This window comes from Neltuma alba, unplaced genomic scaffold (assembly GCF_004799145.2).
Source record: "Neltuma alba isolate B1F8T4 unplaced genomic scaffold, ASM479914v2 tig00011420_pilon, whole genome shotgun sequence".
Classification (NCBI taxonomy): Eukaryota; Viridiplantae; Streptophyta; class Magnoliopsida; order Fabales; family Fabaceae; genus Neltuma; species Neltuma alba.
In genome coordinates this window covers 169,126-238,456 of record NW_021636104.1, presented here as the reverse complement: position 1 = coordinate 238,456, position 69,331 = coordinate 169,126, and the positions used below count along the sequence as shown (strand labels likewise).

The window sequence follows — 69,331 nt, the reverse complement described above, 5'->3', positions numbered from 1 at the left end:
ATTACATTGTAATATATATATATAAGTTTATGCTCCGTACGACTGAAATGCAATACATATATATATATATGCTGAACTTTTCCAAATGGCAAAAAATAGGAATCTAATTTATAGGAACAATACCTTCATGTTTCCAGCTCTCCTGCCAAACGTTTGAGTCAACAAGGGTAATGAGTCTATCGTACTTTTGGGTGATGGTGGCGGCCGACTAATCTCAGCAAATGCCTCTCTGATGCGAAGACAGTCAAATCTTAAGATGTTATGGCCCGCCCAAACGCGTTCTGCAACAAAAACGAATTATATATAACTCCATATTTTTCCCCATCACAAGGCAAAGAAAAAAAAAAAAACAGAAGGGACAAACCATGCAGAAGTTCATAAACCGTGTCGGCGATGTCGGCGAAAGTAGGAGCGGAGGCGACAGCCTCGCGAGTTATGCCGTTGCAGCGTACAGAGGCGGGGGAGATGAGGGAAAGGTTGGCGGGTCGGATCAATGTGGAGTAAGCACGGAGCTCCTTTAGCTTCTTGGGGCAAACCAACATGGCTCCGAACTCCAGAATGGCATAACCCTGGCCGGCTCTGGTGGGGATAGTGGTTTCCACGTCGAAGAATACAATTTCGGATTGTTTTCCAGTTTTTCCCATTTTAAGACGATGATGTTAATGGAAGAAGCAAAGCAGAAAAGAACAAAGAATCTTCCTTTCAAGATGAATGCTTCCGAGTGAACATAAAAAAAGTTTACTTTGTTTTTTAATAACGTTGGTTTTCTTCTTCGAGGCTTAAACAGACTCAGTTTGGCCAGCCAGGAGATATAATTTTTTACGCTCACAGCATACAATATGATTGATGAACATTGTATAAAACGCGGCGGGCATGGCCGGATTTAAAACAAGACGACTCTGCTTTCAAAATTGAGATTGCTTCGCAAGGTCGGCTTTCTTTTTGGGCTCACAGGCTCAACTTGGATTTGGACCATGACCGAAGATACCTCTTTCTTTTTCTTTTGGGAAAAAAAAAGGAAGTGATTTTTTTTTATCTGAATTAAAAAAAAAAGGATGTGATTGAATGAATAAAAGTAAACGGGAAAAAAACGAAACCGCTTGAAATATCTAAGGAAGAAGGATAGGGATGAAGTGTTTTGATAATTTTGATAGCAAAATTAAGTAAGTATTTTTAATATATTTAAAAATAATATGGTGTTTACATAAATTTTTTTATTTTATTTATGTTGATTCCTTTTTTCTTTTAAGAATATCCCCATTGAAAAGGTATTAATTTAGTTGTTATACAACAACTTAGTGCCGTGGATTATATTAATTTGACTTTCTATCAAAAATGCTCCGAAAATATGCGAATAATAATATTGTCCCTTTCGTGCCCCCGGCAAATTACGAACGTGACCTAAAGGGAATAATAAGAAGATGCCTCGTTTAAAATCTAAGGTGATCTACACGTATTTACAATTACATTTAGACTCCAACCTAAATAATACTACTTTTAATCTTAATATAAGAAATAGTTGACCAATTTGAATAGATTAAAAAAATTAGTTAAGTTAATTATTAATAATAAACAGATGTTTCTTCCCTAAAATACCCTTGTTAATCATTTGAGTTAGCTAAAACTATCATTTAATGAAATATTTAACAAGTGTAATTATTACAAGTACTACTTTAAATAAATAAATAAATATGAGAAACAACATAAATTTGAGTCTTATATTTAGAACTAAATTAAATATCAAACTAGATGGCGATAAAAGTAATAATAATACCCGGACGCAACATGGGTTTAATTGTAATATAATATTATTCATTGACAAAAATGTAAGGTATTAAATTTATTATATGCCTTGCTTAAATTAAACCCACATAAGAGGTAGAATGGGGGAGGAATCAAGGTATATCTGCAGTGAAGGGATGAATTTGCCTTGGACGGAAAGGAAAAGGAAAGGAATCAACGAAGGAAGGAAAAGAATTTTTGGAATCCAAAAGGCATTTTCGTTGGGTTCATTGAATGGATATTCATCCATGAATCATCCAAGCTGTGGCCATAATTCACGCACGAAATTATTCAGATGAAATGTGTGCTATATATATATATATATATATATATGCATACTCATATTTTGAAGTTATTATATCAATAAAACAAACTATTTCGTTACATGCACTCACCCCATATAGTATGACTGAACACATATTAAAAAAACATTTTATATCTTGAACGGACTAAAAACCTAATTTAAATAATATAGCACCTTTGGTTAAAGGATTTAATTTAATTCTAAGTATAAGACATCAATTCATTTTATCATCTGAATTTATAATTTTCTTCGTAGTATCCCTACTATTAGTTGTATATAATAAATGATTTTCATGTGTCCAAAAGTTGTTACAGCGCACATGATTAGAAAATACATTATGGAGGAACTAAAACAATTTATTATAGATAACGAATTTAACTAATTTTTTTAATATTCATAAATTAATTATTTAATTAGCTCTTATATTAGAGATTGGAGCAAGTATATACACACACATGGATTGATTTTTGAATAACGTTTACTTATATTCAACAAAAAAGGGGTCCTCGTTCAGTCCTCAACATAGCTATAAGCACTGTGTGCTTATTACTGTAATGTAATCTAAACCCTCTAAAATCTAATATGGATAATTCAAATTTAAAATTCTTAATATGCAGTTTTTTCAATGACAAATTTTTTTTTAAAAGAAGTGTTATTTATAAGATTATTTTTATTTTAAATTCAGTATCTACTAAAATAAAATCTATTAAAATACATTAAAAAATTAAATTCAATATGAATCATCTAAAATTATCTAGCTGATCCAAATTAAGCATGCTCATCATTGGGAGGAGCATATGTGCTCCCACTATCCTAATATTAGTCGTTGGAACCATGTTAATCTCCTATAGCCCAACATCATAAGGGATCCAGTTTTGGTGCTCATTGCAATAATGAGTATTTTAAGTTCATCAAATCTGGACCCTCTATATCTTATTTGGATGATTTGGATTTGATTTTTTTCTATTTTTATTTGTTTAAAATAATTATTTTAATGTATATAAAATCTAAAATAAAAATAATCTCTTAACTATCATTGTTTCAAAAAAAAATATTTTTTATTTAAAAATAATTAATTAAAAATTTTAAATATGGACAGTTTAAATTAGATATAAACATTCCAGATCTGATGAGCTTAGAGTGCTGATCACTGGTTCCACGTAATGACATTTAGCAATGATCGAACAGATTGCGTGGATGAGATGAAGATTTGATAATCAAATGAACGACTAAGATTACTTGAATGATTCAATAGTTTGCTTGTCTACTGATTTGGCTTGCATCAAAGTAGAGAAAATTGAACATGCTTATTATTGTTTCTAGTTGGAATGAATGGTCAAGGCTTTGGCGATCAATCTAATCCCTGCGGTCTGAAAGTCATAAGAATCGAAGGAGAAGACAGAATCAACAAACGTGCCAGGCTCGAAAAACAAAGCCAGCTCCGCAACATCAAACTTATCGAGGACCACCCTCTTCTTACTACCTGATCTTTCTCTGATATTTTTTTTTTATAACACTTGGGAAGCCTTACATAGTGTCTACATGACCGCTACCCGTAAGATTGCGATCGAAATCTAGAATGTGTGCCATCTCATCGGGCACAAAATCAATGTAGTGGAATCTCATTACTTGAAGACCCTTTTTGGCGAGAAAGTCTGCAGCTTTGTTAGCCTTCCGATTCACATGCGTGATACGAACCTCCCAGTTCCTGTCCAGTAGCAGTCGAATTTCAGCAATAACAGGATATTCCGCATGTAGCTCGTCAGGTTCTTTCTTCATCAGCTCAATAACCGTTTTGGCATCAGATTCCAACACTATTCTACGGTGTCTACCATCCCGTGCAAGCTTCAACCCGTGTAGACAAGCCCAGAGCTCGGCGTGCAATGCATCACCGTCGACGGGATGAAAGCAAAACCATCAAAGGAAAGGTCCTGCTTCGTTACGAAGCAGTCCTCCACAAGCAAAGTCGCCAGTACTAGCAGCGTACGCTCCGTCGACATTGAGTTTAATCCACCCTTGATCCGGAGTGCACCATCCTCTTCCCGTCGTCGTTCTTCTCTGATATGTTTTAGTTGCATTTATGGCTTTATCCCCGCTTTCTGCTGCAGGTATCCTGTAATAATGTCAACATATATTTGAAGTGAATGGATGCGTAATAATCTTTGTGATAATAAGCAATAGATTTATGTTGATGAGCACCTAAATGATACGGACCATCTTACCCTAAAAGCTAGCTGTTGAGGTGAAAGAACCAATATGAAACTTAATATCCCATGCAACCACTTCATCAATTTATAAACGTGTGCATGTATTTTATAATGTGTAGCATATGATGAACTTACTGCAATCGCGCAGTGGGATGATTAGAGAAGCCTTCTTTTCTAGCAACAAGCTTCGAGAACCTTGCATAAGGTTTGTGATCGATCAAGATCAACCACAAAACTCAACTTCGGCCGGCTGGCATTGTCTTGAAACCTGCCGTTTATTCCAAATCGTATCTTAAGTTTAGAACAACAAAGTTGAAGGGGGCACCTTTGTGCAATGATTGTATCCTTTTACTACCTTGATATAATGGAGCAAAAGATGCTGTGAGACGAGAGACAAATATTTCATCAGGTTCTAAAACAACAGCTGAAGAAGAAGAACAACAACAACAATAAGAAGACTTTGGGGTGTCTCTGTAAAGAGACAAAAAAAAAACACGAAGGAGCTAATGCTACGCTCATTTCATTGCATCGCGAGGTGTATAGTAAGTCACTATATATAGACAGTGAAATGTATGACAAGTAATATGGACATAAAAGAAAAATCTAGAATGACAAAAATGCATGTAAAAGCCCATTAGTCATTTGGACTTTGTGATGTTCAGTGTTGGGCTTCAATACTCCCCCACGAGTGGAATTGGGCTGGTAGTACAATGAGACTCAATCAAAGAGCTACAAATCTGATGATGGCAAGGGTTTAGTAAGAATGTCAGCCAATTGATCCTTTGAAGATACATGAAGAACATTAAGAAAACTGGCAGGAAGGCATTCTCTGACAAAGTGATAATCAAGAGCTATATGTTTAGCTCTGGAATGGAATACAAGATTAGCAACTAAATAAGTTACACTGAGACTATCACAATATAAAAATGGAGCTTCAGAGAGAACAATATGTAATTCATGAAGGAGTTATTGAAGCCATATCAGATCACTGAATGTTGTAGCTATGGCTTTATATTCTACTTCAGTACTTGACCAAACAATAGTAGGTTGCTTCTTTGAACTCCATGCTACTAGATTAGGACCAAAATAAATGGCAAAGTCAGTTGTAGATCTTGAAGGCTTCGCAACTTGCTTTGGACATTGGTCAGCCTCTTCAACTTTTTCTAGTCAACTTTTTAAAGGCCTCATTTTAATTGGTTCCTTTTCCAGGTTTTGGCGCCAAATCATGAATAAAGGCTAGCTCTCCGGAGGATTGCCCAGTACGCCATTGGAACTAGCATTGCTCATCATAACAAGTTTTAACTTTTGGGGATAGTTTGCTTTGCTTGTTTTGACTACTTTGTTTCAATGAACACTTTATGGCTTTTTGCACAGCTTAAAGGACAAACTTCTGTAGGATGGTGCTTGTTTTGCTTCAATCCTCTACCTGAAACATATGTGCAAATCAATTTCTGTCCTTCATTGTACAATCTTTTCTGTCAATTTGTAGAAATTTACAGAAAATCACAATGTCTTGTAAAGATATGGAATGTAAAATTCACATGGAATATATATCGTTCTTTATAATTAATATGCAGCAAGTATTGTTCCTTTCATTTTCCTGTTCTTCTATAAACGCTTTCCAGGTACGAGTATTGGCACTATGTGGAATTTATTATGTTCTATAGTAGCAAAAAGAATTTGCAGCAATAAACCTAAAAGAATTTGCAGTTACTCATTTAAAATTCTCATAGTCCGCATACTTCGTCTTCTAAAATAACTAATTCTTGCAATTAACTATGACAGAGTTGACATGAAATCTAGTCCGGCACCATATCGATGGAAAAAACTATACACCAATAGCCATAAGCCTTTATCAACTGAAACAATGTTCAATGATATTAAAGAATAGAAGCAAAGAATATATTCAGAGTAAAATTCCTAAGGTAGTAATGCAGTATTATTTGGGAGGTTTCTAGGTCATCACTGCAGCTTGTACTGAAACAATGTTCATCTAGGAGCACAGCAGAAGCCACATTCGTTTGGGAGTATATAGGTTATATCTCCTCTGGGCTTAACGAAACGGTGCACTATGAAAGATGAGCTATTGGTGCTCATCTCCTGCTGAGCAGGGAACGCGTTCCCGTCGTCATCCTTTGATTTCCTATGGTCAGTCAAGTAATAATTAGGGCTGTTCACGGGACGGACCCGTCCCGGTCCCGTCCTGATGAATAGTAACAGGACGAGAAATTTGTCCCGTGTCCCGTTCCGTCCCGATGTTGTCCCGATCCCGATCGGGACGGGACAGGACCGGGACGTCCCGGTACTCTGTTTTTTTTTTTGAAAAAATGCTGAGGGGCTTCTAGAAACGCTGTGGGCCTCTTTAAAATGCTGTGGGCCTTTTAATAGGGAATTTTAAATGATATGGGCCTTAAAATGCTGTGGGCCTCTTTAAAATGCTGTGAAGATACACTGAAAAATAAACTATTACCCAGCAACATCATGATAATAATTCAAGTATTTAATAAATGGGACAGCACGAAAACAACTAAGCCAGAAAATAACAAACAGAACTAAATCCCTTCACTGGAAAATGGTCTCAAACCGTAAAGAAACTTAACAAACAGTCCAAATGTCCAAGGAGGCAATAAGTCCATCACCAAATGAGAAATGACCACACTACATCAAAAACACTTGTCTAGAAATTATAAAAGAATTCAACAACCAAGAATGAGGCAAATCAGATTGGGTCCAATTCACAGAACAAATTATAAAAGAATTCAACAACCAAGAATGAGGCAAATCAGACAGATCCCAATCGGCCAATCCATAGTCCATCATATTCATACAAAATTACAAAGAGGCAAAATATCATGCTGGATATTAAGATGAAATCAACAAGATTAAAAGGGATTTTTAAAGACCCCAAAATCAAGAAACACGGTGAAAACTCACGAGAAACAGAGAAAGCAGAAATTGAGGTTGGAGATGAGATGAGGTCCGTCTGGCGTCTGCAATCTACACTCTACAGCAAAGACCGACGCCGACGATGGACTGGCCAACTGGGCTGGAGAGAAGCTACGAAGCTTGCGTCTTCAATGGAGGCTAGAACTGGAGAGTGGGACCGTGACTCCGTGAGTGAAGAGCTGAAGCCGAGACGAGAGAGGCAGAGTGAGTAAGCACTGAGCAGTGAGCACTGCTCTCTGACGGCGATGGCCTCTTTCACACTTTGCAGATGACAGAATAGCCGAGAGCGGAGATTGAGAGGCGACTCGTGAGACTGCGACCAGCCACGCTTCACTGCTCCATCGGCTGTCGTTGTCTGAAATCTGAAGGGAATGGAAGTGAAAATTGAAATCTGGAGATTGGAGAGACCGAGAGAGGCTGCGCCGCTAGAGAGTAGAGACAATCAGACATTCAAAGTTTCAGTTCAGACAGGGCTTACTAGCGCCTGAGGCTGAGGGCTTCCGCTTCGTATTTCATTTCTTTTTAGTTTTTACATTTTAACATATAATAATATTAATAGAAACTGATAATATAAATAAAATATAAGAATTAAAAAAATATATACATACCGGGACGGGACGACCCCGTCCCGTGTCCCGTCCCGTCCCGAACATATTTTTGTCCCGTCCCGATTTGTCCCCGTTCCAAAAAATTTTCGGACGGATCTGTCCCATTCCAATGAGACCGGGACCGGGACGGGTCAACTATGAACACCCCTAGTAATAATAAGGGCCTGACCGTAGGGAAATGACACATGAAGAGGACAAACGGAACAAATTTATTTTGGATAAAGGACAAATTATTCAAGAATACCAATAAATTAAAGAACCAAAAAGTTCTTAAACTAATGAGGATTCGTTTTTAAGACGAATATATAATTACCTTTATTTAATTAATATGCAAGTGACGAGAATTTGAGATTTATGGCTTTCAAGATTTATAGAAGTATTCGGTTCTACTGCAAGCTGGACTCCAAGGATTTCCCGTTTAAGGTATCAGTGGAATTTACAATAACTCAAATCATTTTACACATCCTTGTAAATATATGAACTGATTATAATTTATGTTAACATGCACGCATTTCCTTCTACTTATGAAAGATCAATTTTTTTGCAACCAATCTAACCCCCACACTCTGTTGAAACTCATATTGATCTAAGCAGAAAACTGCGTCCACAAGATTCCCGGGCATCAACAACGAACTGAGCTCCTTGGTATCAACCTCATTGAAACGTAACCTTTCAATAATGCCTGATGATGATTCTTTCTTGTACACTTCAGCTGCAAATATGGTAGCGTCCCCACATTCTGATATGGGAATTCTGGAATGCCAATATTTACACAAAGTAGTTAAATTCTCAAGCAGCCAAATTTTGAAAGGCTTGCATGCAATTATTTTTATAATCTGCTGCGTAAGATATGATATAGAACTTACCGTAACCTCACGGTAGGATAACTGAAGGAGCCCTCTTTTCTGGTAACAATTACTGGCTTCCAATTATGAGAGCTACGTCCAGAGTCCAAAAATGAACTCAGAGCAATGGCATCACAGACTTCAAGAACCTCACATAAGCTTTCTGATGGATCGACCACAAAACTCAACTTTGGCTGGCCTGCATTATTATGAAACCTGCCGCTTTTTCCGAACCGTATTTTGAGATCATCACAGGAAAGCTGAGAAGGGAAACCATTGTGCAATAGTTGTATCCTTTGACTGCCATAACATGATGGAACAAGAGATCCAGTGAGGCTAGAGATGAAAACTTCATAGGGCTTCAAAACAGTAAAATTGCTGCTGCAACTAGCCTCGGATAAAGCAGCTGGACAAGTCTCTTGTGGTTGAGGATATTGAACTGGATTAGCTAATTTATTGCCTTCTGAGCTGCACGTTGCAATATGAGAAGATGTTGTTGGACGTTTTTCTTCGTTACATTGAGTTGCAATAGGTGATAGTAACACGGATTCTGTTTTCACGTCTGATAGGCCCTTGTCTTGTAAAGATTTTCCCACACGGCAACTTCTTGCAGCAACTTTTGGAGAAGCCAAAATATCCACTATGAATACGTCTGGAAGACATGATTCCTGTACGATGATTAAAAAAATGCAATCCATTACTCATCAGTGAATTGAACCAATAAAGAGAAGGGAATTTTCGTAAAATAATGTTCCTGTTTGAAATTTTTTTTGACTAAAAGGGCCTGAATTTGAGAGGGGTACAATTTTTTTTCAGCTATGTGCAATGTATTCTCAATTATGTGCAAAAGTCATCAAAATGGAAAATATGTTGCACACAACTAAAGAAAAGTTGCACGTAATTGAAATAATTACATCTGCTCAAATTTAAGTTTTTTTAGCCAATAATTTTCAAATATGTATTTTTTATTAATTTTTTAAAAAAAGAGTAGGCACATTTAACCAATCAAAGTTAAACAAAATAAACTAAATTGTTATTAGCAACTAGCATTATTTGCTAAATGATGTTTTATTACCGCTTACCAAATAACCTGAATTAGAAAAAGTAACGCAGCCTTGTTCGATATGTATAATAGCTTATTGTGCAAGTTACGGAGACCAATAAAATTAGTAATTGTATCGAAATATTCTTTTCTTCTTTCCAAAATCTAGCCCTAATTTAATGTTTTATTATGGTACAGTCGTATTTATTATTAGAAATTGGAGAAATCATTAAATAGGGGTAAATATGAAAATATTATATGAAAATATTTTATAAACAATGTTGTAATATAATTTTGAACAAGATATTATAAAAGGATACAAGCATTTGAAAATTGAGTACCATATTCCTAGACAAAATGGAGCATCAATTTTTTAGCCAATAAATTACATTCTTGTACGCTGATATAAATCTGACATATGACGGTTCTAAGATACCCTCGCTGTTTCTATTTATATATAAATATATATATATATATATAAGAAACAAAATTAAAACAAATAGTTGAAAGCATTTATCATTCCTAATAAATATGTTACAAATGGTAGTTCTGTTTCCAAAAAGCCTCAATTAAATTTAAACTTGTACCAAATAATTAGTGACACCCCCATAAAGTCAATTTACTTTTAATGATCGAATAGTTTGAGGGAAACTTTTATCTAATGAAAGTTAATCTCTTATATTATTTAAGACCAAGAGAATATTCCCTAAATTTTCTCATATATAAAGCATCGGAGGGAGCATTATATATACATATGTGTGTGTGTGTGGAAAATGCTTCAAATGGAAGAGATTGTACCAAGAACATAACAGTTGCACAGTCTTTGATCACTTCGAGATTCATTCGAACATCATCTAAGCTCCTGAAGATCGAATAAATGCAGAAAATAATAAGCAAAAAGAAATTACTGTAGCTGGCTTACAAGAAAACATCACATAAAATTCCATCGTTTATCACAGTTAATCAGTTACCTGTGTTTCTGTTGACCAAGACCAAAATATGCCGCAAGACTGGCCATCTACAATAATTAACATGTATAGGAAAACTTGAAGCTTACTAATCAGACAAAGCCAAACTATGGGATAGTATACATTTTTCTTTTTTAATCTAGTTTGGTGGAAAAAGGGTAGAGGAAGACTTAGAAGAACGTTCAATAAGGTCATTAAACGGGACCTCTTAGTCAACAACATATCTAAAAATTTGGTTGTTGATAGGACACATTAGCATCATTATTGTGTAATCATATAGCTGACCCCGCCTAATGAGATAAGGCTTACTGTTATTGGTGTTAATTTGATGAAAAAGAAGATAATAACAAAAAAAACTTGACTGATATAGAAGTTTAACGAGAGGGAGTATTACATCATTTAAGAAAAATGAGTTATAAATACTTGATTCAGACAATTTTAAATGTGAGAATCTTAGTTGTAAATTATTGAGAGCAACTGATAGTGCGATTATATATTATTTAAAACATATTCCTTTTTTAAAAAAATGGGCGAAACTTTTCTAAAATATATTCTCTATAAAATATACATAAACATAGGAAGGATGCTTCATGTCACCAGCTCTCCTTCCAAACGTTCAGTCAACAAAGGCAGCGAGTCAATGATAGCTCTCGGCTCCGGCGGTGGCCGATTCATCTCAGTAAATGCCTTTCTGATGTGAACACAGTCGAATCTTGAGATGTTATGACCCGCCCAAATCCTTTCTGCAACAAAAACAAAAATTAAAGAAGAATTGTAATTGCAATTTGCCGCATCATGCCTCTTTTTTTTTCTCCTTTCTGGCCATGAAAAGGCAAAGGAACACAGAGAAGAGGCAAACCATGAAGAAGCTCGTAAATCGTATCGCGATGTGGGCGAAAGTAGGAGCAACAGCAAGAGCATCACGATTAATTCCGTTGCTACGCTGGAAGACGGCGGGGATGAGGGAAGGGTCGGCGGGTCGGACCAAGGTGGAGTAGGGTTGTCGGAGCTCCTTGAGTGTCTTGGGGCAAACCAAGATGGCTCCGAACTCCACGATGACAGAAGTGGAGTAGATGGTTTCAACGTCGAAAAATACAATGGGGGGTGGATCTTCAGCGTGATCCATCGACGATGATGAATGCAGGCTCGGAAATTGTGGAGTGAAGGGCAGAATTAGTGGTGGAGGCTTTGATAAATTCAAGGAATTTGCTTAATTATGAAGACAAAGCTTCTGTAGAACACGTCGGAGCAGATTGCTTGGTCATGAAGGATCTACAACTTGCTTTGGACACAGTGATCGTTGATGATGTAAAAAAAGTTCAACCAGTACTACTCATTTTGTATTACAAATACTGCTCCGATCCTAAGACCCATATATACACTATAAAAGAGGTCATATGTTAAGACCGGAAGAGTAAGTCTTATATTTAGAGTAAAATGAGTAATATTTAACAAAAGTTTAAAAGCAAAAAAATCGAAGAGAGAGTCTCACAACAAGCCGAGGAGGAAATAGAAAAGATGAAAAGCAATACACCGGTCTGCTTTGAACAGCTCGTGCATAAAGGTCAGGACAATAATCTTTAACGTGGCTCCTCTACTTCTTAGAGATGATTGTTGGCCATTAAGTCTTCCCTTCCCCTTTTATTTGTTTCTTTCTTCTGTTCGGTGGCTAGTAAATTTGTCTCCTTTGATACAGTATATAATTAATATAATTGACTCGCTGATAATATAACAACCTACCTATTATCTATCTATTACGCGTATAAAAGTAGAGTTTGACTTGAAGAGATTCCTGGGCTCCATTAAGATTATCTTTGTGATTAATTACATTGATTTGCTATGCAAGCGCCAACTATTTGAGATTTTTCTCTCAAAATTTATCACTGAAATATTCCGTCTTAATTACATGCAGGCAAGCTCCAAGGATTATAAGACATTGAAGTTAATTATCATTGGAATTAATTAATTTTACAATAACTCAGTCATTTTATACATAATAATAATATGATTTGATAATAATTTTAATTATTTTGGCATTCATGTGTCGCCTAGCCAAATTAAAACACGTACACGTTCCTTCTACACATGAAAGATCAACTTCTTAGCAACCAATCTAATCCCTGCACTCTGCTGATACTCATATTGATCTAAGCAGAAGATTGCGTCCACAAGGTTCCCAGGCATCAACAACGAACCGAGCTCCCTAATATCAACCTTATTGAAGCGCAAGCTCTGAACAGTGCCCGACGATGATTCTTTCTTGTATACGTCAGCTGCAAGTATGGCGGTTTTCCCAGTACATAGTGATATAGGAATCCTGTAATAATGCCAATATTTACTAACCTTAGTAATATTCTCAAGCTGGGAGATTTCCACAGCCTTCATTAATTTCTTCCTTATGCTTCATCTGTTTCTCAATGCAAAGAAGGCAAAAAGCGATCACGACCAATATTCTTTAGATAGTATTAGTTATTCGTTATCCATTATTGTTCTTGATGAAATGAAGGCATGCATGCGTGAGATCAGTATTAATAATGAAAAGGATATATGTATATATATATTGTAGGTGTTGTAGGCGTTGTAGGCTATAGAACTTACTGTAACCTCACAGTAGAATAATTGAAGGAGCCCTCTTTTCTGGTAATCAATAGTGGCTTCCACTCAGAGCTACTTCCTGAGTCCAAAAATGAACATAGAGAGATGGAATCACAAGCTTCAAGAACCTCACATAAGCTTTGTGATGCATCAATCACAATATTCAACTTTGGTCGGCCTGCTTTATCACAAAACCTGCCGTTTATTCCAAACCTTATTCTGAGATCAGCATAAGAAAGCTCAAAAGGGAAACCATTGTGCAATAGTTGTATCCTTTTACTGCCATGATATGATGTAAAAAGAGATGTGGTGAGGCTAGAGATGAAACTTTATGGGCTTTGATTTTGAAACCTTTTTAGTCGTCTTGGGTTAAATAAAAAATAAAACCAAATTATGCAGTAAAGCACAACTCGGGTCGAGTCTCTTGAGGAGCTTTTTATTAATTCTTTAGTTAACTAAGTGACAAAGAATTGAAAGGAGGGATTGAAAAAGGATTTTTCAATTAATAAAACTAATTAAGAGAGTAAGAAATAAATCTAAACTACTTTTTTTGATATTTTTAAGAAAGAATGAACAATGCAAATTTGAATTGTAAGAAATCAATAACAAGAATGCTCTTGAGGAATGAATCAATGACTATCCTAGCTTGTTTAATGATATGGGAGTAACTTAAGTGGTTAAGACTGGTTTATATAAGTTATTCCTTTTAAATTAATACTCAACTAGAACATTAATTACTTGTTAAATTCACTTCAAGCATAATTTCTATACAACTCGCATAAAAATCACACTAACAATGAATTAACAAAGGCATAAACATAAATATATGTATAAACCAAGTACTCAAACTTATAAATACCAATCCAAATCTCAGCAATTCCAATCCAAACCAAGAATTACAACTAGCAATTCTTAGCTTTAAACCAAATATAACAAACTTCAAACCAGAAATTATCAACAAGATAGTCTAAACTAAGGACTAGAATTAAACTCCCCTTTGTAGCTCCCAAACTCAAGTCATTGAATTCAATCCCAAAGAGCACAGCGAACCCAGCCTCTCATAGTCTTGAACCAAGCTACAACTCGTGTCAAAGATTCAGTAGTCATGGAGGATAGATGGAGGAGAAGAAAGATGAATTTGGAAGATTGAAATTGAAGTGTTGCCGCGGTGGTGTATGCGTGAAGGGAAGGGTATTGGCCGTGTGTGTGAGTGGAATTGATGTTGCAGCTTGGGTCTTGAATGGAGAGAAGGAGGATGCGTGCGGCGTGACTGTGTGTATCTTCCGTCTTGCAATTGATGGGTTTAATATATAACCTAATATCTTTCCAAAATCCATGCCTTTCTTCTGTTGCGTCTTTTTCTTTTCTTTTTTTTTTTAATTCTTTTCCTTTTGTTTTCAGCTTTCCTTCTATGTTTATTTTTTTTTCTGAGACCTGTAAAAGATAAATTGAGATACTATCACAAAGCTCAAAATCAATTATTTAAAAAGAAATAAAATATGATAAGATTTTCTTTTAAATTTCTAATTTCATGCAATCAGTATTTGATTCAAAATACCCACAATCAATGCAATTTATCCCACTTTAATTGATAAATATCTCCAAAAAGATATCAAATAATATATTAAAATCAGGATTTATCAGGCTTCAAAACAGCAAAATCACTGCCGGTGCTCCAACTGGCCTCAGATAAAGCAGCTGGACAAGTCGTTTGTGGTTGAGGATACTGAACTGGATTAGCTAATTTAGAGCCTTCTGAGCTGCACGTTGCAACAGGAGAAGATGTCGTTGGCCGTTTTTCTTCGTCAGATTCAGTTGCAATGGGTGATACTAACATGGATGCTGTTTCCATATCTGATAAGCCCTTGTCTTGTAAAGATTTTCCCACACTGCGACTTCTTCTTGCAGCAACCTTTGGAGAAACCCGACTTTCGAGTACATCTGGAAGACATGATTCCTGCATATATAGATTGTGAGAGGGGGGAAAAAACAAGAGCAATCCATTACTCAGTGAATTGAACCAATAACAAGAATAGGCACATTTAACCAATCAAAGTGAAACGAAGTTAGGCAAATTATTGTTGTTAGCAGCTGGCATTATTAGTTGTAAAATGATGTCATATTGGCAATTACCAAATAACCTGAATGAGAAAAAGTAACGCAACCATGTCGTAATATAACTCAACATCATGTTAAAATGAGATGTTGAAATATATACTCGCGCGCGCGCGCACACTATACCGCATTTGATTCATAGGCTTTTGAGCTGCACATTTGAATAGGAAATGTTGGACGTTTTCCCTCCTCACGTTGATTTGCAATAGGCGATATGGGTTTCTTTTTCATATCTGACCATCTTCTATCTGGCAATGATTTTTGAACGCTACGATATCTTTTAGCGCTGTTTGGAGAAACACAATTATTCACTGTGAAATCATCTGAAGATTCCTATATGGATGGAGAGGGATTATAACAGAGTCAGTCAGATTATCCATGATTTGACGAGTAAGTTTTCAAAAATAAATAAAAACAAAGAATTATCATATTTAACTAATTACAATGAAACAATGCTAGCTCACCAACTATATTTCATCTGGCTCAAGCTAGGTAGCTACAGAATGATGTTACATTGCCAATTACCAAATAACCCAAATGAGAAAAACACAATCTCATAACTAGGCGCATTATATGTCAAGACACTTTCTAAAACAGTATCATGTTTTTAGGCAAATATTAAAGATTCTTGAAGACTGACATTTTGATACATGATGTTTTAAGTTACTTCTATAGTCGTTAATATAGGACCTATTTAATTATTTTGATTGAATTAAGAAAATTAGTTAAATTTGGTAATAATCATAAATGTAGCATATGTTTTCCAAAATACCCTCAGTTAAAACTTCTTCAAAAAATGTTTTAAATTATTTTATTAAAAATATAAAACAGTAGAATTGATGTATGTATGGAAGCAGTGAGTAATAACTACTCACTCATTTTGTAAAATACATAAGTATATTATTAATGAGTAATAAGTATTATTGTTGTATTTAATTATTTAACAGGGGTAATTTAGGAAAGAATTGGTAAATATGAGAAATAGGTATTATATTTATGAGCAAAATCAATCTTCTAATTGGGTCTTATATTAAGAACCAGAATGATATTATATATAGTCCTAACCAAAGAAAAACAGTCATAAACCCTTAGGATAGAAACGGGCTAAACGGCCTATGGCTCATTGCCGTGGAACAAGGATAACGTTAAATAATGAGATTCTTTGAAGTAAAATTTTACCAAGAAGAGGACTGTTGCACAGTGCTTGATAACTTCCAGATTCATACGAACATCATCTAAGCTCCTGAAGATTATTTTGTTGCAGAATAATAGCCAAACAAAAAGATAAACTATTAATTATAGCCGTCTTATTAGGAAGTATATAACATAAAAAATTACTAAAAGTTCCATCCATTAGTAAAGCTACCTATGCGTCTGCTGCCCAAGCCCAAAGTATGCTGCAAGAGTAGCCATCTGCAGTGAAGAGACATATACGTGTGTGTATACATGAATGCAACGTATATAAAATTACATTGTAATGTACTACCTCTAATCTTTAATATAAGAGTTAGTTTTACTTTTAATTTAATTGTAAATATAAGACCTTAATTCACTCTAATTTATCTATCATATTTATCTATTTTTTTAAAGTAATCTTCATAATAGTTACATATATTAAATATCTAAGGAAAAATTTTATTTAAGGACTGCTGTAGCAAATTAATATCAGTCCACCCCCAAAACGTTCCAAAATTTTAGTCAAACCCATTTGGACCAAAATGAAATTAAAATTAAGAGTAAGATTATAATAATATCCCTTATTTTTATTTTTTTAAAAATAAATATTAATTGTCGTCAGAGTTCCAGCCACCGGCACTCAGATGGCCGCCGCCAGAGGTCATAGTTTGGTGGCCGTCACTGTAGCTCCAATGACCGGAAGATATATATTTTTTAAAATAAGGTGGCCGAGGGAAGATTTGAACCAATGATCTCTTGGCACACCAAAAGTGATGTAACCACCAAGCTAACTAAATCATTTAGTCATGTGATGCAAAAAAGTATATATAATAAAACAAACGCAAGTGTTCAAGTGTAAATGAACAAGTGAAATTCAGTAATTTATAACAAAAATTTAGCAATTTACAAGTAATATAATGTACTTCACAACCTTAAATACGAGTGTTTAAGTGTAAATGAGCAAGTGAAATTTAAAAATTTATAACAAAAGTTCATAAATTTACAACCCAAATTTGATGATTCACAAGAAACAAAAGGAAATTCACAAACCAAAATGTGAGTGTTTGAGTGTGAATGAACAAGTGAAATTCAGCTATTTACAACCCAAATTCAGTGATTCATAAGAAACATAAACATTACAAAACTAATAAGAGAATTCATAACTTCAAATACAAGTATTCATGATTTTTTATAAACCATTGAATTTGGGTTGTAAATATCTGAATTTTTGTTCTAAATCGCTAAATTTTACTTGTTCATTCATACTCAAACATTTACATTTTGGGCTGTAAATTTCTCTTTGTTTCTTGTGAATCACCAAATTTGTGTTGTAAATTCATGAACTGTTATTGTAAATCTTTAAATTTCACTTGCTCATTCATACTTAAACACTTGCATTTAGGGTTGTAAATTCTATCATATTAGTTGTAAATTGCTAAATTTTTGTTATAAATTGCTGAATTTCACTTGTAAATTATCGAATTTCACTTATCCACTTACACTTGAATACTTGTGTTTGTTTTATTATATATATTTTTTTTGCATCACATGACTAAATGATTTAGTTGGCTTGGCAGTCACATCACTTTTGGTGTACTAAGAGGTCATGAGTTCAAATCTTCCCTTGGCTTATTTTTAAAAAAATCCTCCGGTGGTCGAACCTCTGACCTCCGATGACCGGGACTCCGGTGACAATTAATATTTATTTTTAAAAAAATTAAAATGAAGGATATTATTATAATTTTACTCTTAATTTTAATTTCATTTTGGCCCAAAGGGGGTTAACTAAAATTTTAGAATGTTTTGGGCGTTGACGGATACTAATTCACTGCAACGGTCCTTAAATGAAATTTTCTCAATATTTAATCAAATAACAATTAATTAGTAAAGATATTTTAAGTAAGAAAATATACATTATTCCAAATAATTAATTTCACTAATCTTCTTAATCTGCTCAAATTAGTCAACTAGCCATTATATTAAGTAACTCAAGAGATACGTTTATGCTTCGTGAGACTGAAATGCAATAGCTGTGTGCGCGCGCTGAACTTTTGCAATGGCAAAAAATAGGAATCTAATTTATAGGAACAATACCTTCATGTTTCCAGCTCTCCTGCCAAACGTCTGAGTCAACACAGGAAATGAGTCTATCGTCCTTTTAGGTGATGGTGGCGGCCGATTAATCTCAGTAAATGCCTCTCTGATGCGAAGACAGTCAAATCTTAAGATGTTATGGCCCGCCCAAACCCGTTCTGCAACAAAAACGAATTATACATAACTGCATATATGTTTCCCCATCACAAGGCAAAGAAGAAAAAACAGAAGGGTCAAACCATGAAGAAGTTCATAAACCGTGTCGGCGATGTCGGCGAAAGTAGGAGCGGAGGCAACAGCCTCGCGAGTTATGCCGTTGCAGCGTACAGAGGCGGGGGAGATGAGGGAAGGGTTGGCGGGTCGGATCAATGTGGAGTAAGCATGGAGCTCCTTTAGCTTCTTGGGGCAAACCAACATGGCCCCAAACTCCAAAAGGGCATAACCCCGGCCGGCTCTGGTGGGGATGGTGGTTTCCACGTCGAAGAATACAATTTCGGATCGTTCTCCAGTTTGACCCATTTTAAGACGATGTCAATGGAAGAAGCAAAGCAGAACAGAACAAAGAATCTGCCTTCCAAGATGAATGCTTCCAAGTGAACACGAAAAAAGTTTACGTTGTTTTTTAATAACGTTGGTTTTCTTCTTCGAGGCTTAAACAGACTCAGTTTGGCCAGCCAGGGGAGATAATTTTTTACACTCACCGCGTACAATATGATTGATGAACATGGTATATCAAAAGTATATTTTACACGTGATCATCAAAACCAAAACTAAAATTCTGTTCCTAATAGATGAACTAGTCGGGAAATTTATTCTATCATTCGGCATATATGATTATTATTTACAATTAGATTCATTATGTGACTTTTTACAGAATGGAACGGGCTTACTATTAGCCTTTTGGAGTCGCCTTATAGATTCCGTCCATATCCCGCGACGTATGATCTGGAGCCGACTAATCTATTAGCATTTTTTTTACATGTGTATATACTACTTTTTACCCTCGATTCCTCGAGGGGTTAGGGTGTGACTACATATATACCCTTTGCATTTAGTGGAGGAATAATCAAAATAAAAAAAAATCTAAAACGCGGTGCAATTTTTTTATAATCCACATATATGATTGCTGGAGCAATGAGGGCTGTCAGTAGAGGGTTAGTGTAGACATTGGGTGCTAAGAAAATATTGAAATACATATGGGCTCCAGAAATCCATTATACAATTTTCCCAAATGTACGATGCTACAATAATGTAATTGAAAGTAGTTAGTAAATGTTTAAGTTGAAAAAGATCTTGATCAATGATCATATATCAAAGAAATTAGTACTTGCTCCATCGGCACTTATCTATAAGTCACTTCTACCTAATTCGTTGAAACTGAGAGAATTGTTTAAATTTTGTTAGTGTTCTTAAAATTATCTCAATTCTTCAACATTAATTTGAGTTAAATTAACTATAATAAAGTCTAACTCAATCTTGCTCATCAGATCTTCTCTAATCCGTCTTGAACCCATAAATATGCTTGTTATTAATATCAAGAGTGTTATTGACTAAAATATTAATTGCTCCATAGATTTTTGTGACATAAATAGGACCATAAAAAGCTTATATACAAAAGGTGACCTATAAATAAGTTTTAGGTCTCAAGGAAAAACAAGACATCATGTTAAAATGATGAAGGCTAACTGCTGAACTGTGTTATTAGCATCCATCTAACGTATGTTCGGTTCGGAGACTTCTGAGCTGCATGTTGTAATGGAAGTTTCTGGGCGCTTTCTCTCCTTACAATACTGATTCTCACTGGTTTCCATTTTTCGATCGTAACTGATGAGCTGCGATCTGGTATTAAAGATTTTCCATTACCACTACTAATAGTAGCATTTGGAGAACCCTACTATTCACAGTGAGTACACGTGGAAACTTAGATTCCTGTAAGGATATGGAGAGACTATAAAGTTAGAATCCATACAATTAGATGTTAGTATATAAAAATGGGCCATGGCTTATATATGGCTCATTGTCCTCCAACAAGTAATATGGTACACATGATGAAATGCTTCAAATTCAAAGCAAAATTATTTTACCATCAGAAAAGAACAGTTGCACAGCTTTTGATAACTTCCACATTCATCCGAACATCGGCTAAGGCCCTGGAGATTTGTTGCAGAAAAATTAAGCAGAAAGAAACTATTATAATACTCGGCTCACAATAAAACAACATATTCCATCGATGAGCACAGTTACCTATATGTGCCTGTTGTCCAATCTCAAAATATGCTGCAAGACTAGCCATCTCCAAGTGGCCGGGAACATATGAATGCGTTATACCTTAAAGCTAACGTATATAAAGCTAGTGTTTTAGCGATTCTAGAGGGGGCAAAAATGGACGAAACATATTCTCTAAATGATATATGCTGAAGTTTTCCAAAATGGAGTTTTTGTTTTTATTATTATTCTTCGTCTTGTTCATCTAACAGAGAGGTAAACACAACGTGCTTAGCAAATGTCTCTCTAATGCGAGCACTGTCAAGTCTTTGATGTTATGGCCCACCCGGACCCGTTCTGTACAAAATTCACAAGAACTTAATTATAAGTGCAATCTGCCACTTTGTCTTTGGTTTATCTCCATTTACCGATTACAATAAGGCATAGAACGTAAGAAACAAACCATGAAGAAGTTCATAAACCGTATCGGCGAAAGTAGGAAAGGAGGCGACGGTATATGGGGAGTAACGCCGTTGCAGCGGACTGAGCTGGGAGAGATGAGGGAAGGATCGGCGGGTCCGACCAAGTTGGAGTGGTTTTGGAGGTCCTTCAGCTTCTTGGGGCAAACCAATATGGCTCCAAATTAAACTCCAAAATGGCAAAAGCCTGCTCACCGGCGGGCATAGTTGTCTCAACGTCGAAGAATGCAACTTCGGGTCGATCTTTAGTGTGACCCAGCCATGGAACAAGTGGAATAGAATAAACACAATATGCTGTCAAAGATGAAAGCTTTAGCCTTTGATTTGAGTGAAAGTGAAGGAAAGGAAAGAAAGAGATGCCCTCGTTAGCTATGTACATGTGTACGCTACATTTATGGGGGGAGGGCAATCATTTTGAAATTTAAAAAAATTTCCCTCCATTTCTCTCCTAACTTTTCCCTTTAAGTTAGGAAATTTTGAGTGATTTGCAGAGAAGGTGGAAGAGAAAAACAAAAGCTAAATCTGTTATGAATATTATGGCTTAGCCGCTTTGGATGTGGATGTTCATTTTTATCTCCCTTTTTCTAATTAGTAACTCCCCACTACTTTTACTATTCCATTAATCTTGTAACTCATCTCTCATTTACATTCATGATTCATTATTTACCATTTATATAGACGTGTAATCTGCAAAATTATGCCTATAACTAGGCATGTCATTTGTACTGTAAGTCAGAAGAAATAAAAATAATACAAGATATTTCCCTCATTCTTTTTGTTTCCGTTTTTTTCTACATACTTTATATTATAATTTTGGTATATTTTCGTAACAAAATCTACATTTTTGTACCATCTTGACTAAAATGTCTTTTTGTTTACGTGTGTGTATATATTCGTATCCTATCTCTAATGTCAGTCTTGTTGCTATCCGGACGGGTTGGAGTGGAATATATACTAGCCACCGGGATCAGTTTTGATGCCAACGATTATCATGATATTTATCAAATACTCCTCCGGTCCTTAATATAGGACCCATTTAACTAATTTGATTAGATTAAGGAGTTAGGTAAGTTAGTTAATTATAAAATGTGACACATTTTTCCTAAAATACCATAATCATCTTTCTTAATACCCATCTTCCTCTTCTATTTGATTATGGTTGAAGGAGTATTCATAAAGGTAATTTAGAAAAAATTGATAAATATGACAAGTGGATCTTATATTTAGAATTAAAACCAACTCAATAATTGGATCCTATATTAAGGACCAGAGGAGTATTAATTATTTAAATTTAATATGGAAAATCTATATCATTAAAACTGAATCTAAATGATATAGATTTCACAACAAAGCTGATTCCCACCTTCTGCTCTCCACGGCCATCCAGTAGCTGAATGGATATGCTATGCCGTTTTTTAATGCAAGATTAATTAATTTAGAAAATTTTTAAAAATTAGATAAATTATTTTAAAATATTTTCAAACTAATTTATTAGTCTAATGATAGATATAAATATTTCAAAGAGATAATGTAATATATGCTAAATTGGGTTCTATATTGAGCGAAGGTAACATTGAATATCATTGCTTTTCCGGTGGCAGTAAATCAATAGTTTCTAGTGAAGAAAAATTAAATCTCTCCTTATTCACATGGCTCGCGCAATAAAATAGTGGACTCAAAATAATTATGTGAATTTACTAGTATATAACAAAAATACGAGACGAACATGCTGTGAATACGAAAAAGCACTATGATACAAAAGTTGCGCCAGTGGAAAGACGCGGACTTATTGAATGGACAAACTTTGGATGCCAGCTATATATATATAATAAAATATTAAGATCCAACCCAAGATGACCTCAGGCCGAAAAAACCCAAGATGACCCGGGAACGTGTAGAGCACCCACTGGTTGCCGCCATAACCACGCGATCCTCCTTTGGAAAAGGGGGCAAACAAGAACAGTAACAAAATTGTGAATTCCCTTTTCTTCTCCAGAGCGTGTCTCTGAGTTGTTTTACCATGAGCGAGGCATAACCGCAAGGACAAGGGTAATAACTATTTAGTGCTTCTCGGTTCTTATAACCGACACGGACACGCTCTTTCTGATCTAACTCTGCGCACCACTATCGTACGGTCTGGGCTTCACTCGTCATTCCCAACACTACCATCCTGTGATCTGCCCGACCTCGATCATTTGGTTTGAGCTGAGCTGGGTGGGCATTACCCAGATGATGATTTCTGGGTACAATGAAGAGGATCAATAGGAATCCGTATGATGATGCAGAAAAGCTCTCAGATTCGGACAGCCGCGACAACTATTCGAGGGATCCTGACAAGAAATCTGGTTTTAATTTGATGCGATTGATGGGGTTCTTCCTGCTTTGTTTGATGCTCTTCTCTGCACTGTTTTCTGTTTCGGTGGTTCTCCGAGACCCCCCTTCAGATGGCGTCGTCGAAGCATCTTCATCTGTTGTATCTCAAGCTAAACAAAGTGAAGGTATTTGCTTATTCATGTGTTTAAGTTTATCTTGTAAGTTGCATTACTGATTCTCTTACGAATCTTGTAAGTTTATCTTGTTTTGATCAGTATGCACTGTTCAGCTCTAACTCCGTGATCTTCTTTTGCCTTCTACGTCCTAATTCTTTATAAGCCGATGGATCATACTGGTGAAAGGTTCTTTATAACTGATATGCATCATACTCGTGAAAAAATAAAATGAGAAAATCAGCACTTCTAGTTCTAGTTGTCTACCAGTGAACTATATTCTTTGATGGAGCTATTTCACCATTTAGCCCAATTCGAGGAACAGAAACCAGAGAATAAGAAAGGAAGTAGAATGGGACAAATTTTTAATTTTGCTTTTGCTTTTGTTTTTTCTCGAACTTATGCTGTCGTGTGCCTTAGAAGAGTCTAGGCAACCTCTTTTCCTTTATTTTTGCTCTTCCTATGTGCATCTACATGTTAAGATGACTTTAGGGTTACTCACTAAAATGGCAAAAGTTTTTTCGTTTCCTTTTAAATTATAATATGGAAAGGAATATCTACTTGTTTCAGTCAAATGCCTGCATGGATATCTGTTTAACTGGGATCAATTATTACAAAAGCGGAACATAGATTCTTGTTTTGAAGTTTCTGCATAAAACTTGCTTAGCTGCTAGTCTGCTGACTTCTTTCTGCTGTTGTCATTTTTCTGAACGCCAATACGTCCTTCCTTCGGTTTTGTAAGTTTTACATGATGTTATATTGACATTGGCACTGCATATGCTGATATTTTAGCACATAAGAGGATTTAATTTCGATCTTCCAGTGATTAAAAGGAAGGGGGAATATTGAAAACTGAGAGAAAGAATGGCTATATTAGTAAATCAAAGCATCCTCTTCCAGAAAAGGTTGAAATTTTCTTCTTCACTCTTTTCCTCCCCTTCTGAAATGATAACTAGCTCAATTGCTGCTGATGAGATTGCTATTGTGTGATTAATTTCTGTTCATAATTCTCATCCGATGTCTCTCTGGAAAGTCTTATTTTCCATAGTGCAAGAAGTTTTCTTGACTGCTTTTTCTGGAAACTTGAATCAAGTAACGGATTATATTCTTTTCTGACTTAGGTTTGAACAAAGATTTCTCTGATTCTGTTGAGTTGCCAAGAGATGAACTCCTTGGTGGTCTTCTTGCTGCTGGATTTGATGAAAGATCTTGTCTCAGCCGGTATATGTCAGGCATATATGGCAAAGGACTATCAGGAAAGCCTTCTTCTTATCTGATCTCTAGGTTAAGAAAATATGAAGCTCTCCACAAAGAATGCGGACCTTATACTGAATCCTATAACAAAACAGTGAAAGAGCTCAGGTCTGGTCATTTTTCTGGGTACTCAGGCTGTAAATATGTAGTTTGGGTTTCATTTAGTGGGTTAGGGAATAGGATATTGACCTTAGCTTCTGCATTTCTTTATGCTCTACTCACAAACCGTGTCCTACTGGTTGATCCTGGAGTTGATATGAAAGATCTCTTGTGTGAACCGTTTCCTGATGTTTCTTGGTTTCTCCCTCCTGATTTTCCCCTCGCAACCGAAATGCGCAATCTGAATCAGCAATCTGCTCAATGTTATGGGAAGATGCTAAAAAACAATTCAATAGCAAATTCCACGGTGCCATCTTATGTCTACCTTCATCTAGCCCATGATTATGATAATCAAGATAAGCTATTCTTCTGCGATGGAGATCAAAGTTATCTCCAGAAAGTACCCTGGTTAATCATGAAAACAGATAATTACTTCATCCCATCTTTGTATTTGATGCCTTCTTTTGAGCAGGAACTGTATGATCTCTTTCCAAAGAAGGATAGAATCTTCCATTTCTTGGGTAGATACCTATTCCACCCCACCAACAGGGTATGGGGACTTATTACCAGGTACTATGAAGCCTATTTAGCTAAAGCTGATGAAAGATTAGGCATCCAGATTAGAGTGTTTGACACAGAGCCAGGCCCATTTCAACATGTATTGGATCAAATCTTATCCTGTGCTTTGAAAGAGAATCTTTTGCCTGATGTAAATAGACATCAAGATACCGTAAGTTCATTAGAAAAGAAAAAGTTAAAATCAGTACTGATGACATCTTTAAGCTCAGGATATTTTGAAAGGGTGAGGGACATGTATTGGGAGTATCCTACAGTGACAGGAGAGGTGGTTGGCATATACCAGCCAAGCCATGAAGGGTATCAGCAAACAGAGAAGCAGATGCACAACCAGAAAGCTTGGGCTGAAATGTATCTCCTGAGCTTAACTGATGTGCTGGTTACTAGTTCATGGTCAACCTTTGGGTATGTGGCTCAAGGCCTTGGAGGCTTGAAACCATGGATACTGTACAAGCCAGAGAATCGAACAGCTCCGGATCCTCCTTGCCGACGTGCCATGTCGATGGAGCCATGCTTCCATGCTCCTCCCTTCTATGACTGCAAGGCCAAGAGAGGAACTGACACAGGTGCACTTGTTCCACATGTAAGGCACTGTGAAGATATGAGTTGGGGTCTTAAGGTTGTTGACAATTAAAGATTATTTGTGAATCATGACTATGTATGTTGACTGTCAAAACTTAGCTTAAAGGAATGCAAATTTTCACGTGAAATTGAAATTTTTTGGGGGGACGACATTTTGGAATGGATTGAGTGATTCCTTTTTCTTGTGTGCTTTCCCCCGCTCCTACGATGACCGCCAGATTTGAGCACCCTCTCTCTAGAGATTATCGTCGTCTTCGGATTTGTGTTTTTTCATTTATTCGTGTTAGATAAAACTTGACATAATTTTGTTCCTATTAAGCTGTTTGATGAAAATAAGAGAAGGGAGATATTTGGGGACTTAGCCTTCTACACTTAATATATATTTATACACCTAACCGTTACCAATCAAATCATAACAAGTAGATTTTAAGGCAGGAGTTGGGGTCTTAACCCTTAAGGATGTTGGTATTTAAGGTTATTTTTTGTTGTTATGATTGTGTAAGTTAATTATTTGATTATGACGGTCAAAACTAGGCTTAATGCTATACAAATTTTATTGCGCAAATTGCTTTTTTCAGTGTTATTTTCATGCGTGTTTTGCCCAGCCGGCACAAGCCACGTAATAAATGGATTTGAGTACCAACGTACTGTATTTTGAGAAAGAAGGGTCTTTTCGGTTTATATAAAATGTTTTTGAAGTTTTTTAAAAATACTTTTTGCTATCAAGTTCTTGGATGAAGATGTGAGCGTTACTTGAACTTTATAGCAATTATTTGCCACTTAATATTATATGGAGAATTTTATCGTAAAGAATTAAACATCCAAACAAATTGAATAGCCAAAAATTTTTTTTAAAAAAATGGTTGTAAATAACTATACATATTGTATGCAATGTTTAACCTTTTTTCCTTTGCCATTTTTTGGAGATGGCGTTTTATTTCCATCTTCCCAATAATTGCATTTGCATGGCCGTGTTTATTTATTGGGTCAAAATTGAAGCCCAAATTTTGAAGTAACATGCCACGTGTCAGATGGTCCCTACCAGAAAGTTGGGCCCTCATGTGAACCATTGTAAACAGTTTTCAAGTCACGTCATACATGGATTGATCAGTTCGTCGCTAGATTTTTGTTCTTCTGCCTGCTTTGTTAACATATTTTCACAACGCCACCCGTTTTAATTATCATTCAAGAATTTTTTTAAACATTACAATGTTCAATATAACTAATTTAAATTCGTTATGCTAAAAGCTTTATAAATCAATGTACTAAATAAAATATATAACAGCCCACTCCTTTAATCCTATAGTTGAGAGAGAGAATATTTTTTCCTTAACATAAGTCACCTTGTCAAGTTTATTTTATAAATATATAATTTTATTATTAATTTATTGTTCTATTTGACCTTTTTTTTTAAAAAGTATATAAGGATAAAATTTAATAATTTTTTAATTTTAAAATAACATTAATAAAATTTAAAGTTTTCTTTAATTATTGTAACACATATTGAAGATGTCTTATAAATAGTATTATAGGAATATATTATCTCCAGTCCTTAATGTGAGAGTTCATTTGATTTTTATTTTGGTTTTAAATATAATATTCTAATTTACTTTATTTCTCATATTTATTCATTTTCTCATAAAATAATCCTTGTAACAGTGATAGTTCTAGCCAATACATTTGATTAACAATGATATTTTAGAAAAAATAACATCTATTTATTACAAACAACTAATACAATTAATTTTCTTAATCTACTCAAACTAGTCAACTGCTACCTCTGGCCCTAATTGTAAGATCTCGTCTATAGTCTACAAACAAAGTCTTATAATTAGGACCAAAGGTAGTAACTCTTATATTAAAAACCGGGAATAGTATCTATTAGAGTCTTAATGTGTGACTGTATCAAAAGAAGTCTCATATTACTCAAGATTGGAAAAATCTTAATGTCTACCAAGATGTAAACTTGAACTAATAAAATGGCTGAGAATATAAATCTTTATAACTTACTGTTAAAAGTAACCGTTGAAGTATTTATGTGTCTTAATTAATCAGTTTTATTTTTTTTCGCAAGTCATATTCAATGGTTGTAAAATGTTTAATTCACCTTTATCAATTATTTAAAAATCTCTTTTTTAATTTTCATTAAAACCATCTTTAATCATTATTATGATAGCCCAACGATCACATATTATCTGCCTATAAAAAACAATGTGTGGTGCACGATCAGAGTATGTTGTGTTCTATTCCTGAGCTCTCCTCCTCTCTTTTTGTTCTCTTGAGTTTTAAATTTCTATTGTTTTGTCACCCTGCTCTACGTAAGACAAGTTTGTTTAATTCTCGAAAGTGTCGCATTTCATTCTAATTTATAAGACAGATAAACTCTTAAGGACAATCTCCCTAAACACGACTCGAATCATATTTTTTATTATTTTTGCAAGTGTTGCCAATAGTATCATGCATGTCTAAGGTCATGAATAATTAAAAATTCCAATAATTTTATATAATATACAGAAAAGTACATCTAATTATTTAAAAAAGGTTTTCCAGCCAACCAGGATCGGTCTGAATGAACAAATAAACACACAAGGGAGTGATGGAGAATCAAATACTTAAAAAATTAAGAATAATGCTGACACGCAGCACCAAAAAGATCACAATCAATGAAAGAAAGAATATATCTCAACGTCAAGTTCAAAGCAAAGCTGAGAAAGAAACACACACAAAGTTGGGAGGCACATCCACATCGTATCAAATTCGAATAATTTCTTCTCCAAGTCAAAAACAAAACAAAAATAATAATAATTAAAAAAGAGAATTAAATAGGACGTTTAGGAAATTGCCAAGCAAGCAAGTAATTATACAAAATGCCACGCGTGTTCCCAATATTGCTCACCAACTACTAATAATTTTCACTCAACACAAACACTATACATACCATACACATATATTGGAGACTACTATTTCACTTTAATTTTCAGTACAATAATCACAAATAATGCTTTTAACACTAACCTCTGAAAATAACTTTGTTTAAGCATCTGCCCACCTCTGAAAATAACACGCCTTCATCTTTTTTATAAAGTTAGGTGTATAATTTTTTCAGCACTGTTTCTTTTTTTGTTTTTTTTGTTTTAACCTCATCTGCATTATTTTTCTTTTCTGTTTAGAGATTATTGCTTGATGTGGATTTCTGGGGGAATGAGATGCGTTCTTACGTTCTTACCAATTGGAAGCATGCTGATAATTTGTATGAGGTTGATTATAGAATGGGTAATTAGAGGTAATTATTTTAAAATATTTTGGAGTGAGTAAGAATGGCTATTAATAATAACTTGTTGGCCGAATTCAAGATTTGCGAATGATTATCAACACTGAGAAAGGTTGGTAAATTCAGTTCCAAACTATAAATTTTAAATTAAAAAAAAGGTTAGTTCCTGATTAATCATGAGATATTACTTCTTTTAAATGAAGGTATAGGTGGAAAATATTAATAAATATTTTGAGTAAAGACTTTTTTTTGTATCCCTCAAAACAAGTGTGCTTTTCTATATTAAAAATTGTGTTATTCTCTTTACACGGTCCTTTATCATCTCAACCAATAATTTATTGGTTAAATAAAGGCTATTTGTTTCTTATAAAAAGGAAAGAATGAATTCTCAAAAAACTGTTTTTATGAATAACAAGGGAGGGGTATCTATTAGACAAGCAGGCCCTAATAATAATGGGGAAAATGAATTAATTTATTGAGCTACGGACAAAAATAAAGAAAGACATCAAAGTGTTGTAATCAAATATTTGTCACATTCTCAAAAATTGGAAAAATAGAAGGTTGTGACTTTGCGATCAATAATTTCGGAAGTAGGAAAGCCCACAAATCAGGGACCATTTGCCTGCTTAAGACAAATGTCCAACACATGCGGTGGCTCCATTCATGCCCCACTCCTCCATTAATCAATTAATCATCATATATTTTGCTTCCATAATCTTTGATTACTTTATTCCTCACCCGTTTCATGCCAACAAAAAAAAACCTTATTTTCTTCAAGGCTAATCCCATGAATCCACATAAAAATAGGGAAAATTACATACAGGTCCCACAGAAGGCAATTTATTACTCTGAGATCCAACGAAATGTCAAAATCACTGACAGGTCCCAAGGGACCTCAGAGTAATATTTTCGATTTGTAAAATGACATTACTGCCCCTCATATTCCAGACTCACATTTGCTCTGTCATTGCGATTTACAACCTTAGCAGCGACTATTAACAACCCAATGAGAGAGCGTTAAAGTTGTTGTATTATACTATTTGGTTATAATTTACTCTTATGCGGAGGTTATATAATTCTATAAAGTAAGTTGTTAACGGATACTACTTAGGTTGTTAATGCCCTCTTATCGGTTGTTAATAGTCGCTGTTGAGGTTGTAAATGGATCTTCACATTAAAATATTACTATAATCCTATTGGATCTAGTTAAAATTCTTAATAATATAAAAAAGCTTCCCATTTTAGTGTTAAAGTTGTTGTATTATACTATTTGATTATAATTTACTCTTATGTAGAAGTTATATGATTCTATAAAATAAGTTGTTAACGCCCTCTCATTGGGTTGTTAATAGTCGCTGCTGAGGTTGTAAATCGTAATGACAGAGCAAATGTGAGTCTGGAATATGAGGGGCAGTAATGTCATTTTACAAATCGAAAATATTACTCTGAGGTCCCTTAGGACCTGTCAGTGATTTTGACATTTCGTGGAACCTCAGAGTAATAAATTGCCTTCTGTGAGACCTGTACGTAATTTTCCCATAAAAATATCTGTGACTTTGATGGTTATTTCAAATCATAATGGCATTTCAGTTTGCGGTTTCTAAAACTATATGTTGCCGCGTAATCCTCGCATTAGAAAATCTATACTGCATAAGACACGGTTGCCTACATCTGACCAAAAAAAAATTAAGTAAATTACTAAATTACTTTAAAATAATTATATTTCTCATTTTTTTCTTCAACTAATTTGCCTTGTTTATAAATTGATATATAAACTAATGATACACATAAATTTTTAGAAAGATCATGTACTGTATGTTATAATTAAATAATTTAATAACTTTCTTAATATGTTCAAATAAGTCAGTTGTGTCTTACTGGATGTAGTATTTTATTTAGGCCAAAGTCCAATATTTTGAATACTGGATGGTTATTTTAAAAGAAAACTGCGAATTTGCAAAGATTAGAAGCACACAATATATGAAAATCTGGGAATCTGATTGCAAGTGCAGGTGACAGGAGAATACTGATAGACAAAGAATTTAGTTGTTGAACTGTAGGGTTTTGAGTTTGAATTCGTATGAAAAGGGGAAAAAAAAAAAGAAAGAAGAGAATTCACGCCTAAAAATATCAATAGTCCACTAAGAAAAATATCATTAGTCATAAATATTATAATTCAAAATATGGAATGGCCCCAAAATGTCTCCTTCCCACATCACAGTGCAGTGAGTTTTATTTATTTTTTTTAAAGTGGAGGATGGGACCAAAATTAGTGAGGATAACATTGACTTTTTGCACGCTTATGCGTACAATAGGCTTTGAATTTGATGGTGCCGGGTGCCCCAACAAGAAAGAAAGAAAAAGGGAGAAAAATATCTCATTTCATATCTGAATTTCTGTTTCAATGCCCGTCCGTTTCTCCTTTTTATACATTTTGTCTTTTGCTTAATATGGCATTAGAAGTGTGCGTAATTGTGTTTAACTTATCATATTTGGTTGCTTTCCATATTAAAAAAATGTCACATAATCTGCATTACCCGCGCGTGACGGTAATTAATATTCACCCTCCCCTTTCATGACCTGGTTCCACGTGGCGAATACGATTGCTTCATTATTTTATAATTACTTCTCGTACAGTCCTTGTTTTGCACATTTGTGGTACAAAATCTAGTTTGATTTTATTTATCATATTCATTTATTTTACTCCCATATGAGTCATAGAATGATTGTTTATGTTAATGAGTTTTCATTAAATATAATTCATGATTAATAAAGATATTTTGAAAAGGATAACACTCATTTACTATAAATAAATAATTTAAGTAATTTTTATTATTAAGAATTTATCATGAAAATTGTATTTGATTATTAATATTGGATTGAGTCATAGTATTTATAATTTATAATAGCTTGGGTATTTTCCTTCGTTAATCTAGCAAATAGCTATATATACGTGGACATGATTGTGAGGACGTATCATTTGATAGGTTGGATTCGCATTTACTTTTAATACTCAAACATAAACTATTTGATCATTAAAGTATGCATTAAATAACATCAAAAATAATTTTTTAAAAAAAATTCTGCATCTTCCATATTGTTAGTAAAAATTTCTACGTCTAACTAATTTTCTATGCTCTATTTCTTTTATGATTGTTAAATTAATTATCATATTTCCTCTTAGTTGAAATCTTTGCATCTATTATACCACCTCGGTCCTTAATATAAGATTCTGTTTAATTTTTATTTTGGTGTTAAATATAAGACCCCAATCCACTTTGTCTTTTATATTTATTTATTTTTTTTCCAAAATAGCTCTTCTAATAATAAAAGTTCTAGTCAATACACTTGATTAGTAAGGATATTTTGAAAAATATAATACCTGTTTAGAACAAATAACTAACCCAATTTATTTTTTTAATATTTTTAAATTAGTCAATTAATTTTTATAATTAGAACCGGAGGTAGAATTTCTCAAGCCCGTCGCGGAAGGTCACGAATTTCGGATATACAGTTACGACTTACGAGTTACGACTCCGGCGGGCTCAGTCACGTGTTGGTGACATCATGGCGGGATGTTGTGGGCCCACATACGCGTGGCGCAGTGTGCCACGTAATACAGTCTTGCTTCTTTTCGGAGCGTAGCAAAACCCGAACCGTGTGAGGATTGAGGAATCAACTTAGGATCAGTGTGGGCCCTCACATGCTTAGTTGTCGACCGTTAAAAATGCCTAATTCTCTCCCCAATCCCACGTCACCCTCTCGCTACCTCATTTACCTTAATACCCTCATAAAAGTATATTTATTATTTTCATAAAGGATATATATATATATATATCACAGGTACAGAAACATACAATAAACAAATCGTACAACATTTTATTGAGAGGGTGTGGAACGATGCCCAATAGAAGGAAGGAAGTTGTTTATGTGACCAAAATTACTGAAAAAGAGACAGCAAGAGATTAACCACTAATCATATTATAATACTGCCAAAATTAACAACTCTAAGCCTAATTGCTAACTGCTAATCCCCCAATCCTAATATGATGATAAGGTGGTTGGGGCTTCTAACATTATGCCATAAATGCACCAATCAGAGGATAGACTCCTTCAACTTCCAATCAGGCCATCAAGGTTAATATTTTCATTTACATCTCATTCCACACAGCTTTATATCCTAATTTCAATTAAACATCCCACGTAGCCCATCTTCTAAGGGACCTCAAATTTTCCAGCAAGATGATGAAATTTGATTTCATGATTTGTCCTTTATGCGCCTATTTATTTGTCACCATACCCAAAACGAGTACTGCCCAATAATAATTTTACAACAAATTCAAGGTCAAATAGAAGTAATCAAAGTATAAATCAAAAGGTAAAGTAGATTATATCAATCACTGTTGCATTTTATTGAAGTTATTCCCAGCGCTCCCTTATTCTTGAAATTAACACAATCTTTTTTTCCTGGCAAAAAACAAAGGCTTATGTAATTTTTTTAGTTTCAAGAGTTATGTTATTTATATAATTTATTGTTTGGTTTAGGAAAAAAAATTGCATTAAGATTCGAAAAAGAGATGAAAGGCTTATGTGAATTTGATAAGAAATCCATACAATTACAAGAACAACAACACTTATCTTATTAGGTGACGTTGACTATATAGATTACACAATATTATCTAATAATTTTATTGAGTGTTTTCTTTGACTTTTAACTACTTTTTTTTTAAGAAGATTCCATATTCCTTGATCTATCCTCTTTACCAGCACACCTAATGACTTTCTTTGCACATAGCCGAGTCTGAACAACATCAAATGATAACACAAAAAATAGGAGGCCTATTTAATTTTTTTTGCTGAAAAAATAGGTGTAGTTTATAATGCTGCCACATAAGATGTATTTGTAAAGTTTATAAATAAAATGTTTTGAGGCAAAAAAAAAAAAAAAAAAAGGGAGAAGAAGAGGCGCAGTTTGGTGATGCTTTCACACAGATACAGTTACGATGAAAGACGTGCAAGGATGAAATTGGACTTTTGAGGAGAGGTTTTATCATGCAACATATAAGGTGTACTTTTTAAATTTTTTTTAAAAAAAAAGTCCCATAAACCCAAACACACACGGGGGTGCAAAATGGGACGCGTATGTCGTATTTTTAGACAAATTAAGAAAAGAGGATCTATCTTCTCATGTCATGCTTTGCTCCTTTAAAACGGAATGCATTTATCCTCAAAATGGGATTTGAATGAATGGGTGAACTTTCCCACTACATCCAAACAGCTTCATCAATTTTTTCGTCTTCTTCAAAATTAATTAAAATCAATTCCCTGTCCTTCATGTTTTCTGACAGCTTAAAACTCTGATAATCAAAATACCAGGATGTTCATGATCTTCACAAAGTTCTGAACAACGATTTGATTACAAAGTTTTAGCTTGATCACTGGAACTATACAAGCAAGTTTGATTATTTCTGAACAAGACTAGTCATTCTCGATGGATGTATATGAGCTGTTTCACATTAGGTCACTGGCTTCTGACTAAACCAACATCTCAAGAGAATGTGGTTCCGTTTCCATTAGTCGATGATGCTGGCGCAGTGATACCCAGAGCCTCAGATTTCTTCATTGAGAACTTTTGAATTATTAGTTTGACAATGAACTCTGCGGTCGTTTTCATTTTCGTACAGGCGCACACAAAGCGAAAAGGAAAGAGAGAGAGAGAAAATCGGCGAGCTTGATGTGTACAGGGTATCTTCGTTATTGGAAGAAAATGCAGATAAGTTGGTAAATAATTTCTACATATCTGTCAAAGGATTCGCGTGCACGTGTGTTACGGAGAGAGAGGGAGGAAGAATGGAAGATGAACTGGAGAGACTTTCAAATGTAAACTGTACTCGAGTCCCCACAAATGCACTGTTTGATCTATAAAATATTACTAGAATGAAAAGTCATAATGTTCTTGCTCTCAAGTTTCAGCATGAGCTGGATCGTACTACTACTGAGTCTCAATCTTAGCATGATTTTCAAACCAACCCTTGATTTATAAAAATCCTTCTAAACATCAAATCACAAACAGTTTTTACTTCACAAGTTTTCTTACAGCCAACATAAACAGACGGGATATTTCAGTTTTCACCATCATTACTTCATTACAGTTGTACTTATTCCTACGCACATAGACTTAGCTAGATCAATTTCAGATGATATACGGTAACGACTGGACTGAGAGCTCTTTCTTTGTCATCCTCTCTTCATCTTTTGTCTTGCTTTCTTTCCTAAATTTAAACTCGGTAAGTCCACAAACCTTCATAGTCCATTGCTGCAGATGAGGCAGTTGGTTGCGGCTGCTGATTGTCGAAGGTTCTGCGACTCATGTCAAGATTCGACACGACCGAGGAGATTTCGGGGTTCATGTCAGTGGTAAGACCTGTTTCTTGGGACACACTGACCATGTCCCTCTCGGGCTTGAAATTGTTCCTGTTTGATTCTTGGTTTTCAAGCAAGGCCCTGAGGAGGGTCTGGTCTTGCAGGCCATAAATAGAATTGGGTAGGGCTAAACTTGAAGGAGCTTGATGTGGTTGAGTGGAATATAACGAACCAGAAATTGGGATTCTGGGAAGGGTGTCTGAGGGATTCGAAGAAACCCCATAATTAGGGAAGTTGCTGTAGGAATCAAAGATCCCTCCTTGGTTGTTTCTGATCTGAGCATCGATTGGATTGGAGAAGCAGGGCACGTAAGCCGATTCTGCGACAGGTTTGGTTTTGTTGCCAGGGAAAGGTGACGAATCTGTCAATGGAGGTAAGCCAGAAGAACCCAATTCATTCCCAAGAGAATCCAGCCTCATCATCCCAGAAATATGGGTTTTCTTACCACTCGAACCTTTTTGAAAAACCCTGCATATCACCCACTCATTCTGCAAAAACAGCATCATAAAAATTCATAACCCCTTAGCAATGGATTCAGACACGAGAGAAAGAGAAAAGAACAAAGAGCCAGAGACTGCATGTGAATATACCTTCGCGGTTTTAGGGAGGTTGTGGACGGAGAATTTACCCTCTAATCTGTATTCGTGCATGACCCAGTTGGTTTTCTCTCCTTTGGGTGCTCTTCCTCTGTAGAAAACCAGAGTTTTCTTCATTCCAACCAGCGATTTTCCTCTGTAGATCTCTTTATCTTTCCCTGTGGCTTTCCAGTATCCTGTTTCAGTGGCCCTGTTGGTTCTCAAACCAGTTGGGTATTTTCTGTCTCTCACGCAGAAGAAGTACCACTCCTTTTCTCCCATTTTGGCTTTCCCTACACCCCAAGGTTGTTTCAATTGGGCTTTAACATGAATCAACATGGCAATAGATCAAACACAAGATGGTTGTGAAAAGTTGAATTGTTTAACTTACATGGCAAATCCCAAGGCTCAGACCTGTTCAAGTCCACCTCCCCAATGGCCCTAGCTGAGAAGTTGGAATCAGTGACCTTCTTGTACAGGTACTGACTTATAAGCTCTTCATCAGTCGGATGAAACCGAAAACCAGGAGGCAAATTCATTTTCTCTTCTTCCTTACACAGCCCCACAACATTCTCCATTTCTGGGCTATGGAAAACGAAAATTCTCAAGCTGCACAAGGGTCACGAGTTAGAATTCGATCAAAGAATCTATGAATTCAGAAGGGTAGCCCCCTAAAAACTTAAAACTCAGAAGTTCAAACCTCGAAGGGTGATGATCTTATTGAAGAACAACTGAGATGAGCAAATCCGGGGGAATTTAAATAGGCGATCTGGGAGTGAGGTTTAAGAGAAAACACAGAGAAAGTGGAAGAAAAAAGGGAGGGATAAGGACGAAGATCATGGAACTGAAAAGTTTGGGAGATGAAGGATGTATGGAGATGTTAATGGGAGAAAAAAAGCATAGAGAAAAAGAGTTGCCTAAATACTGCGAGTTTGGATGCAAAGAAACGTGAATTTGAACGCAACCTGGTTAGTTGTTTATAGCCCACTTCTCTCAACTTTCCCGCAATTATAAATTTCTCTTTTCTTTCCCAGTGGCTAATGCCATGCTTGGAAATTCAATCACTTAGGCATGACTATATTGTAATTTCACTATCCAACATCAAGTTCTCTAATATTATATTGTTTCACTTTCCGTCTATAAAGGAATGCCTACATAGCTCCCCGTAAATTTTATACAGAAAAGGAATATTACAAATTTGAAATTATTGAAATTTTAAAAGATAATTGAATAAATTATACTCCTCCGATCCTTAATATAAGACCCATTACTAATTTGATTAGATTAAGAAAGTTAGGTAAATTAGTTAATTATAAAAAAAGTGACACATTTTTCCTAAAATACCATAATCATCTTTCTTAATACCCCCTCTCCCTCTTCTACTTGATTATGGTTGGGAGAATATCTATAGGGGTAATTTAGAGAAAATTAAAAAATATGAGAAATGGGTCTTATATTTAGAACCAAAACCAACTCAAGAATTGGGTCCTATATTAAAGACCGGAGGAGTATTATATATAAACTATCCACATACATGCTTCTTAATCTACGTCTCATAATCGCTGGTCAAAAAACAAAAAAAATCTCACAATCACATGTGCTTGTCATGATCTTTCATGGTTTCTGAATCTTACACAGAGCCTATTTGAAAAAACATTTAAAAGTATTTATAAACACATTTTATATAAGTCGAGATAAAATTTTTTTCACACACTTACTTTGTAGTTCATAAATTACGATTGAAAAACTACTTATAAACTATTTCAAACGGGCTCACAATATTGCCAATTCTGTTTAATTAACTACACTTTCATATGTGTGTGTGTCTTTTTTGTTAAAAATTCAATATTATTTCTAATTCTAAATATAAGATCGAATTTATAATGTAAATTGTACTACAAATTAAAATTTTATATTTAAGATTGAAAAAAGTAATTATGTATACCTATATTCTCTCTGCTCGGCGGAGGCAAAGCTCTAGATTTCTAATAATTGATAATTATAATAATAATATGTGCTTTTTGTGTACTCGATTAGTGGGAGCTTAGAAAAGAGTACTCTTCTAGTCCTATTTATAGGACAGAGAGAGAAAGTATTTTTTTCCTATTTATAAGTCACTTTATTAAATTTTTAGCGTAAATGTATTATTTTGTTCTTCATTTATTATGATGTAGGTAATTATCTTTTTTGAAAGGTGCGTATATTAAATATGAGAGAATTTAAAAAATTATTATATTTTAATAGAGAGTTAATATATTTTAAATTTTTTTTTATCTATATAAAATATGCTGAAAATACCTTATAATCGTTTTTCTAAATTTGTGAATCCAGTTGTGTGAGTGCCAATAGTGTTTAGAAAATGCCTTCACCTTTTATTTCTCAAATCAGTTATGTCGCTTTTTTCCATTCGAAATGACCCATTTCACCTTACACGTCCATTTTGATTTTCGCCACTACACCAAAAACGGCAAAAAGTAACGCATACTATTTTTTTTTTTGGGGTTAACAAAAAGTAGCACATTATTAAAATAAGCGCATTTTTAGGGTTAGGGTATATTGTTTTAAGTAATTTTATACTATATGAGATTAATATATAAAATAAAATTTATCTCATGCAGTGTAAAAATTTTTTTAATACTACTAATCTTAACACTAAAACCCCCTACAAGCTTGTTCCTAGACATTTCCGTATAAATAAAGTACATAAATAACAAATTCCAGAAGCATCATTATTTATAAATTATAGATAATATAACTTGTCTTAATCTGCCTTAGAATATATTGGACCTTGTAATATAAAGTTTATAACAAACTATATTATCCCATCATAAATCATGAAATTCATTTTTGTTAAAAGCTTTATAAAATGTATAGATTTAATGCTACTTAATTAGAAAATTTTTTAAAATCTCTACAAAAAAAATAATTTTTTTTTTAATTTTCAAACCTGTCTTCTTTTATTTATTTACTGGGCATATACCGGAGATGTTGCTCAAATAGATATTTAGTTTCTTAACACTTACAAAGCATATTATATTAAAAAAAGGTCTCTTAACACTTAATTTAATAATTGTTGGTTTAACAAAATATCTTTAATTTTATTTCTGAACCGTGTCGAACCCTCATCATTTGGGCCCGGCAAGAAAAAACGGAAACTTTTTAAATCAATCATGCGAATCATGGTCATAAAATATTAAAATAAATTACCACAAAAATTAAGGTATATTGCGATTTTTACAGACGCGCAGAACTTCAAAGCTCAGACACCGACAACATTAGATTTCGACTTGCAGATAAATTTAGATCTTTCAATTATAAATTTGTACCAATACCAATTATTGACCTATGATTCAAGCGTCATCTTGTTATTATTTTTCTAATTTGGAATAAAATATATTCAGCTCACCTGATGTGTCATGAGATTAATAAAAATAAAAATAATAAAAGAATATGGAAGAATTTTGGGATTATGCTCATTAAGGTAGTTGGGTGAGGAAGAAGTTACATGAAAAAATGGGCCAATTGGTTGGTATTTCATTCATAAGCTAATTTGTCCACTCCATAAAGCAAAATGAACATTACAACTTGGCCTTTTTTTCCCCTTTCAAGTCACAACAACTTGGCTTGTATTTTTGTGCGTGATTAATGCACACATCTTATTTATAATTTAGTTTTTGGGTGGTTGATAATTATCTATATACAGAATTATTAAGTGAATGATGTAACAATAATACTAACTAGGTCAATTCAACTCAATTTTATATATATTAATAATATATATGGTAATCATGCAAATTTAATAATTATACTCAATAAGCTATTTAGGTGAAAATGCATCAACCTTCGAAAGAAAGAAAGAAGAGAAGACTATCAAACAAACTGACCGTCCGCTTGATTCCAAAATCTAAAAGATAATCAATTAGGTAACAATACATACAATCCATACACTGTATGAATTATATAAAACGAATGCCATATTGTTCATATATAATACCTAAAATAGTGTGAATCATTTGTAATTTCCCTCCGGGTCCAACAATTCAAACAAAAAAAGGAAGTGATTTTCATTTATAAATTTCTTAAAATGAGAGTGTTGGATGACTCAGCATTTTTTTTGTTGGTGTTATTGAGGTATGAATATGTTATAAGTCGAGAATGAATTAAATCTTTTCGCCTAAAAAAGAAAAGGTTATGATTTTAATGCATTTCATTTATGGATAAGATATTTTCTTTGTTCCTGTTTATAGGAGAATTTTGAAAATAGTGTAATCTTGTTTCTAGTCAAAGTATTATGATATTATTTAATTTTTTAAATTAAAGAAACAAATACTTTAAATTGAATTGAATCTACAGGAAGAATATTCGCACCATTCTATCGTAAGGCCATTGACTCTCTTTTTTTTTCCTTGAAAAAAATGAAAGGGCGTGAGAACATATGGTGATTAGCTAGTTAAAAGAAGGCTGCGACGTTTTGTCAAAAAAATTCATGATTAAAATGGTGCGAGAGAGTAACTCCAGATATAACATTCATAATTACAGTATGAAAACATGCTAGAATTAATTAAGTAATGTTATATTTTATTCTAATAAAACACACAACCTCATTATTCGCTAGACAGAAAATTGGCGCAAGGATGGCTTCACTCGAGATCAGAAGTAACACTTCAGTCACACACTTCGACGTGGTTGGCTCCTTTTATTTTCTGTGGCGAAAATTAGGACAGGAGATCCTGATCCTGTTACAAAACGCACGCGTGCTCTGGGAGTTTCATTCGTCCAGGCAAGAGGAGCACGCCGCACAAATAAATAACGTCCAGAAGCCGCCACGTAACCGTCAGGGCAGAGGGAATCGACGCTGCCGCCGGCCCCCACCCCTAGCCCCTCCTACCCTGTACACGCGGCGGCACCCAATTGAGTGCGCTAATCACAGCCACAGCTAATCCCTAACTCTTCATTAGGCCCCTTTTCAAGCCACAGAAACTCTGACTTGCTTGCACTAATCTCAAAAATGTAATCGGTGGTTTGACCAAATTGCCGGGGAACGTGAGGTGAGGTGGCAATAGGTGGGCCCTGTTTCACCTGCCCCAGCATGAGGGAATGAAAGGGACGACCTCGTGGAGGAATTTGATTGGCCCGGAAGCCCGAGCAATAGTACTAGTTTGGTTAACGCAAAGGTCAGGCTAATATAAACAGATTTGATTTGATGAAGAAACCTGATATTATATAAATATATATATATAAATAGCTTATAGACTAGCCACCACACCATGTTGGGAGACAACTAGGATTGATGCCGCACCTCATATTATTGTATTCGTTTTTTTAAAATTAATACACACTTTAAGGACCTTTTCGGTACACTGCTGAATTTTAAGAAAATGGGCATGGGATTATCGGGAGAGGAAACAATTAAGTTTTAAAAATTATGTTTTGTGCGGTGTAGAAATACTTAAATAATTCTTACTTAGAAGGCGTTTGGATGATGTGAGAAGTACTTTTTAAAAATATTTTTTCGTAAATTAAAACAAATTCTTTTACATATTTATTTTGTATGCCGTAAAAATATTTTTAAAATTATGATTTTGTTTCCATCTAAACATCCCTTAATATATGTAATTATAATAATGAGAAATTATCATACTCTTTCCAAAGAAACCCTTCTATCAACTCAGCTTTCTTTTCAGTCTCACATCCTCAAGGGAAAATAAAGGGGCTTTGAGTAATAGGATTGATAATAAGACTAGACCTGTGAATAACCCCTACAAAATATGAGAAGTTGGGCTTTCCCCATCTAAACCCGCCAATCCCATGTGATCATTCAATTCATTTAAAGTAATATGTTATGAACGAGTTAATAAAAAAATTATTACAATATATGTAGTAGTATAATACTCTCTGGCCAAATTCCATGGGACACAGCATAATCTTTGTATGTATGAAGAATCGACAAACATTTTAATTTGTTGAAGGAATTTGGTGTTAATGAAGTAAAAAAAAAAAAATCAATCGCAACGGCCACATATATCTAGCTATATGAAGGCACAGGGTTTGACTGAAATTAGACAAGGTCATTAAATAGTTGGTGAATTTTAAATGGTGGTAATTGTTATTGTTTTGTTTTGTTTTTTGTGTTTTTGGTTTACAATTGTTATTGTTTTGTTGAAATATATTATACACAGCACAACACAGAGCGGCAGCCAAAGTTGAAATGTGTATGTGTACGTGTGTGTGCATATATATATATATATATATATATATATATAGCTAGGTAGGTCATTAATTTCTGTTTTGAGGAAAAGCCAGAGGTGGGGTGCTGTGTATATCCAGACGCAATTGATAATTCAAGTAATTTATCATTCTTATTCTTCTAACATGGGATAACATTATTAATTCATCATTCACTCATTAGTGAGTAATAATGACGCCGCTTGTTACGTCCTGAAGAATGTCCCTTAACATATATGTGTGTTATATACAAATCTTTAGGTACTTAAAAAAATATATGACAGTAACCTGAACCTATATTGAAGCTGTGGCCGAAACATGTATATATAAATACATATATAAGTTGAACCTATAATTAATGCAAATAATATGGTGAGCAGTGAGCTATGAGATAGGGCGATACGGAATTAATATCCCTGTCGATGGGATCATCTTGATATTCTTTAGTTATTTCCATCACTATCAAATCTGAAATTTTAATAAAATAATACTACATGTTTTCAGTTAAATTAAAATGAATAAGCAGAATATATAAGATCATATCATTAGGTGTTGGAATGATAATGTAAGGGGGGAGAGAGAGAGAGATGTTAGAATGATAATCTAATCGGTTTCCCTAAGCAAGACAAAAGGTAAAGTAAAATATAATAATAAAGGAGTAAGTAAGGGTGACAATAGCTAGAGAACTTAATTTTTGTACGAATGATAATTATTGGGTGTTTTATTTAATTATTATTTTTAATGTTTTGTTTTACGTGGCCGAAAGCTATTTTCACCTAACCCAAATTAAACCCTTATGGTAGTTTGTGTTCGATATGTTATATATAAAATATTTGGAACAATGATGAGAGATTCCTTGATAATCGGGAAGGGTGAGTATGTTTAGGTGAGAGATGCGAGGAAGGTTAAATTTTAAATTACGCAGCGTTCAAAGTTATGCGAGGAAAGTTAAACCCCCACCTTTTTGAACCTCTATGGCTCATTCATATAAATCACACATATTTAAATTATTTTCTGTATTTTTACAATATCATATATCAACACTTAAAGTATAGTGGGTATCATATTAAGATGTTTACAAAAAATTTCATATTACAACTCAAACAAATATACCCATAAATAGGATATGAATATTTTTATTCATAATTCTAAACCAACGAGGAGCTCATCGATAGTTGAAAAGTGGTATGAGATTTTTTTTGGACCCGCATCACTTTTAAAATAATTAATAAGTATATTTTAAATAAGTTGAGATAAAACTCTTTTTATATACTTATTTTGTATTTTATAAATAATAATTAAAAAATTACTTATAAATCATTTCAAACAGTCTTTTATTTATGAGGCAAAATAAATTACCAATGCTTTTTGTTTTTGGTGAAGAGCACAAGTTTGGACTCAAACCTAACTCAACCGGTTTGGGCCAGACTAGTCCAAGTGACCCCCGCCACACATAATTTATTTTTTTTTATTTTTTGGTACAACCGCCACACATAATTTAGGTATAAGAATGGATCATTGATTTTCTGGTCCAGCTGGACTTCCAAGGTTCAGCTCAAAAAAAAAAAGCTGGACTTCCAAGGCTATCCAATGCCTTTTTTGCCCAGACAACTTTTTTTTATTATACATTTTTTAATAACAAAAATTACTGCAAAAAATTTATATATCCTTTTCTCTGCCATAAAAAATTATATATCTACATCTATATTCTAGATTTAATTTACCAATATTATTGAAGAATCTTCAATTACAAAATTTATCGTCTAACATACTTAAAATTTGTTTCAGATTCAGTTGTCACTCTTTTCTAGCATGTATTTTTTAACCTTTTTTTTTTATATGTTGAGGGAGACTCACCAAAATAGGAGACTATTTCGATTCTTAACATAAAACCTAAATCTACTTTTTATATTTATTAATTTTTTTAAATTACTTGTATAAATACTTATTTAACTATAATTAAGTGGAAGATAAGAAATGACATTAAAAAAAATAATTATAGTATTTAAAAAATATATCATATTTTTTATAATTAATTAATTAACTTATTTTTTTAATCTAATTAAATTAACTGAATACTTTTTATATTGAAGAAGATTTAAGGAGATGAGGAGTAGTACATTTCAAACTCAAACAGAAAAAATGAGTGCTTGTTCTTCCCGAACTGAGAAGTCGCAATACGTTGTCAACTCAAGCACAGCTTCAGTTGTCTGCGTTCTGGAGGCGTCACAGGCATGGGAGACTTTGTAAAAGCCCAAAGATTAATGAAACTCCTGGAGCGGTGTTCTACCATGAGACATCTGAAGCAATGTCATGCTCGCATAATCCTCACTGGGTTTGAGCACAACCTCCACGTCGTCGGCAAGATCATTCTTTTCTGTGCCGCGTCGGAACTTGGCGACATGAGTTACGCCCTCTCCCTTTTCGACAGGGTCGAAAAACCAGATGTGTTCCTATGGAACACCATGATCAGGGGCTTTTCCAAGACCACCCAACCCCAACAAGCCATCCATTTCTACCGGAGAATGCAGCAGAAAGGAGAGAAACCGGATAATTTCACCCTTGCTTTCTTGGTTAAAGTTGTTGGGCGACTGAATTCCGTTATTCTCGGGAAGCAGTTGCATTGTAAAACCCTTAAACTCGGTCTCTCTACTCACGCATATGTTGGGAATTCTCTCATGCACATGTATGGTATGCTCAAGGACATTGACACTGCACGCCACTTGTTCGATGAAATGCCCAATGCAGATTTAGTGGCCTGGAACTCTATCATAGACTCTCATGTCTGTTGTGGAAGCTACAAGGAAGCACTCCACCTGTTCACCAGAATGATTCAGAACGGGATACAACCTGATGATGCCACTTTGGTTGTCACCCTCTCAGCATGTGCTGCAATCGGAGCTCTGGATTTTGGGAGGCAGATCCATTCCTGTATTAGAGGCACTGATCTTGCTGATATCACACCGGTCTGCAATTCCCTTGTTGACATGTATGCCAAGTGTGGAGCGTTGGATGAAGCATACGACACATTTAGCAGGATGAAAGTGAAGAGCGTAGTTTCATGGAATATCATGATTCTTGCACTTGCATCACATGGTAATGGAGAAGATGCATTGGCACTTTTTTCAAAAATGGTGGAAGAAAATGGTGTGAGACCTGATGATGTGACATTCTTGGGAGTGTTGTGTGCTTGTAGCCATGGAGGCATGATTGACGAAGGAAGAGTGTATTTTCATGTTATGGTTAGAGACTATAATATCCAACCTACGATGAAACACTATGGATGCATGGTGGATCTTTTGGGTCGAGCTGGGTTAGTTGAGGAAGCATACAACTTGATAAAGAGAATGCCAATGGAGTGCAATGCAATTGTATGGAGAACTTTGTTAGCTGCATGTCGAGTTCATGGACGTGTGGAACTTGGAGAGAAGGTGAGAAAACACCTGTTAGAATCGGAACCAGATCATAGCAGCGACTACGTTCTTCTTGCGAACATGTATGCAAGTGCAGGTCAATGGAATGAAATGAGCAGAGTGAGAGGATCAATGAAGGAAAGGGGAGTTCAAAAACCGGAGCCCGGAAATAGCTTCATTGGCATTTCTGGGACGAGTGTAGATAAACAGTCTATTGAAAGATTTTTATAATAGTGTACATGGTTTTTTAGCTCAATGCTTAAATTTATTGTATGGTTTTGTGCACTTGTAACAGGTTATTTTGAGATAAACTTTCCTTTAACACTTACACGAGGTTCGCATAAAAAATTGCCCGATCAACAGAAATCATTTTTCTTTCTGTACAGTAGATTGATCCAAACATAACACTTGTAAGTTACTGGTTCAACTTGAACTTTTCTTTGCTTCTTGTCTGGCCATTTTTTTTCTCATCCTCTATACTCTCGTCACCCTGTTTTGGCTTATAGCCAAGAAACCAGTTCTGCAATGGATGGTGACAAATAGTGAACCAAATTACCTCAACCAAAACAAAGAAAGAAGCCATTGGAAAAGCTTGAACAAGATTGTCTAAGAAAGCTAAAGTACGTTTCTAACAGAAAAGAAGACAGACAAGGCTTTACCCTGATGAAATAAGCAACCTATGCATCATATGGTTATTAGCAATAGAATAAACCAGTCACCTCAAACACCCCGTGACCAATAAGCTGTTCACTTCGAAAGAAAAAAACAACTGAGCCGCCAAACTTCCTGAAAGATTGATGTCATGATCGAAGTCATTTTGGTTCAAACTTCCCTCTGATTATAAAAAGAAGGAAGCATGGACATCAACATTGGACTAATGTACACTTACAGTGCAGCTCTCTTAGCTGACCCAACCTGTGCTATGAGAAAATACGTCTAAAGGAAGAGAGAAGAATAACAGGAAGATGAATCCTATATGAGAAGGTCTGCCTCAGTAATGATCCATCCTGCGCAGTTAGGCTCACAACAAATAACTCTCGACCTATTAAGTACTATATCTATTACACGAGATATGAGAAGATATTTAATTTATTTTCTCCATCCAACGAGGCATTTGACCGTAAAGAGGTTAAAATCATAGTCGTAGAGTCATAGCTTCCACTGTGGAGAAAAGCCAAGCCTACTGGCAATAATGGTGGATCCAACCCAGAAGAACATTAGAGGAAAGCTGCTAGAGCGCCAACTTTCACGTCTAAAGCAGCATATAGAAAAGGGCGCTGACTATATAAGTTGAGGATGAGCTTACGGTGGAACCCTAATTCAGGAGCATTGAAGTGGTGAAGAAAATTGGCCATATAAACAATGTGTGGATCATAGTACTAACTGGGCTGCTGTGCTGAACTCCATGGAAGGCAACATGCCTCTCTAGATCAAACAAATCCGATTTTTTCCCCATAATAATGAAGTTTCCTTGAGACAGCGGCGGGCCGAGGTGTACATTTGAAGAAAATAAATTTTTGCAAGGATGAAGCAGATGATGGAATAAGAAATACACTCTTCTAAATCAAAGAAGAAGTTTTTACAATGAAGTAGTAGATGATAATGTAAGAAATATGCTCCTACGACATCGCGGGAATCTGTGGCTGTAGTTCATAGGAAGTTTATGGAATGAGAGAGAATCGCGGAGAAACTGGGAAAAAGGAGCAGGACAAAAAAACAGAGGCAAAAAAATTAAAATCTGGCCCATGCAGGTCTCGAACCTGCGACCTTCGCGTTATTAGCACGACGCTCTAACCAACTGAGCTAATAGGCCAGTTGTTAAGAAGCGTAAGAATGATCATATAAAAACAAATTATTCGGCCACAAAAATCCAACTTCAAGACGCGAAGTTAAGCTCGACCCAGATGATTAAACCCAGCAAAGTGGTTAAACAGGATGGATTGGACTAATATCCAACATGTACGAATCTTATCGGTTCCTGGTTTTAGCATCATGTATAAACCGATATCTGCTGGGGGGTCCATGTATGTTTTGGCCTCTTGTGTTCTCCCAGTAATGTGATATTGTGATGACTTTACTTGATGGAGAGATTAGCAACGAGGGCATGGGGTCATTTAAAAAGTTTTTTTTGTAGAATTCCAGTTGTGTCCAATTTGTTTGAAAGTATATGAATGAAGGGCGAAGGGTGGCTCTTGATTTTTCCCTTATCCACTCTTTTGCCTCATGTGCAGATACAGGCATAGCAGCCAATTCCAATCCCCTTTTTGGGTCAAAAACCATGGCTGAAGCTATCATGGGATTCACCATTTTCAAGTCACAGATTCACTGCTCATGCATACAAACTGGGAGATTTGAAGCCAACTCGTCTTCAAGACTGGTAAAACCTCTTTCTTTTCAGTCAATTTCCAGTTTTTCCTTGTGAGAAAAATAACATGCGAGTTCCCAGTTTGAAGATGAGTGGGTCCTTTTCCTTTTGCAGCTTAAGCAGCGTCCACCCTTCCCCTTGTTCAAAGGATCCCGGCAGGTACGTAGCTCGTTTTTTTTTACAGCTGAATGAGTCACCGGGGATGTGCCTTTTTGGTTATCCGTATTCTCAAACTAAACGCATGGCTAAACTTCTACATACTTGGATATAAGGTTGAGAGGGGCAAAAGCAGAAGAGCCTCTTTATGTAAAGTGAATGGCTTGCCAGATCTTCCCCTTATGGCTGTTATAGTTGAGCAAATCGAGGGTCAGATAGATTATATAACTCAGAAATCTGTTTGGCATCTCAGTGATGAAGCAATAAAGAATGTCTGTAAGTATCCAGGAACTTCCTCCCTCATCCCCTCTTCTCCAATCCAAACTATTTCCATTGTCCTCCATATTGTTTCCCGTTTCTGAGTTGTGCCCTTTTTGTTGCAGATTCATATTACATACTATTCACTGTTTGGGGCTGTTTGTTCTTCGGTTCCATGAAGGTAGTCAATCTCCCTTCCATCACTTCATAGCGTAGTTTATTATTAACAATTTACATAGCCCTTACTTGTTTACTCTGAAATGATTCAGGACCCCTACTACGACTCAGAAACATATAGGGGAGACGGAGGAGACGGTACTGGTAATTGGATTTATGAGAAGGTACTGTTTTGAACAAACTATCAGAAAATGCCAAGCTATTTGGTATAAAAGTTTACTAAATCATATAAAAGATTAACATGAAACACTAACAGACAAATTTGTCGGTATTGTTGTGCAGCAAGATAAAATGGAAGCAGAAGCTAGAGAAGCTCTGTGGCGAGAGGAGCTGATAGAGGAGATTGAACAAAAGGTTGGGGGGCTACGGGAATTGGAAGAAGCAGGAAAGAAAGAGGAACTTGTCAAATGAGTTTCACCACTTCCACCCAGGACATTGAATCAAGCAACGTTTCGTTATTGTACATAAAAAGTTCAACCCTTGCAGCTATTAAAAATTTTTCAGGCCCTCCCACATTATTATTCATGGCATATCCTTATGGTTCAAATATATTGTTAACCAACAACGGATGAATTTTACTTTTTTTGGGTATTTCTCTTTGGGAAGATTCCTCTCCTTTTTCTTTTCAATAAATTACTGTTATATGACAGTTAGTATTTCATACTCCCAAGGTCAAAATAAGTTCAGGCTTTGTTCCTGCTGGGGTCTATCATCTCTCCGTGGTTTGCACATCTTCCGCGGAGTCCGGTCCCCTCAAATTAGATATTGGCAACTGGAAAAGCATCTTTACATCCGATGACTGGGAAAATCTCATATACCATAGTAATATTTTGCTCTATAGGATAAATCTCTTCTCCAACTTAGTCAGAACAATTTTTATAATAAGCAAATTGCCGCAACCAAATCACAAATTCAGATGATTACAAGCCTTCATTATCATACCCGCGTAGAACGCTTTATCACATGAGATACTGTCTGGAGCCCGAATAAGCATCAGGCTTCAACAGAAGCATCATTCGAATCTCCGTTCTCATAAAAAATCATAAGGCTCGCATACAATCATCAGCTTGGCAATTTTTCACATTCATGGGGTAATACAAATCAAAGCATGCATTAAATTCTATGACACTTGGTATTTCCACAATATCACGGGACAAAAAAGGACCTTCCAAATCCTTCGATTCCGGAACTGAAGAGCTTTGTGGAGAGTAAAACATTGCTGATGCAACATAAAACAGAGACAATGCATTCCTTCTATAAATCGGCCTCAGAGGTAGTGACAATTTGAGATTTCATCATAACCACGTCTGATAATACGTGCAATTGTGTACATCATAGGCCAAAACATCACTTGTAAAACATTTAGTGCAAACCAAATTAATAATTAATAATTACTACATAGCATTTTATCAGATGTAACCTCATTACAAAGTTAGCAAAAGGGCTTATTCACGATGAAAATTATTATTAATAGGCCTATACAAGCTTCAATTGTGATTTCGAATGGAAATAGTCCACATCCCTAGACCCTATTTATAATATCTTTCATAATAAATAAACACTAAACACCGGAGAAAATATAACATCCACCTATAATTAATTAGGCCTCTCAAATGATTACTAATAAATTGCGCATCAGAGAGATTCCCATCAGACAAATCATCATTCTCTTATAGAGTTCTGATGTCCCTGTCTATGTTATCGTCACTTGCACATTATATACTAGTTAAAAGCTCTTGGGAGAAACCAAAATAAAAAAAATATTTATATCTATAAAAACACCTATCATTGAGCACCAATCTACTAGAGAAAGACTCCACAAATGACAGTGTCCGAGCAGCTTTAAGCCTGTCCGATATGGTCCCTCAGCAATAGTTTTAATCACAGTAGAAATTCATGGTAATTCTAGAGTATTAAAACCATCACTGGCACCAACACAGACAGAACAAATAGCTCTTCCCGGCCGACAGTCATTGTTCCCAAATTTAGTTCGTAAATGCAGCCATAGCATCAAAAGATCAACACAGATAACAATAATGTAATAACCAAGATTTCAAATGACCAATACGCACGAGATGAAGACACGACTAGATCACGCAAAGTAGAAGCTGAAATCATATGAAAAAATTAACTTTGGATATAAAGGTAGCACATTGATTTAACATGTACGAAGCATGGAAGCTGTTCATTCAATTGACAATTTCAAACTGCAGAACAAAAGCCCTTTATTGCCTCCAAAACTTCTAAACGTGAAAAGTGGAGAACGAATGGATGCCTCAGATGAAAATTGATATCATGGAGAGATAACTCTCAGAGTATATTTAAAACCATCACAGGCGCATGCGAGCAGAAGTAAGGATAATTCAATCATACAAAGATGAAAGAGCAAAAACCAAGACTTTTTGAAGTGTTGCAACTCCATTAAGTAAAACATAGACAAACGGAAAGTACTAAAGAGGATGAAGGAGACGCAATGCAAAACAAGCAAACAGAACAGAGGGAGGCCTCAGGCAACGCCTTCCGCAAACTGAACTAGGGTTTGAGATCACCAGTGCTTAAATAGAGATGGACAGCCCGAGAAATTAGGGCACAGAAGGATGCCGAATGAAACCGAACATCTATGAGAAAGTTCGGGAAAAGATCAGATCTACTTTTAGCTCAATAGATCAGGCCCAGAATGGAAATACATGCCAGCCCTCTAAATGAAGCCCAAGCCATCTGAGAACTTTTTGGCCAAAAAGTCCATCTGAGAATTTGAACGAATCAAAAGTCGTCCCCTGACCGGCTGACCCCCTCTGATTCTAAGGCTGTGTTTGGGTGACACCCCAAATCATAGTTTGGAGAATAAATCATCCAAACACCCATCCAAAAATCAAAACTATGGTTTTGAAAAAAGCAAAAAATTTTTGCTTTTGAAAAAAAAAGGAGAGTGTGAGAGCCTATAGGATATGTATCTTGTTATTTTTTTTATAAATATATTTAATCTTATATTTTATAAATATATATACATATTAATTATTTATTAATTATATTATCTTATGTATTATTAATTATGTTAATAAAAAATATATTATTAACAATTTTATTCCTTCAAATTAAAATATATAATAAAATCTATTTTTTCTGTAATTATCATATTAACTTATATTTTTTTTAGTAATTTATATATATAAAAAGTGCTTCTGATAACAACTATCCAAACACTCTCACTTCGCAAAATCACTTTTTCATAAAATCTATTCTTTCCAAAATCTATTATTCCCAGAATCTATTCTCCAGAATCACTTTTCTAAATCACGGTTTGGTTTCATCCAAACACACCCTAAGCAGATTAATAATTAAGGTGATTATTATTCTATTTTTCGGCTAAAGATTTTAATGTGAATTCAGATATCCGAAACACAGCTTATATACTATATTCGACAAGAATAACCTTTAAAATGAAATGTTCAGGCAATTCACGGAGTCAATAAAATTTAACTCACGCTGGTCAAAAAAAAAAAAAAAATTTTAACTCACGTGGTACTCCTCCGGTCCTTAATATAAGACCTATTTAATTAATTTGATTAGATTAAGGAAGTTAGATAAATTAGTTAATTATAAGAAATGTAACACATTTTTCCTAAAATACCATAATCATCTTTCTTAATACCCCATCTCCCTCTTCTACTTGATTATAGTTGAGAAAGTATGCATAAGGGTAATTTAGAGAAAATTGATAAATATGAGAAATGGATCTTATATTTAGGACCAAAACCAACTCAATAATTAGGTTTTATATTAAGGACCGGAGAAGTATTATGCTTGGGAAATATCAGGCCCGATCTACCAAAATAAATTATATCTGCATTTAGTGTGTTTGTTATCACCCCGGCATATTGGGGATGTAGCTCAGATGGTAGAGCGCTCGCTTAGCATGCGAGAGGTACGGGGATCGATACCCCGCATCTCCAATTTTTTTAATATTTTTTTAATGTAATTTTTTGTTTGCATTTCCTTTTATTTTATTGCTCTGCTTTTCCCTCCTCCTGCTTGGAAAAACTCCGATGTTTCCTTGGTAGTTGAGACCTTGAATCTCAAACCGTAGGTTTTAAGATAGACCCTGTAATTCCCTTGTGGGGATATGTTTTTGGCTTCGGACGAACACAGCAGCAGTGAGCACAGCCTTGGTCAACCGTGTTTTGAGTTATGAGACTTGTTTTTGAGATTAGTTGCGTAAATGACCAAAGATGGTGCCTTCCAAACAATACAGTTCCTCTGGTGCGACCTTCCCCGGCACCGCTTCGATCTCTCTCACTCTCAGCCTGCGTTCCTCCACATTGCTCAATACAGAGTGCCCATCTCGTACAGGAGGTACTTGATTTATCATATTCACCCTCATGTTTGGTTATAGTCGTGTTAGTTCTGGGTTGTGATTGTTTTGTGTAGGCAATTTTATTGTGCTTTCATGGTGTGACAATGCAGGGTTCCTTGCCAGACCTTAATGTCTTACAATGTTGCCCCTGCTGGCTGGGCCTTTGAAATAGCACCACACACTTTCATTGCAGTAGTTAGAAATTTAGAATAACATCACTGTGTTATTAATATAATTTGATTTGTACTATGGGGACTTCTGTTCTGCTATCTTCTGAAAATGGAAGACACAGTCCACATGGAAGTGTCTTGAGTTAATGAGCTGCCATATTCAGTTTTATAGCATAGTTTGTGAACAAATTTCTCTGTTTCCGTTATTTGTATTATCCGCACCTTGAACAGCATGTTATGAACTATGAACTGGTTTAGCAAGAGCAGGAAGAGAAGGATCAAGGAAGTAGCAATCAATAGTTTTTTTAACTAGAGTTTGATTTCCTTAGAAGACCTATAAACGTTGGAAAGTAGGGGGTTCTCCGTGAGAACGATGTGGCACGCGGTAATCCCAAACGTTTGGATTTGTGCACCAGATGCACTTTTTTTATTATAAAAAAATGTAGAAAATGAAAGAAAAGAGATATGTTTAACATGTTGATTATGAGAAAGAGCACCGCACACAGACAAAATGCAAATCTGTGATCGCGGCACCTTTTTCCAGCCAACGTTACAAAAATACATATGCGGATGCCTCTGAAAGAAATATACCGGTTCAAGTGCCACGTACACATGTACAGACATTTTCGTCCTCCCTCCATTTTTCCTGTCACTGGTCTTGGTCGAAAAACATGGCTCACTCTGAAGGGAGATTGGCAGTGTTGGAATTCTTGGGGACTTTTGGTTCAACACAATGTGACAGGAAAAGGATCATGTGACAACCTCTTACATCACCGATCAGCGCCATGGCAAAACACCATCGTCCAAACATTGAGGGGTAACTAAGTCAACTCCTTGAAAACTTGTGTCATTGTGGACTCTTGTGTAATCCTGAGAGGATTAGTTTCGATAACCAACTGATTTCCGTGTACAGAGGAACTGACATATTTATTGCTCAGGCAAATAAACTATATATTTCTTTTCACGTCCTAATGCATCACACTCAAATTCCAAAGGAAGTATAATTACTTTTTCATTCTGTACAAAATTCAAATTTACAGCTCGGCTCTGTCAAATTTCAACAGCATGTAATAAAGTCAGTCAAGATAACTTAATCTCTAAAATCTTAAATAGTATATACAGCTAATACATTTGGTGGCTAAAGCTCACCCAAACAAGTCTACTTTTTGCATATCGAATGGTCTCTTTGGTCACCGTGTTTCTTCATAAGCGATAGGTACCCTCTCAGTCACTGCAAAACATATGAAGCTAATTATCAACTAAAACCGACTTGTTTACCAGAAATACAGCGAATCACAAAAGGATTGCTTACCTGATGGTAGCCATTCTCATTGTACATGGCAATGCCACAAGGTGCAGAAGTAGAATTCCAGAATTGATGACCATTTTCAAAGATGGATCTAGGCAGATCAAAGCTGCCATTAACTTGATAATCCACAGGGCTTGGTCTGCCGTCCATAACCGAATGATGCTTCTGTTCCTCAGTATCTGGTGGTGGAGGGTATGAAAACTGCTCGCAATGTTGTGCACTTAAGCAGGAACCTTCATTAAACTCATTCAAGGTACCACCACCCTGACCCAAAGTAGCAACCTGAGGTGAGTTGCCAACCTCAAGTTTGGCGGTGCTTATATAACCAGAATAGCCTGGTAGTGAAACGTTAATGGAGCACTCAGCATCTCTATTGGGATTATCACTGTGTGTTGTACAATCAAATAAAAAAATTGGATCACAAAATGAAACACGTCAAAGAGAGTTTTCAAGGAAACGATGTACTTCAAATTTCTGCAGAACTGAAAATGAAAGTTGCATAATAGCAGTGAACTGACCTAAATGGCAGAAATTTTGGTTCGCTGGGTAAAATCAATTGATTAATGTCATTATTCATTAGCCAAGACAGAGGTTGAGCTTCTTGCAAGCCAGCCATTATCACGGGTAAAGTTATCCCTTCCTGCAACTACAAAGTAGAACCATATCAGATAACATTTATCTTGAACAAAAGGAAGAGATATACTGAATAAGAAAGAGGACAGCATGTGCTACCTGGTTAGCGCATTCAAGTGACATTAGTTGGTGTTTTCCCAAATTTTCCTGCCAGTGAAAACAATTGTCAATGAGGCACTTGATGTTATGGGACAGAATGATATGGTTAGCCAACATGAAACAAAATCATACCTTATGTAGGCGTACTCGGTTGATTGACTCCTTTAGTGAGTCTTCCATTTGCCTAAGATGTTCAACATTATTGATCTTTTCTACATTATTCCAATAGCTGAAAAATACAAAAATATAACACAAGATTACTCCATGATGGCCACTTGGAGATTCATCACAGACAAAGCATACGTGACTGAGAAAGAGAACAAGCCGCAGGAACACGTAAATTATTTGAACAAAATCAAAAGCCATATAATTAGTCTGAATTGGATGCAACTAAATCAAGGAAAAGGACGTCCAGACAGAAGCTCTACTTCCACGCTTCTTTCTTGAGATCTCGAAAGAGAACAACCTATGGGGGGGATTTTTTATTTTTTATTTTTGGCCAAACTATGGGAGGGATTTAAGATCTCTTTTTTTCAGTTGTTTTTTATTTGTATGATATTTCTCTTTATCTTTAACATCTCACTTCATAAATAAAAGGATTAACTGTCAAATAACCTATTCCAAAGCCATGATTCCTATGACTAACGCCAATTATAAGATATTTCAAAAATAACATTAAATTCTATCCTTCCATGGTTTATTTGCCTTGGAAATGTCTCATATAATATTATATGCAACAAATATTGATAACATCATGGTTTCCAAATTCAAATATGCAAATAAAAGGTACAAATTAATGTCATCGTAGAGCATAAAATATTTACTCAACTGTTTTACATATCATATAGTTAAAGCCTTTGAAGCATGCGTTGAACCTGATAGGCCACGATTGAATGAACAAATAGTATAGTTTTATGAGAAAGATAAACTGTAAAGCAACAAAGGCCTTTATTGAATATTGGTCTAACGGTAACAACATGAATCACAAGAACAAAAAGAAAAAGCAATACTTTCACAACTAAAAACTCCAGAGTTGCACCTCAGTCTCTGGTGGGCTTCAGCAAGCTGAGTTTGTAGTATTCTCACGTGATGGGTCAATTCCTGCACATGGCAATTCAGCTTGGAATATTTTGTTGCATAACAAGCAACTTAAGATTCTCAAGTAAAAATGAACACGATGATGTCCATAAACAAACTGTACCTCGACTTGTTGACTGCTGCAAGAACAAAGGGAGCAAACTGAGACCTTTGTAAGATCTTATAAAGGAAAAAACTGCCAAATTTGCCCATCACATTCACTTACCTTGAACCCAAGAAATCTTGTATTTTTACATCATGATCCAACTTCTTGAAGGTTTTCTTCAGTGCCTGTAATTTAAACAGATACAAAATTTAGGCGTCACCTCTAATTCAGGGAGGAAACATTGAATATTTCCTTTAACAAAAGCAGTTCTATGTAAAGGGCGAATATGAGAAGGGCAGAGTGATCGTACTTCGAGGCTTTCCAATTTCCTGTTCAAATAGTAAAACAATTAGCTCTTTTATCGTCAACAGAGAGGGAAAAACAAATTTCATCATCAATTTTGACAAACCTTTTGGCCCTTTCTTGCGGGCTTTGTTGAGCAAATTTTTGAATGACCTGCTCGAGATTGCTGAAAATAATGAACAAGATGGTTATGAGCATTGAGCCTACAAGTAACTACAGCCGTGGCTTTAACAATACAAGTAACATCTGGATTCAACTCGACTAAGCTTGAGAGGAAGAATTCCAATCACGGCTGGGACAACCATGATGTTTCAAGATGAATGAATTGCTATAATTGAAACAAAGTATACTTCCATGCCCTTGATTCCCCAAAGATTAAAAATGAGATTCTTCCCATAAAAGAAAATGCAGTAACAGTCGTCAGTCTGAATCAAAGCTGCGTGATTTAATATATACAATTTTTTGCCACTTGTTAATATTTAATAGGATTACTTTTAATCATGTTCCACAACTTGCTGCTCGTGAGCATGGTAGACTTCCCAGTTCCTAAAATAAAACAGACCTACAATTGAAGGCATATGGCATGAAAGATGCTTGAGAGCACTATCTCATCTTTTTAGGTAGTTTTGCCTCACGGAAAATACTGTGAATGTTTCTTGGAACATTAAAAAAAAAAATCTAAAACATATATTAGCATTAGAAACCCTTGAAGTTGATCATAATGATGTGTCAGCTATTGCCTAGCCTACAAATCATTAAAGGGTCTCTGGCGCTGTAGTTCCTCTTTGGTATAAATTTTCAACTTGCTGGCAAAGGTTTCCGACCTAATAGGAAAGAATGACTCTGTCATTGATATTACCTGCGCTCTCCTTGTAGTAATATAGGCTTCCCTGTCGGAGAAAACATGAGAAGGGCAATCTCTATATCACACAATATTGATAATTCCTTGGCTTTCTTCAATATTCCACTCTTTCGTTTTGAGAAAGTCACTTGTCGATTGCTAAGGCTCTCCAATTTCTTTATCTTTAGTTTAACTCTTCCCATCCTGCAAATCCAGTTTGAACGTGTCAAGTACACCATGCATATAATCCCAATGTCCACCAATAATAAAGAGAAACAGGACTAAAGGAGCACAAAAATAGCCAGAACACTTTTGAAACAGTACATCTACCCGCTTAAATTATTAATACAACTACGCGCCTGCTAGATTGAAGCAATGCAAGATAAACCGAAAAATTCTATTCCAAGTCTTCAAAACTGCAAAATTTTATTACTAAAACATATAATTCAAGTTTCTCCGCTGCTACAAAGAGCAGAGTACCACCTATTACGTGGTGATGAACCTTAGAAAACGAAGGAACTAAAACCAACGACAACGATGAATAACGATCGGAAACAAAAGAAAAGGAAATCGAAATCACAAGACACCCACTAGAAGAAAATGAACCTTATAGAGACTCTGAAGACGATATATAGATCTTTCCAATGTCACCCAGTTAGCACCGCCAAATGAAAATGCCAAACACCTCAAAGAAAACGGCACCGAAAGCAGAGCTAGAAGACGAGGTAGCTGGAGAAATGGATGAAAGAGAAAGAATTTAAACGGGGAATGGAAAAGGGAGGGAGGGATAGAAGAAGAGAGGCGGAGAGGGAGGTCGGAAGACGTAGAGTACAGAGAGAAGGATAGGAGGGAAGAAGGATGGGACGATGGGCGTAGCTGGGATTTCGGTGGATAGATCTTGGGGAACCAGCCAAGGCGAAAACTTGATTGTGATATAGGGAATGGGGCGTTTGAAATGGACGGTGAGATTGTGAGAGACGAATTGTTGGCAGCTTTTGCAAGCAGTTTCTCTACCAAGAAAGCCTCTTCTCTGTTTCATGTTTCATGCAGCTTCTGTTTGCCACGTTCCTCGTTCCATCGCATTACAGAACACCCTTCGCCTCCGCCAAACAACTTCTACATTTTATCATATGTTCCCTTCTCCTTCCATTTCTTTATTTTATTTTATTTTATTTTATTTTTACTTAGGGCCTTACTGCGATATATCTCCAATTTTTCATATATTATAAATAACAGAGTCCGATTGTTTTTTTAAGTTTTGTATAATGCGTGTAGTTACTTAATCAAGCTTTAGATGCCGCATGAAATCATCTTAATTACATTATATTATGTACATACAATTTTTTTTGTCTGTTATACATATCATATTATCAAAGCTTGACATTGTTTTTGCACACATGCTCAGAGACTTGTTTATATAAAAAACCATTTTACTCACCACATATTATATTAACATTCATTTCTATAAATTCATTTTTATAATATATGAAGGTATTATTACCTCATTTTTTTAATATAAAATTTAGATAACTAATTTTTAATATTAAAAAACTTAGTCAGATTAATTATGTGTAGTCTATAAATATTGTCTTTCATATATATTTTTATTAATTGTATGTAAGTAGATTGAAAGCCTAAATATTGTCTTTCCTGTATATTGTAAGTAAATATTTTATTAATCGTATGTAAATAGTTATAATCTTTTTTTTTTTTGGTGAGAAGTTATAATCAAATTGAACATCTGATTACTTTTCAAATTAAGGACAGGAGTAGCATTACTTATGAGGGATATATTTCGAGCTTTTTCATCAATTATTAAATTTTTTTCTTTTTCAACCATTTTCAAGTATGTTGAATATATATGAAAAAGTGACAGATATATTGATGTTTCGGAAAATGACCACAAAATACCATATGAAAATAAAAAAGACAAAACAGGCATCTAAATAAGTAAAATGATCAAATTGGCATGAGGTACTAATTTGGAATTTGCACTTTTGGTGTAAAAACTGAAATACCTTGATTGTTTCTGAAGTATATTGCCTTGTCTAGAATAACTCATACTCCCTGAGATTGTCGCCGTTGAGTAGGTCGCTAAAGTAATGCCAATTGTGATAAACAGGTAGGAAGCTTGAATATTGTTCTTCATAAAATATTTTCAATGAGTCCTCAAAACTTAAAATGTTATTGTCTAGCATTTTTCTTTTTGGTTTCGTCTCTGTTCTTTGCATAAAACTATTTTCAGAAAATATGAAGCTGCCTGATTTCCTAGTATTATTAAACCATTTGCTCTGAATTTTACAAAATACATACTGGGATTTACAACTTTTATAGTGAAAGTGACCACTTTGTTAATGGGTTTTACAACTTGTTTTTAAGAGATGGGCAACTTGTTTCTAAAAACTAATAAAATTCCACACTGAATTTTACAGAACACATAGTGAGATCTACAACTTTCGCAGTAAAAATGAACACTTCTTTAATGGGTTCTGCAACCTGTTTTTAAGGGATGAGCAACTTGTTTCTAACAACTAATAAAATTCCATGCTGAATTTTACAAAACACATCGTGGGATTTACAACTTTCATCGTGAAAATAATCACTTCTTTAACGGGTTTTGCAGCCTATTTTTAGGAGATAGGCAACTTATTTCTAAAAACCAATAAAATTCCACGGTGAATTTTACAAAACACAGTGAGATTTACAACTTTCGTAGTGAAAATGACTATTTTTTCAATGGGTTTTGCAACCTGTTTTCGGGGAATAGGCAACTTCTTTCTAAGAACCAATAAAATTCCATACTGAATTTTACAAAACACATAGTGGGATTTACAACTTTCATAGTGAAAATGACTACTTCTTTAATGGGTTTTGCAACCTGTGTTCAAGTGAGAGCAACTTATAAGCGTAAATAAACCATTTAGTGGATGTGCACCTGAAATATATCATAGTAAACATTGAACCATTAACTTTCATAGCTAACTACATGTATAATGAAATGTACCATTCACGTAGTAGTATTTACCAAAAACCAGTAGGTATACAATAGCAGTTACATTACATAATTGCTTGTCACTATTTTCTAATTTCTACTACATCATTCACCAAATACTAAATATAAACCCTCAAACCTAACAATCATGTCCCCATTTCATCATGAGGCAAAGACAAAAATGAACAACACAAACCCCACTATCAACTTCTACTTACTTACGTAATGTCATAGGTTCACTCTCTTTCTTACTACAAACCCTCTTTCTTGCGATCAAAACCCGTTAAATCAACAATGTTTACAGAATGGTGATACGGAGGAGTAAGATAATAGCATTTTCAAAAACTATCAACTTAAACTTACCTCCAACATTCCTTTTTTTTTTTTTTCACGTGTTTCATCAATGTCTTCCTTTATTTACTTTTTTTTCATTTTCAACTTCTTTTTCTCTCACTCAAATGGGTATTTCAGTCTTTATGTCAAAAGTAAAAATTTTAAATTGATACCTCATGTCTATTTTACTTATTCGAATACCTATTTTATTATTTTGATTTTCATATGATATTTTGTGGTTATTTTTCTTAATATTTTGTGGATACATCATGGATTGCCTTCCGGTGGTTCCGTGTACTGTGTGCTTATCCGACCCTCACTGATGCTACGGTGGCGAATTTACCAGAGAAGAAAACGCAATGAGGCCTTCTTCACCTTCTTCTAAGAACAGAGAGCCCAAGAGAAGAAGCCGCCCCTCATCGCCGGCGGCAGCGGCGAGTGGCCGATCTACTGCAACTCTTGTCGCCAGTGACCTCGTTACCGTTACTGACTCCACCTCTCTCTTCGAAGATCAACAATCTCAAGACTACTACGCTAATTCTAACCCTAACCCTCGGAGCTTCCCTTACAGTGTCAAACAGCAATGTTGGGACAAGGCCGAGAAGATCAGAGGACGAGACCCCGACCGTTGGCGCAGGGACGCCCTTGGCAACATGGTCTTTCGCAAGCTTGTAGGTTGCCCCGGCTGTCTCTGTCACGATTACGATCATATTGTCCCTTATTCTAAGGTACTTTAGTTTTTTTTGAATTGGTTGTGAGGCTATGGTTACTTCTACACCGAGGGGGATTCTCTGTTATCTTGCACGAATATTCTGCTTCATGCTTATCAATGTCACTTTTAAGAGATTGCCTTTAAAGCTGTGTCAACGAGATGCTGTATCTGAAGTCACTCTTCAATGGATGTAGTGGCCATACAAACCGTAGCTATGGCAATAGCTAATTGTGTCTCTTGATTGCTTAAAACTTTCCTTAAAATTCTGGCTGACGTTCCCTTAAGAGGGGATTGCCTTGTCCAGACTATGTTAGACACTGTGGAAGATGGATACTTATCTGATGTCCTTCTCTGCACAGAAAAGTATTGTGACACAGTAGCAAGTTGTTGGGCGGCTTGAGAGCGCCTTTTTTTCCCCCCTGCGCAAAGAATTGGTTTTCAACTTTTTGAGCACTTAGAACGGTTTATTATATGAACAGTAGGACAACTTATAACTCGTTAATGAAAGTAACAGAGTCATGGTGAATTTCTTAATAAAAGGATGAAAGTGAAAATTATGCATGAGAAGATGAATGTAAGGTAATGATATAGGGTCGCCATTCTTAGGATAAAGCCTCATAAACATTTAAAGTTTGGTTAGAAGACTTCCCTGTGTCACAGAATAACTTCATTGTCTTCTCACGTTAGTGATTTAATATGCTGCAGTCAGAGTTCAGCGCTCCTATAACACATGCCTATTTCCAGGTTGGTATGAGCCAATGAACATGGCAGTTAAAAGATATTCCGAAAGGAATTGACTCACTGCCCACTTTTGTGTTGTCACAAACCAAATACTACAACTATCAAGTTATTCTTAATAAAAGGATGTTATCAAAGTTTACTAATTGGGGCAGCGGAGGGGGAATTCCGTGGTCCATGGACTACAGACAGGAATGTTACCAAAGTTTACTACTTTCCAGCACTTTGCTTTTTCTTGATGCTTAAAATTTGACTGTTGTGCTGTTTGCAGGAGATAAATTTTACATATTCCACAAACTTGTTGCAAAATCATTGTATATAAAACCTATTGGAAATTGCACTGTTCACAGAACGGTGAAAAGTGCAGCTTAGATCTAGCTACAATATGAATGGAATTCTGCCATTGCAAGGTTCTTTTAACTGCTAAATATATATAGTATTAATTCGCATTTGATCAGTAATTTAAAGCTTTCAGCTATGTGCTATACTGAATTTGCATGTCTCTCTCTCTCTCTCTCTGCATGAAGAGCCATGTACAGCATTCAGGGATAAAATTCTTTCAAACGGCTTTTACTTTGCAATTTCTTTTTCAAAGGTTTTGAGTTTTCCTCTGCTTAAACTGATAATTAACGCAGAAATGAATACAATACAAAAAGGAAGCATAAACTAAAGTTTTCCTGAGAGGGAATAATATAATCATAAACTATTTCTTAGCATCTAGAACCGACCTCATCTATGATCTCCAGTTATGAACTATTCGAGACACTGCTAGGACGTCTTTTCAAGAAACCAAGGCTTCATGAAGTCCTTCCATTCCCCCTTTACATTTTCCAGTGTTAGATTGCGCATAAAGCATAAAGGTGGCATCTTTGAAGCAGCAAACTTTACCAGTCTTGGGAAGAACAGATTCTTGAGATAATTTAAAATACCCAAATAAAGAGAAAGATATAAGCTCAATTCCCTGCGTAAATTGAGAACTTCAATTGCAGTTATTGTTGCCTTCTTTGGTTGTTTTAACATTAATGCCAGTTATTGTTGCCTTCTTTGGTTGTTTTAACATTAATGCCTTGCTGAAGCCATGATTCATGATGAAGATTTGTCTCTTCATGTTAGAAAGCAGTCGTGTTAGGAAGTTAATCAATTTTTTGACAGATTTGATTTTGTTTTTCCCATTTCCACACGGATTCATTTGGATGCTTTCAAATTATAGGGAGGGAAAAGCACACTGGAAAATTGCCAAGTCTTACAGGTATGGTTTGTTTCTTCTCTGTTTCCATCTTGAGGAGAGAGAGGGGATCGGTGTGCTCCTACAATGACTTGCAATACACTGTAACGTCCGTAACCAGATCAATAAAATTTAATATTGATTATGCATTATGTTGATAACTTCCAAGGTTCCTGTATATTTAAAATATTGGAATTATCATCCATTAAGCATTGTTAACAGCAGACATGCGGAATATTATTAATCGGAAGGTTTAATGCAATGCATATCAAAGGATTCCATGCTGATACCCTGGTATATTTGTGTGTGTTTATGTGGAGTCTCTGGGCCTAATAATTGTAATTGTACGTTCCTCTTTGGTTCAGCTTCCAGGCCCTGCACAATAATCATGTGATGCTGAACTGTAAAATATATTAATGTGTTGTATGTTTACCAGAATACCTGATAGTAAACAAATAAAAGTTATAACTAAGTTATGTCCTTTTTCCTTTCGGGTTCTTCGCTTCCCTCTTTCAGTATCGTGTGAATGCAGGTGGATAACTGATGAGATAGGCTCTAATTTTTATTTTTCATGCAGAAATCGCAATAATTTAGTTCGTTTCTTATTGAGTTGCTTTAAATAATTTTCATCTGCAAGACTCTCTTCCATATTTCTACAGGCAACAGTTAATCGATCAAAGGGAAATCGAACAGAGATGAGCAAAGCTGAGCTTATCCAGAAGAGTTCTTATTGCAGGGTATCAGGTATTTATGACCTTTCTAAAGCTCTTGTTCGGCTTTCACTATGAAATTAGCTTGATACGGTAGCAATTGGAACTTCGTCGTTGACCTAAATGCGATACAGGTCGTGATATGGATCTTCTTGAACTGTCCGCTTATGGCAACGTGCACCGTGAGCCAGATTCCGGAGGCTGTAGAATCCAATGAACAATCCTAGTCATATATTCCTCTATGTTTGATTTCTAGATAGGGTTAAATGATGACCTTGTGGCTAATTTCTCCTCTCAAAACTTGAGGCTTCGTCTTCGAGCAGACGCAACTGCGAAGAATTTGATGGCTCTGTCGTCTGCCAAACGATTCATATGTTGAAAGAGTGGCTGCATTTATGCGCTCTCGCTTAATGGAGAAATTGTAGACATTTTTTTTATCAGAAGAATTCATGAAGCCCAATTTAACCAAATTCTTGAATACTAAAATTGGTATGAAACCTCAATGTATCATGCTGGAAGAGTGGCTGAGGTCTCTCTATACTTCAAGTACAAGAATATGTTGCTTGGCAAACAAGTACGAAGATATATTTGATTTTTTTTCCCTTTTCGATATCAATAGGAAAATTATCAATATTATGATGATTATGATGATTATTATTAGCTAGGACCAATTTTTTGATAGGTCATTAGTCTAGAGACTTTCAGGCCAAAAAAAAAATAATAATCGAGAGATTCGGGCACGTTTACGTTAGTGTAGGTAAAAATAATAGGAGTGTTAAAATATAAAGTCCTTCATAATTTGGAGATTCAAATTTATTAATTCTCAACATAATTTCTGATTGTTATTCATCAATAGATGAACGTAGGTTAACTTATTTCTGGATCTTCTTCGCTGACGGATTTATGTGGCCCTAGCAAGCAACGGAATGGACAATCTTCTTTTGACGCATGGCTTTTGCATGGTTGAATTACTGTCTCCATTAAAAAGGTATTTGATTTGCACTTGAATATCTTACTCTTACCATCACAGATTTGGGAATCCCATCTCTCTCTTTTTGCCCAACGGTTCATCAACGTCCTCTGCCTTTTAGCATCAATCTGAATCTTCTATTTATGTTTTTGTCTGGTTTCATAAGACCCACACAATCCCTAGTCCCATGAATGATTAGTGAAAGTATAGAGGAGGGGGTGGGGGGTTACCTTCCATTCAATTTGTGTTGCTTTTCTTTTAAATCTCAAAAGCAATGCCTCACATGCGCTCTTTCAAGTTTCAACTATGCGCCTTTCCAACACTGTTTTGTTCCCTTTTTTGCCTTCATTTTTTTAAGACGCACCTCCATTTTTAGTGCTAGTGCTCTCCCTTCCTCCCCATGTCAATTCAAAATCAATCACTATACGTTTGACTTTATTAACTTTCTCATCAAGTAACCTCTTTGACTTCATTACTTCCTCTCAAGTTCAACCCGATCGCACTCATGGCCTTCCACCTCACACTTTAAAAATAATAACAATGATACGGTAGTGCTAGATTTTGCTGAAAAAAAAAACAATAATACGATAGTGGTAAATAGTCCACTCCATAAATCTATTGCATATTGACCATCAAATAATCTAATGTATTGGAGTAAAAATTGTCTGCAAAAAAACGTCAGTAGTAAAGAAAAAAGGTTCTCCAGTGAATAACTTTGAAGTGTAAATGTCAAAAAGTGTCATAAACTCAATATGGTGAGTCTAAGTCACTTGTATATAGTTGTCCATAAAATTCAAAATTCCAATACACCCCTTTTAGTTCTAAATATAAGAGTTAATAGGAGAATCTGTTTTGGTTTTAAATGTGAGTTCTTGATCTACTTTATCATCCAAATTTTATTTTTCTCTTAAAATATCCCTCTTAATTATACATATTAAGAGAGTTTTTTACCAAAAAAGTAATTTCCAACACAAGTGATTAGAATGAATATTTTAGAAAAACTAATACACATTTTATAAATAATTAACTTAATTAATTTTCTTGATCCCTACAAATTAGTTATTTAGCTCTTATATTTAGGATTATAGATAAAATTATGATATCAAGAATAAGAATGTGGTTCATCATCTTGTCATCTCATCTCCAACATAAGGTAAAAAGAAGATTAAGTTGGAGAGTTAGTGGGAAGTTGACTCCACGTCCACTAAAGTTGACAATAGAATTGACTAGGAACACGATTAAAAACGATTAAGAGCTGAAATAACTGCAGAATCGCTTTTCTTAATTGAGTCAACTTTTGAAGTAGCCGTGCTTCATGACACCACGTCCTGCTTAAGCGACCATGGTTTGGTGTTAACAGTATGATACAAAATTACGAAAAAGTGTGCTGAAAATGGCTGACCAACAACTGCTTCTATCAAATTATAATCAAAAGAGCATTAAGTAGTTGAAAGCAATGGAAGAAATGGTGGGACCAATTGCAATTAGGCATTCTGCAAAATGGGTGGCCAAAAGAAAGAAGCACTTTTGACATGGTAAGCAACTGTGCTATAATTTGTCATGATCCAACTCCATCAGATTAAGACTTCGCTTTATTATTATCTTCTTCTCCTTTTTCCTCTTCTTTTTTTCTTTTTTACTTCTTTTTCAACAGAAACTCATCATCATCGGCCTGGCGTGTTCACCTGGTGAAAACCCATTATTAGTAAACTAAACTCAACTTTCTGGTCATGCAAGTTAGGTAATAGGCACTGTCACTAACCTCTGTTTGGACGGTAAATGTTCACAACTCTCTGGTTGTACATATTTTTCAACAGAATCTGTGATTTTAAAATATAGGCATTCACAATATTTCTTTTCAATTTTCTCTTTCGATTAATGAAATGCTTATAATTGTAATATTATCATATAACATACGTACTTATTGGATGACACATGATGATCAAATTACTTAATCACAGGTGGTTGCATAAAAGAATTATCTTAAAATTATTTACTTGTAAGCATATAAATATATCAGAGGCGAAGTTCTTAGATATCTAGAATATTTATATATGCCTCTGCAATTTTTATTACCAACCGAATACATATAAAGAGATGAATGTGTGGGGTTGTTGAGAGGCAAACAGATAAAATTTGGGAATTGGGGATACAATCAATGGAATAAAAATCAACCAAAAGACAATTATGAGTCATTTTCATGAGAGACTCTGCACAAAATGGAAAATGAAAATTGGAGGGATATATCCTAAACATGTGGGTACAGTTGAGTGCAATGGAGGAGGGTAGATATGAAGGGAAGGCAGTAATGGCTAGGAATTTATGATGATGATGCTTGCTTCCAACTGTCTTTTTTAGGGTTTAATAATTGAAATTTTTGGGGATAGGCATACGGAGGAAAAGAGATGAACAGTTTCTGTCCTGTGAAAAAAAAAAAGGAGAGAAAGGGCAGGCAAAAAGGAAAAGATAGCAAAAGCAATAGAGAGTGCCAAGAGGGTTGGTGTCATTTTCGAGCGTTTGGGTCCCACCCACAAACTCATCACATGTGGCCTGTATTAGATTGAAGCAATCAAATATCTTAAGTGTTTTCTTCTGGTTGGTTCATCAAGTACACATGTTGAGCTGATTTTTTTCCAAGGATCCTCCAAAGACCTCCATGAAAAGGTTATATTTCATTCATTTCTTCAGGCCCTTTTCAGATATTCCAATTTATTACCAATCAGCTGGTCAAAAAAAAATTTATTACCAATCAACAGAATTGATGGTTATGACAGTAATTGCTTCGCTCAGGCTTGAGATTGAGTTGCAGTACAAATTCAATCTTTAGACAGGCCATGATTAATTAGACAAAAATTACAATTTGACGAGTAGTTATAATTTTATTCTAACAACATTTAAGTGTTTAATCCATGAATTGAAGGGACAGAGCCTTGCGTCTGATTCCTAAGAGGGTACGTGATTGTTGAAAGAGAGACTATTAGTCAATATGTGATGAGCAATTGTTATCTTGAAGCAAATAAAGCTCAGGTATGGAAGTGATGGAATGCTCATGCATATGGAATTGAATGGTAATTGGAAATTGATGCATGGGAGAGTTAAGTAGAAAGAGTAACTTTTTACCTTTCTTAAGCAAATTTCTTTCAAAATAAGGAGATTCATTCTAGCACTAAATCCATAGAAACCATTAATCAAACAAAAGATTTTCCTTAATCAGCAATTAAAAAGTCTTCCCTCTTTCTCATTTGAGTGTAACCTTATTTCTTATTCACCCATCATTTGAGTTGCAGTATCTTTCATAGTTCATACCATGTGCTTTTTTTTTGGAAAAAATTAAATAGAAATAAATTGAATAATCATGTGTCAATTGTGGACAAGCATAAATCTGTTGGCATAGGTGAGGAAGATAGATACCCAATTTGAGGGGTAATTTAATGCTGGAAAGTTCGAGAGATGCATGCTTTTCTTTCTTGTTTTTTTGCCCTTTTATTGAGTTCTCATGTGATTTTACAAAAAAAGAGGGGAAAATATCAAGG

General features: G+C 35.1%; 7 protein-coding genes, 4 non-coding genes and 1 pseudogene across 13 annotated transcripts; 5 read left to right on the top strand and 7 right to left on the bottom strand.

Annotated features, from left to right (window-relative positions):
* Positions 1–8,231: 8,231 nt before the first annotated feature.
* On the bottom strand, positions 8,232–11,828 carry LOC114713221 (protein NEN1-like; annotated as a pseudogene).
* A 3,099-nt stretch (positions 11,829–14,927) lies between these two features.
* On the bottom strand, positions 14,928–19,201 carry LOC114713220 (protein NEN2-like). The gene is made up of 5 exons (XM_028897816.1): positions 18,922–19,201; positions 18,683–18,840; positions 16,779–16,825; positions 16,592–16,655; positions 14,928–15,254 (listed from the first exon to the last, which is right to left on the bottom strand). The coding sequence occupies exons 1-5, from the start codon at positions 19,199–19,201 to the stop codon at positions 14,928–14,930; spliced, it is 876 nt and encodes a 291-aa protein (XP_028753649.1).
* A 4,154-nt stretch (positions 19,202–23,355) lies between these two features.
* Positions 23,356–26,543, top strand: LOC114713193 (galactoside 2-alpha-L-fucosyltransferase-like). Its single transcript, XM_028897779.1, has 2 exons — positions 23,356–23,864; positions 24,974–26,543. Exons 1-2 carry the CDS (start codon positions 23,615–23,617, stop codon positions 26,413–26,415), a joined length of 1,692 nt encoding a protein of 563 aa, XP_028753612.1. The 5' UTR covers positions 23,356–23,614; the 3' UTR covers positions 26,416–26,543.
* An 8,986-nt stretch (positions 26,544–35,529) lies between these two features.
* Positions 35,530–37,588, bottom strand: LOC114713215 (NAC domain-containing protein 100-like). The gene is made up of 4 exons (XM_028897810.1): positions 37,333–37,588; positions 37,024–37,241; positions 36,648–36,925; positions 35,530–36,545 (listed from the first exon to the last, which is right to left on the bottom strand). The coding sequence occupies exons 2-4, from the start codon at positions 37,208–37,210 to the stop codon at positions 35,913–35,915; spliced, it is 1,098 nt and encodes a 365-aa protein (XP_028753643.1). The 5' UTR covers positions 37,211–37,241; positions 37,333–37,588; the 3' UTR covers positions 35,530–35,912.
* A 7,444-nt stretch (positions 37,589–45,032) lies between these two features.
* Positions 45,033–46,639, top strand: LOC114713214 (pentatricopeptide repeat-containing protein At4g21065-like). Its single transcript, XM_028897809.1, has one exon. It carries the CDS (start codon positions 45,092–45,094, stop codon positions 46,499–46,501), a length of 1,410 nt encoding a protein of 469 aa, XP_028753642.1. The 5' UTR covers positions 45,033–45,091; the 3' UTR covers positions 46,502–46,639.
* Positions 46,640–48,009: 1,370 nt separating this feature from the next.
* TRNAI-AAU (transfer RNA isoleucine (anticodon AAU)) lies at positions 48,010–48,083 on the bottom strand. The gene has a single exon. It is a non-coding gene; the product is annotated as a tRNA-Ile (tRNA).
* Positions 48,084–48,415: 332 nt separating this feature from the next.
* Positions 48,416–49,889, top strand: LOC114713216 (photosynthetic NDH subunit of subcomplex B 4, chloroplastic). Its single transcript, XM_028897811.1, has 6 exons — positions 48,416–48,647; positions 48,750–48,794; positions 48,908–49,067; positions 49,175–49,230; positions 49,319–49,390; positions 49,509–49,889. Exons 1-6 carry the CDS (start codon positions 48,438–48,440, stop codon positions 49,635–49,637), a joined length of 672 nt encoding a protein of 223 aa, XP_028753644.1. The 5' UTR covers positions 48,416–48,437; the 3' UTR covers positions 49,638–49,889.
* A 600-nt stretch (positions 49,890–50,489) lies between these two features.
* Positions 50,490–50,567, bottom strand: LOC114713267 (small nucleolar RNA snoR122). The gene has a single exon (XR_003737324.1). It is a non-coding gene; the product is annotated as a small nucleolar RNA snoR122 (small nucleolar RNA).
* A 288-nt stretch (positions 50,568–50,855) lies between these two features.
* Positions 50,856–50,941, bottom strand: LOC114713266 (small nucleolar RNA R44/J54/Z268 family). Its single transcript, XR_003737323.1, has one exon. It is a non-coding gene; the product is annotated as a small nucleolar RNA R44/J54/Z268 family (small nucleolar RNA).
* Positions 50,942–53,106: 2,165 nt separating this feature from the next.
* On the top strand, positions 53,107–53,179 carry TRNAA-AGC (transfer RNA alanine (anticodon AGC)). Its single transcript has one exon. It is a non-coding gene; the product is annotated as a tRNA-Ala (tRNA).
* A 1,558-nt stretch (positions 53,180–54,737) lies between these two features.
* Positions 54,738–59,175, bottom strand: LOC114713249 (agamous-like MADS-box protein AGL65). 3 transcript variants are annotated; one of them, XM_028897857.1, is made up of 12 exons: positions 58,725–59,175; positions 58,137–58,322; positions 57,384–57,443; positions 57,285–57,303; positions 57,095–57,159; positions 56,993–57,008; positions 56,831–56,892; positions 55,924–56,020; positions 55,792–55,839; positions 55,578–55,705; positions 55,063–55,444; positions 54,738–54,981 (listed from the first exon to the last, which is right to left on the bottom strand). In XM_028897857.1, exons 2-12 carry the CDS (start codon positions 58,319–58,321, stop codon positions 54,979–54,981), a joined length of 1,065 nt encoding a protein of 354 aa, XP_028753690.1. In that variant the 5' UTR covers position 58,322; positions 58,725–59,175; the 3' UTR covers positions 54,738–54,978. The 3 variants fall into 3 exon arrangements, with proteins under 3 accessions (XP_028753690.1, XP_028753692.1, XP_028753691.1); XM_028897859.1 differs by having other exon boundaries at positions 55,578–55,699; XM_028897858.1 differs by having other exon boundaries at positions 56,993–57,005.
* A 2,541-nt stretch (positions 59,176–61,716) lies between these two features.
* Positions 61,717–65,468, top strand: LOC114713248 (uncharacterized). The gene is made up of 4 exons (XM_028897856.1): positions 61,717–62,171; positions 64,104–64,142; positions 64,778–64,862; positions 64,963–65,468. The coding sequence occupies exons 1-4, from the start codon at positions 61,803–61,805 to the stop codon at positions 65,043–65,045; spliced, it is 576 nt and encodes a 191-aa protein (XP_028753689.1). The 5' UTR covers positions 61,717–61,802; the 3' UTR covers positions 65,046–65,468.
* The last annotated feature ends 3,863 nt before the right edge of the window (positions 65,469–69,331 follow it).

Coding starts and splice junctions, on each gene's coding strand:
- LOC114713220 (XM_028897816.1), bottom strand. CDS start 19,201: ATGGGTCAAACTGGAGAACGATCCGAAATTGTATTCTTCGACGTGGAA. Junction 18,841..18,921: donor GGTTTATGAACTTCTTCATG/GTTTGACCCTTC, acceptor TTTTTGTTGCAG/AACGGGTTTGGGCGGGCCAT. Junction 15,255..16,591: donor GTGCAACAGTCCTCTTCTTG/GTAAAATTTTAC, acceptor CTATATATGCAG/GAATCATGTCTTCCAGATGT.
- LOC114713193 (XM_028897779.1), top strand. CDS start 23,615: ATGAAGAGGATCAATAGGAATCCGTATGATGATGCAGAAAAGCTCTCA. Junction 23,865..24,973: donor TCAAGCTAAACAAAGTGAAG/GTATTTGCTTAT, acceptor TTTCTGACTTAG/GTTTGAACAAAGATTTCTCT.
- LOC114713215 (XM_028897810.1), bottom strand. CDS start 37,210: ATGGAGAATGTTGTGGGGCTGTGTAAGGAAGAAGAGAAAATGAATTTG. Junction 36,926..37,023: donor TGAGCCTTGGGATTTGCCAT/GTAAGTTAAACA, acceptor CTTGGGGTGTAG/GGAAAGCCAAAATGGGAGAA. Junction 36,546..36,647: donor ACCTCCCTAAAACCGCGAAG/GTATATTCACAT, acceptor CTGTTTTTGCAG/AATGAGTGGGTGATATGCAG.
- LOC114713214 (XM_028897809.1), top strand. CDS start 45,092: ATGGGAGACTTTGTAAAAGCCCAAAGATTAATGAAACTCCTGGAGCGG.
- LOC114713216 (XM_028897811.1), top strand. CDS start 48,438: ATGAATGAAGGGCGAAGGGTGGCTCTTGATTTTTCCCTTATCCACTCT. Junction 48,795..48,907: donor TGTTCAAAGGATCCCGGCAG/GTACGTAGCTCG, acceptor CTTGGATATAAG/GTTGAGAGGGGCAAAAGCAG. Junction 49,391..49,508: donor GTAATTGGATTTATGAGAAG/GTACTGTTTTGA, acceptor ATTGTTGTGCAG/CAAGATAAAATGGAAGCAGA.
- LOC114713249 (XM_028897857.1), bottom strand. CDS start 58,321: ATGGGAAGAGTTAAACTAAAGATAAAGAAATTGGAGAGCCTTAGCAAT. Junction 56,021..56,830: donor GAAGCCCACCAGAGACTGAG/GTGCAACTCTGG, acceptor TGTATTTTTCAG/CTATTGGAATAATGTAGAAA. Junction 55,445..55,577: donor CCAAAATTTCTGCCATTTAG/GTCAGTTCACTG, acceptor TACAACACACAG/TGATAATCCCAATAGAGATG.
- LOC114713248 (XM_028897856.1), top strand. CDS start 61,803: ATGAGGCCTTCTTCACCTTCTTCTAAGAACAGAGAGCCCAAGAGAAGA. Junction 62,172..64,103: donor ATATTGTCCCTTATTCTAAG/GTACTTTAGTTT, acceptor TTCAAATTATAG/GGAGGGAAAAGCACACTGGA. Junction 64,143..64,777: donor AAAATTGCCAAGTCTTACAG/GTATGGTTTGTT, acceptor ATATTTCTACAG/GCAACAGTTAATCGATCAAA.